The 72089-nt window shown below is 42.2% G+C and overlaps 1 protein-coding gene and 1 non-coding gene across 3 annotated transcripts; one reads left to right on the forward strand and one right to left on the reverse strand.

Annotated features, from left to right (window-relative positions):
- Nucleotides 1–35589: 35589 nt before the first annotated feature.
- On the reverse strand, nucleotides 35590–44360 carry CCDC160 (coiled-coil domain containing 160). 2 transcript variants are annotated; one of them, XM_025852557.2, is made up of 3 exons: nucleotides 44015–44360; nucleotides 42809–42866; nucleotides 35590–37005 (listed from the first exon to the last, which is right to left on the reverse strand). In XM_025852557.2, the coding sequence occupies exon 3, from the start codon at nucleotides 36979–36981 to the stop codon at nucleotides 36010–36012; it is 972 nt and encodes a 323-aa protein (XP_025708342.1). In that variant the 5' UTR covers nucleotides 36982–37005; nucleotides 42809–42866; nucleotides 44015–44360; the 3' UTR covers nucleotides 35590–36009. The 2 variants fall into 2 exon arrangements, with proteins under 2 accessions (XP_025708342.1, XP_073735188.1); XM_073879087.1 differs by lacking the exons at nucleotides 42809–42866; nucleotides 44015–44360 and adding an exon at nucleotides 37100–37225.
- Nucleotides 44361–55827: 11467 nt separating this feature from the next.
- Nucleotides 55828–55900, forward strand: TRNAR-CCU (transfer RNA arginine (anticodon CCU)). Its single transcript has one exon. It is a non-coding gene; the product is annotated as a tRNA-Arg (tRNA).
- The last annotated feature ends 16189 nt before the right edge of the window (nucleotides 55901–72089 follow it).

The raw sequence follows: 72089 nt of genomic DNA on the forward strand, positions 1-72089 counted from the left end.
TTTGTATTTCCCTAATGACCAATGACATTGAGTATGTTTGCGTGCACTATTTTGGCCATTCATACATCTTTGGAGAAATGTCTATCTAAGTCCTTTGCCCCTTTTTAATTAGGTTGTCTTTTTGTTGCCACACTGGAAGAGTTCTTTATATACTCTGGATACTACAGCCTTAGCAGCTATATGATTTGCAAAATTTTTCTCCCATTATGTGAATGGTCTTTTCAATTTCTTTTTTTTTTTAAGATTTTATTTGTAAGTAATTTCTGCACCCAACAGTGGGGCTCGAACTTACAACCCCAAGATCAAGAGTCACGGGCTCCACTGACTGAGCCAGCCAGCTGCCCCTTCAATTTCCTAATAGGGTTTTTTGATGCCCCAAAGCTTTCAATTTTGATGAAGTCCAATTTATCTATTTTTTCTTTTGTCTCATGTGATTTTGGTGTCATATCTACAGAACCCACCGCAAATTCAAGGTCATGAAGATTTCTCCTATGTTTTCTCCTAAGAGTTTTATAATTACAACTCTTACGTGTGGCTCTTTCATCCATTTTGAGCTAAATTTTTTTTTGAGTTAAATTTTTTATATGGTGTGAAGTAGGAGCCAAACTTTATTTTGTTTTATTTTTATTTGGCTTGTGAATGTCCAGTTTTCCAAGCCTTATTTGTTGAAAAAAGTACTCTTTCTCCATTGAATGGTCTTCACACCCTTCTCAAAAACCAGTTGACCATAGATGTATAGGTTGATTTCTGGACTCAGTTCTTTTCCATGATCTATACATTTATCCTTATGCCAGTACCACACTATTTCGATTAATATAGCTTTGTAGTAAGTTTTGAAGCTGGAAATTTTAAGTCCCCCAACTTTGTTCTTTTTCGAGATTGTTTGGTTATTCTGGGTCTCTTGCACTTCCATACTAATTTTAGGATGAACTTGTCCATTTCTGTAGAAAAGACAGCTGGAATTTTGAAAGGGATTCCATACTTCCAGTTAGTCAATTTGGGGAGTATTTTCATCTTAACACTGTTAAGTTTGGCAACCCTGGGACTCTAGGATGTCTTTCCACTTATTTAGGTCTTCAATTTCTTTCAACAATATCTTGGAGTTTTCAGTGTACATACATGCACCTCCTTGGTCAAATTTATTCCTAAGTATTTTAATAGTATTTTAATCTTTTTGATGCTCTCATAAATGGAATTGTTTTCAGGCCCCTGGGTGGCTCAGCGGTTGGGCGTCTGCCTTAGGCTCAGGTCATGATCCCAGAGTCCTGGGATCGAGCCCCGCATTGGGCTCCCTGCTCAGCGGGAAGCCTGCTTCTCCCTCTCCCACTCCTCCTGCTTGTGTTCCCTCTCTCGCTGTCAAATAAATAAATTAAAAAATCTTTAAAAAAATAAATGGAATTGTTTTCTTAATTTCACTTTTGTATTGTTCATTGCTGGTTTAAAGAAACATCGATTTTTGTGTGTGGATCTTGTTTCCTCCAACCTTGCTACACTGGTTTATTGCCTCTAATAGGTTATTTTGTGATTTCCTTAGAATTTTCTATATACAAACACCAGTCACATGCAAATAGTGATAGTTTTACTTCTTCCTTTCCAATCTGGATGCCTTTTCTTTCTTTTTCTGGCTTATTTCTCCATGATCAAAACTCCAATACAATGTAGAATAGAAGCAGCAATAGAAGACATCCATGTTTGGTTTCTGATCTCAGGAGGAAAGCTTTCAGTCTTTTACCATTAATTATGATTCTAGCAGTGGACTTTTCAAAGTTGTCCTTTATCAGGTTGAAGACATTCTATTTTATTTCTAGAGCTGAGTGTTTTTTTTTAATCATGAAAGGGTGTTGGGTTTTTGTCAGATGCTTTTCTGCATCTATGAAATGATTATATTGTTTGTCTTTTCTTCTATTAATATGCTATATTACATCCATTGATTTTTGTATATTGAACAAATCTTGTACTTCTGAGATAAATCCTACTTGGTCATGGGGTACAAACCTTTTTATATGTTGTGGGATTTGGTTTGCTAGTATTTTATTGAGGATTTTTGTGTCTATATTTATAAAGGTCATTGGTGTGTAGTCTTATTTTCTGGTGATGTCTTTGGTTTTAGGATCAGGGTAATACTTGCCTCTTAGAATGAATTGAGAAGTGTTCTGTCCTTTCTTATTTTTTGGAAGAGTTTGTGAATGATTGTTGTTAATTCTTTAAACTTTGCTAATTTGCTAGTTAAGCCACCTGGTCCTGGACATTTCTTTGTTGGAATTTTTTTTCTTTTTTTATGAATGGTTCCATCTCTACTTGTAGGTCTATTTCCATTTTCTATTTGTTCTTGAGTCATTTTCAGTAGTTTGTCTTTCTAGGAATGTGTCCATTTCAACAGTGTGAGCTAATTTGTTAGCATAGAATTGTTCATAGCATTCTCTTATAATCCTATTTATTTCTATAAAGCCAATGGTAATGTCCTGTTTCACTCTTTTTTTAAAAAGATTTCATTTTTTAAGTAATTTCTACACCCAATGTGGGGCTCAAACTCATGACCCCAAGATCAAGAGTCACATGTTCTTCTAACTGAGCCAGCCTGGCACTACCCTCATTCTTGATTTTAATAATTTGAGTCCTCTTTCTTAATTTCTTAGTCTAGCTAAAGGTTTCTCAATGTTGTTGATCTTTTCAAAGAGCTAACTTTTAGTTTTGTTGATTCTGTCTATAATTTTTCTGTTACCTATTTCATTAGTTTCCTCTAATCCTTATTTTCTACTTCCTTTTTGGAAGGGTTTAGCTTGTTTGGGTTTAATTTGCTAGTCTCTTTTCTAGTTTCTTAAAAATGGAAGATTATGTTATTGATTTAGAGATATTTCTTCTTTTTTAATGTTGGTATTTATAGGTATAATATCCTGTTAAGCATTGTTAGACATGCATCCCATAAATTTTGTATGTTGTATTTTAGTTGTTATTCATCTCAAAGTATTTTCTAATTTCCATTGTGGGGATTTCTTACTTGAACCATTGACAATCTAGTAGTGTGTTGTTTAATTTCTGTATACTTATAAATTTCCTTCTGTTATTGATTTCTGTTTCCATTCCATTGTGAGTAGAAAATATGCTTTGTATGATATAAATTCTTTCTTTTTTCTTTTTTTTAAAAAAGATTTTATTTAGGGGCAGCTGGGTGGCTCAGTAACCTCTTTGACATTGGCCACAGCAACTTCTTTCAAGATACATCTCCAAAAGCTAGTGAAACAAAAGCAAAAATGAACTTTTGGGACTTCATCAAGAGAAAAAGCTTCTGCACAGCAATGGAAACAGTCAACAAAACAAAGAGGCAACCCACAGAATGGGAGAAAGTATTTGCAAATAACACTACAGATAAAGGGCTGGTATCCAAGATCTATGAAGAACTTCTCCAACTCAACACCCAAAAAACAAATAATCAAGTCAAAAAATGGGCAGAAGACATGAAAAGACACTTCTCTGAAGAAGACATACAAATGGCTAACAGACACATGAAAAAATGTTCAGCATCATTAGCCATCAGGGAAATTCAAATCAAAACCACACTGAGATACCACCTTACCCCAGTGAGGATGGCAAAAATGGACAGGGAAAGAAACAACAAATGTTGGAGAGGGTGTGGAGAAAGGGGAACCCTCTTACACTGTTGGTGGGAGTGCAAGTTGGTACAGCCACTTTGGAAAACAGTGTGGAGGTGCCTCAAAAAATTAAAAATAGAGCTACCCTATGACCCAGCAATTGCACTCCTGGGTATTTACCCCAAAGACACAGATGTAGTGACAAGAAGGGCCACATGCACCCCAATGTTCAGAGCAGCAATGTCCACAATAGCCAAACTGTGGAAAGAGCCGAGATGCCCTTCAACAGATGAATGGATAAAGGAGATGTGGTCCATATATACACTGGAATATGACTCAGCCATCGGAAAGGATGAAAACCCAACTTTTACATCCACATGGATGGGACTGGAGGAGATGATGCTAAGGGAAATAAGTCAAGCAGAGAAAGTCAACTATCATGTGGTTTCACTTATTTGTGGAACATGAGGAACAGCATGGAGGACATTAGGAGAAGGAAGGGAAAAATGAAGCGGGGGAAATCAGAGGGGGAGATGAACCATGAGAGACTATGGACTCTGAGAAACAAACAGGGTTTTAGAGGGGAGGGGGATGGGGAGATGGGTCAGCCCGGTGATGGGTATTAAAGGGAGCACGTACTGCGTGGAGCACTGGGTGTTATATGCAAACAATGAATCATGGAACACTACATCAAAAACTAATGATGTAATGTATGGTGACTAACATAACATCATAAAATTAAAAAAATTAAATAAATAAAAGATTTTATTTAGGGGCACCTGGGTGGCTCATTTGGTTAGGTGTCTGCCTTCGGCTCAGGTCATGATCCCAGGATCCTGGGACGGAGCCCTGAGTCAGGGGAATCCTTGCTCAGCAGGGAGCCTGCTTCTCCCTCTCCCCCCTGCTCATGCTCTCTCTCTTGCTATCTCTCTCTGTCAAATGAATAAATAAAACCTTTAAAAAAATAAAAAATAAAGATTTTATTTATTTATTTTCGAGAGAGAGCGCACAAATGTGAGTGGGGGAGGAGCAGAGGGAAAGAATCTCAAGCAGACTCCCCACTGAGCACGGAGCCTGAGATGTGGGGCTCGATCTCACGACACCGAGCTCATGACCTGAGCCGAAATCAAGAGCCCGATGCTAAACCAACTGAGTCCACCCAGGCGCCCCTGATATAAATCCTTTCAAACTTACTTGTTTTATAGTTTAACATACGGTCCATTCTGAACAATGTTTCGCGTGCACTTGAGAAGAATGTGTATCCTGTGGTTGTTGCGTGGGGTGTTCTGTAGGTTTCTGTTATGTCTATTTGGTTTATAGCGTTGTTCAGGGCCTCTTTCCTTCTTGACATTCTGTTTACTTTTTCTAACCATTTATTAAAGTAGGATATTGAAGTCTCCAACTATTATTGTTGAATCATCCATTTCTCCCTTTAATTCTGTCAGTTTTGCTTAATGTATTTTAAGGCTCTGCTGCTAGGTGACTATATGCTTATGACTGTTATAACTTCTTTAAGATAGACTCTTTTACCATTATAAATTGTCCTTTTTCTATAGTCATAATTTTTGACTCCAAGTCTATTTTGTCTGATATTAATATAGCCATTCCAGCTCTCTATTGGTTGCTGACTGCACGGTATATCATTTCCCACCTATTCACTTTCGACCTATTAGTGTCTTTGAATCTAAAAGTGGCTCTTAAAGACAGCATCAAGTTGAATCATTTTTTCTTACCTATTCTGTGAATCTCTGCTTTTGACATGTTTAATACATTTAGATTTAGTGTAGTTAGTGATAAAGTAGGATTTACATCTGCAAATTTTCTTCATATGTTTGTTTTTCATACTTTGTGCCTATTTTTATTCCTCTCTCCTTCCATTACTTCCTTCTTTTGAATTAAGTAGATCTTTTCTAGTGTACCATTTTAATTCTCTTGTTGTTTCTTTTTTTTTAAGATTTTTTATTTTTAAGTAATCTCTACACCCAACGTGGGGCTTGAACTTACAACCCTGAGATCAAGAGTCACGTGTTCCTCTACTGAGCCAGCCAGGCGCCTCTTTTGTCATTTCTTATATTAAAGATGTTTTTGAATGATTTTCTTAGTGGTTACCCCAGGGATTACAATTAGCATCTTAATTTATAACAATCTAGTTTGGATTAACAATAGCTTAATTTCAGAACTATAGAAAAATTTTTCTTATGTAATAACTTGTTTCCTATCCCCAACTTTGTGCTATTATTGCCATATAAATTACATCATTATACATTAGAGACACATTAGCAGGATTTCATAATTACTGCTTGATACAGCTGCTCTTAAATCAGGATGAGAAAAGAGTTACAAACAAAAATATGTTTTACTATTTTTTAAAAATTTACCTATGTAGTTACCTCTACTGGTGTTCTTTATTTCTATTTCTTTATTCAGTGCTTAAAAGAAATGAGCTATCAGGCGCCTGGGTGGCTCAGTTGGTTAAGCGACTGCCTTCGGCTCAGGTCATGATCCTGGAGTCCCGGGATCGAGTCCTGCATTGGGCTCCCTGCTGGGCAGGGAGTCTGCTTCTCCCTCTGACCCTCTCCCCTCTCATGCTCTCTCTCTCTATCTCATTCTCTCTCTCAAATAAATAAATAAAATCTTAAAAGAAAAAAGAAATGAGCTATCGAGCCATGAAAAAACATGGAGGAAACTTTAATGCCTATAACTAAGTGAAAGAAAGAAGGCAGTCTGAAAAGGCTATATATACTGTATGATTCCAACGATATGACTTTCTGGAAAAGTCAAAGCTATGGTGATGGTGAAAAGACCAGTGGTTACTAGAGGTTGGGGCAATGAGGGGCAAGGGGAGGGTGGATAATAAGTGGATTTTCAGTGCAGCGAAAATAATCTGTATGATACTATAAAAGTAGATACATATCATATATTTGTCCAAACCCATAGAACGTACAACACCAAGAGCGAACCCTAACATAAACTGTGAATTTGGGATGATTATGATGTGTCAGTGCAGGTTCATCAATTGTAACAAATGTACCACTCTGGTGGGGGAGGTTAATAATGAGAGAGGACACACATATGTGGGGGTACATAGAGGGTATATATGGGAAATCTCTGTACCTATTGTTCAATATTGCTGTGAACTAAAACTGCTCTAAAATATAAATTCTATTTTTTTAAGATTTATTTATTTATTTTAGAGAGAGTGAGCGAGCAAGGTGGGGAGGGGCAGAGGGAGAGAGAGAATCCTGAAGCAGACTACCCACTGAGCACAGAGCCTGATGCGGGGCTCCATCCTAGGACCCTAAGATCATGACTTGAGCCGAAATCAAGAGTCAGCGGCTTCACCAGCTGAGCCACCCAGGCAACCCTACATTCTCTTTAAAAAAAAGAAATCAGGATAATATAAGGGGCATTTAGGAAATTTTATGCTGAAGAACATATTTATGCCTTACATTAAAATACAATTAATTCTATTTTTAATGTATTAACTTTTGTGTTCTTTTTTTTTTTTTTAAGATTTTCTATTTTCAGTAACGTCTACACCTAATGTGGGACTCAAATCCACAACCTCAAGATCAAGAGTCACACACTCCATCGACTGGGCCAGCCAGGAGCCCCTTAACTTTTGTGTCCTTACTCTAAAGACCTTGAAACTATAAAGACCTAAAAGTTCCTAAACTATAAAGACCTTGAAACTATAAAAAAATCTTGATAAACTATGTTTTATCTTTTATGTTACATGTAAGCTCTAGCACAAGGAATGCAATAAACTTCCAGTATACTTCTACCAAGAAAAAAAAGTGAATGGATAATGTCTCAAATGGACAAATCAAGAAATAATAATATGCATATAATATTATTTGGAAATAGCACAGTAAATACAGTCAAGATTAGTTTAAATATTTTGAAAGTCATTCTCTTTTGAAAAAGAAAGCAGCCCTCATAATCATATATTTAATTTAAAAACTCAAACAAAAGAAGCTTTTTCTTAAATGAAGTTTACAAACCTTTATATATATTCACTGTCACACTCCACTTTCTTATTCTGACTCCTCTAATTTTCAAAAAAGTGTATATATATCATTATTTTTTTAAATGTGTGAAGAAATGTTTTCTTTTACGTTTTTTATTTTTAAGTAATTTCTACACCCAACGCGGGGCTCAAATTCACAATCCCAAGATCCAGAGCTCCATGCTCCACCAACTGAGTCAACCAGGCGCCCCTCAAAAAAATTTTTTTTAATATTTTATTTTTATTTATTTATTTGTTTATTTATTTTAAGATTTTATTCATTCATTTGAGACACAGAGATACAGAGAGAGAGAACATGAGCAGGGGGAAAGGCAGAGGGAGAGGGAGAAGCAGGCTCCCCACTGAGCCGGGAGCCCGATGCGGGGCTCGATCCCAGGACCCTGGGATCATGACCTGAGCCGAAGGCAGACGCTTAACCATCTGAGCCACCCAGGCACCCCTAAAATATTTTATTTTTAAGTAACCTCTACGCCCAATGTGGGGCTCGAACTCACAACCCCAAGATCAAAAGTTGCATGCTCTACCGACTGAGCCAGCCAGACGTCCCCCTCAAAAAATATTTTTGAGTCTTTTGTTAAAAGTGTATTTACCTGGTTTTACCTCTTGTTTGCAAAGTGTATGCAACTTTTCAAATATATATTATCAGCCTTTTGAAAGGTGTTTATTTGCAAGTGCAAGGGCCTGCCTTTCCTATGGATCCTAAAACTACTCCTGAAAAGGTTCATGGGAGACATCTTAGATTGTGCTCAGGTATAAAAGATACCTGGTTAACTTCTGGGTGGGAGTTCCTTATTCCCCTTATCTCTTCCTGAAAGAAGTTGTTTATAGAAATGGCCAAGTTCAGGGGCCCCTGGGTGCCTCAGTCGTTGAGCGTCTGCCTTCGGCTCAGGTCGTGATCCTGCGATCCTGGGATCGAGCCCCGCATCGGGCTACCTGCTCGGCGGGAAGCCTGCTTCTCCCTCTCCCACTCCCCCTGCTTGTGTTCCCTCTCTTGCTGTGTCTCTCTCTGTCAAATAAATAAATACAAAATCTTAAAAAAAAAAAAAGAAATGGCCAAGTTCATATTCCCCAAATTTCCAGGTTTATGGTATTATTTTTAAAGGATTCTGTATCAATTAAAAGACTACAAACAATCCAAGTGTCCAACAGTATGAGCCCAGTTAAATACATTTTGGTGCATCTACCCAATGGAATATTATGTAGCTGTTAAAAATCAGGAAGCTCTTCCGGTACTAATATGAAAAGGTATTTTGTTCAATGTTAAGAAGCCATGTGCAGAACAGTGTTCAGAGTGTGAAACATTCCTGTAACAAAGGAGGAGAGAATATGTATTTGCACAGACACTGGAAGAATGTACAAGAAATAGATACAAATGGGGGGGGAAGGAGAGCGAGTGAGACAGTGTATACCTGTGTTTGTACTGGTAATTTTTGAACCATGTGAATGTATTACCTTATTAAATAAAATAGGAAAAAGGACAAGAAATTGATTACTTCTGGAGGAATAGAGATAGAGGAGGAGAATCTTGCTGGCTCAGTCAGCAGAGCATGTGACTCTCAATCTTGGGGTTGTGAGTTCAAGCCCCACATTGGGTGTAGAGATTACATTTAAAAAAAATCTTTAAAAAAAAGAGAGAAGATGTGTCAGGAGACCTATGTTTTATGAACATTTTTGGTATGGTTGGATTTTTTTAAGTGATGTGTGTGCTATTTAGCATTAAAGTGGGTAACCAACAGAAGAATTAAAAAGAGCAATGGTTATTCTAGGTAGCATATCTGAAAATGCAGGAGAGTGGGGCAGGGGACCAATGCATTTCATTAAAAGCCTGTACTATTTCATAAATATTTGTATTTTTTATTTATTTCTTTTTAAAGATTTAATTTATTTATTTGGCAGAGAGAGAGACAGCGAGAGAGGGAACACAAGCAGGGGGAGTGGGAGAGGGAGAAGCAGGCTTCCCGCGGAGCAGGGAGCCCGATGCGGGGCTCGATCCCAGGACCCTGGGATCATGACCCTGAGCTGAAGGCAGATGCTTAATGACTGAGCCACCCAGGCACCCCTCATAAATATTTTTAAAGATTTATTTATTTATTTTAGAGAGAGGGCGAGAGAGCGAGGAGTAGGGGCAGAGGGAGAGGGAGAGAGAGTCCTTAAGCAGACTCCATGCTGAGCACAGAGCCCAACACAGGGCTTGATCCCACAACCCTGAGATCACGACCTTACCTGAAACCAAGATTCAGATGCTTAACCAACTGAGGTGCCCCTGTACCATGTCCTATTTTTAACCTTATGCTTATGCCACTTTGATGAAAATAAAAGAGAACACCCCCTGCCAACTCTGGCACAAAGAAAGCAGAAAATGGAAGCTATATTGATAAAGAGAAAGTTTATACCAGACACAAAGAGGGATTATGTTTACTTTGTAAATTTTCCTACTCAAAGCTGTTTCTTTTGTTGTGGGTTAAGATCATGTATTTTCCTAGAACAATCAAGACTCAACCTCTTCAACAGGAAAGCAACGTCTGGTTGTGATACAGATAACAATTAATCTTAAAGAAATATATGTATCAGAAACCATTTCATGGGGCGCCTGGGTGGCTCAATCAATTAAGCATCTGCCTTCGACTCAGAACATGATCTCAGGGTCCTGGGATCAAGCCCCACATCGGGCTCCCTGCTCAGCCGAGAGCCGACTTCTACCTCTGCCCCTGCCCCCTACCCACCCCGCTCATGCTCATGCTCTCTCTCTTGCTCTCTACCTCAAATAAATAAAGTCTTTATTTTTAAAGAAAGAAAGAAACCATTCCATGTCACTTTATGTAGATTAACATTATTTTTGTAGTTGCCGTGTGTAGATACAGTAATTGGATAGCATGGAGATACTGTAATTAGGCTATTTCCCTTTTGATGGACATTTTTGTTGTTTCCAGTATTTTGTTGTTACAAACAATGGTACTGTAAACTTCCATGAGCATCGTAAGTCATTGAGCCCATGTGCAAGAATAGATTCCTAGAAATGGAATTGGTGGGTCGAAGGGCACATTCTATTTCCTACATTTTCCACAATGAATATGTATTTTTTTTAAATCAGAAAATATAAACTTAAAAAAATTAACTGTGGGGTGAAGGTCTTGTTTTTCTAGTATTTTGTGTTATGTATGATAGAAAGTTTTAATCTTGGGGTGCCTGGGTAGCACAGTTGGTTGAGCGTCCGACTCTTGGTTTCAGCTCAGGTCATGATCTTGAGGTTGCGGGATCGAGCCCCACGTTGGGCTCCACACTCAGCAGGGAGTCTGCTTAAGATTCTCTCTCTCCCTCTCCCTCTCCCTCTGCCCCTCCTCTCTTTCTCTCTCTCTCCAATAAACAAATAAATCTTAAAAAAAAAAGAAATTTTTAAACTTTCAGATTCCATGAATGTCAAAGGAAGAGGGCCTTGCCTAAAATGACTTGTCATAGCTGGTTCATTGTAAACTATAAAGAGTCACGGCTGCCTCAGACGTACAGATATATGTCTGGGAGGATGCTGCCTTAGTAGGAAGCATTGAACTTAGGGGGTTTTTTGTTTTTTTTTTTTTAAAGATTTTATTTATTTATTTGAGATAGAGCACATGAGTGGGAGGAGGGGCAGAGAGAGGGGAGAAGCAGGCTCCCTGCTGAGCAGGGAGCCCCAAGTGGGACTTGATCCCAGGAGCCGGGGATCATGACCTGAGCCAAAGGCAGACACTTAACCCACTGAAGCTCCCAGGCACCCCTTCACTTTGTTTTAATAGAATTTTAAGGCATTCTCCAAACCAATAGCTCTAAAATGAAATAAAATAAAACATGGACTAATTATCTGCCTTATTTACAAAACTTTGCTTTTATTTTTTAACACTGAGTGGGATTTGGTAAAAGTCTATTTTATTAACTGGGTTCTAATTACTAAAAGACCCAGAGGCCTCCAGTATGGTCTTTAGGATTCATGGTCATTGCAATCACCTGAATTTAGATAGTATATAGAATTTTGAAATTTTAACACAGGAATTCTTTTTCTTTTCTTTTTTTTTTAACCCAAGAGCCAAGTATTCTGCCTTAATTACCAAGATAATCAGCATAGCTGTCAAATGCAGTTTACTTTTGCCTATGTAGACACAGTTTAAGAAAACTTCTAAAATAAAACTTTAGTGAGATTATAGATCCCCAAAGATAAATTCCTCACTGCAACCCCAGAACAAGTAGCACCTAGATAGTATTATCAAGAGATGGGAGCTGAGTGGTGGGGAGCTGAAGCAGGGAGCTACTCAAGATTTTTCTATAATGGGGCACCTGGGTGGCTCAGTTGGTTAAGCATCTGCATTCAGCTCACGTCATGATCCCAGGGTCCTGGGATCGATCCCTGTGTCGTTGGGCTCTCTGCTCAGTGGGGAGCCTACCTCTCCCTCTCCCTCTGCCTGCAGCTCCCCCTGCTTGTGCTCTCTCCCCCCATCAAATAAATAAATAAAATCTTTAAAAAATGATTTTTCTATCATGCCAACCTATCCCAGAATCGCTCTTTTATGCATTTCCTTCCACGTTCCTGTACCCTTTTCTCAAGTGTGTTATCAGTGTGGGAGAACAAGGGACTATAGAATAGGGGTGAGTAGGAGGATTAGTGCTCAAGTTGGGGTAAAGGTAAGAAGAGAATGGAAGAGGCCAGTTGCTGACTAATGCAGCCAGTTCTTTTTATTTATTTTTTTAAGTAATTTCCATGCCCAGTGTGGAGCCCAATGAGGGGCTTGAACTCATAACCCTGAGATCAAGACCTGAGCTGAGATCAAGAGTCGGATGCTTAACCGACTGAGCCACCTAGCTACCCTTAAAGATTTTATTTTTAAGTCATCTCACACCCAACTTGGGGCTCGAACTCACAACCCCTGAGATCGAGAGTCTCACACTCTACGAACTGAGCCAGCCAGGCATCCGCTCAGCCAAGTCTTTTTATATTCCTATTTAAAATACCATCTTGAGCAAGGAACCCAAGCATATCTTCGTGAGGCCAACTCAAGAAAGTGGGTGACTCAGACAGCAGCAAGGAAGTTAAAGAGGCTGGTGGTCTGCACCGCAGCAAAAAGAAAGTCTAAAAAAAATGGTTGGGTTCCTGGGTGGCTCAGTCAGTTAAGCGTCTGCCTTCAGCTCAGGCCATGATCCCAGGGTCCTGGGATTGAGCCCCGCATCGGGCTCCTGTTCAGCGGGGAGCCTGCTTCTCCCTCTGCCTGCCGCTCCCCCTGCTTGTGTTCTCTCTCTCTCACTCACTCGTGCTCTCTCGCTCTAATAAATAAATAAAATCTTTAAAAATAAATAAATAAATAAATAATAAAAAAAGTTAACGTCCAACTAATTCCTTTGACCATCTTCCTAAAATGACAGCAGAAATAAAACTAATAAGATATAAGTAGTGTACTTGATTTTTCAAATGGATTAGAGTAAGAATGTTTGACCTAATTAAATACAAAGAGAACAGTGTATAAATTAAATGGTAATGGCTGGTTCCTAATTATACAAAATTTACATGTATTTCTTTGTTTAATGGTTATTTGCAGTTGCCTAATTCTATTTGCGATTAGGTTAATCATTAAATTTGTTTTTATTTCCTGAGCAGACACCAAATGATCATGGGATATGTGAATAGCAGGGATGCAAGGGAGAGATTAAGCCGGATAGTGAATAACCCATGAAGTAAAAAATTTACATGCTGATAATTAAGAATTGATTTTCTATTAAATGCATCCAGAGTTCCTTGACAGGTTAAACACAGAGTTACCATACGACCCAGCAATTCCACTCCCAGAGAAATGACCTAACAGGAACTCGTCCTCACAGGAACTCGTACGTGAGTGTTCGTAGCAACATTATTCATAATGGCCCGAAAAAAGTGGAAATTACCCAAATGTCCATCGACAGATGACTGGATGAACAAAAGTGGTATATCTATATAATGGAAATATTATTCAGCCATAAAAAGAATGAAGGACTGATCCATGCTACAACGTGGATGAACCTTGAAAATGCTCAGTGAAAGAAAAGAGACATAAAAGACCACATCCTGTATGTTTCTATTTGTATAAAATCTCCAGAATGGGCAAATCCACAGAGACAGAAAGCAGACTGGTGGTTTCCAGGGGTTGGGAGGAGGGGAAATAGGGAGCCACAGCTTGATGGGTACAAGCTTTCCTTTTGGGCGGATGACAACGTTCTAAAAATTAGATAGCAGTGTTGGTTGCTCAAGCTTGTGAATATAATAAAAACCATTGAATTGTACACATCAAATGGGTGATTTTTGTATGAATTATATCTCAATAAAACTATTATCGACAAGAAAAAAGCAAAGAGGACAGATCAGGGAAGAATCGCAGGTCATCGATCCTCTCTGTGGGAGACCCGACAGCTAGGACCTTCCTGGAGACAAGCAGATCCAATGGTGAGCCTGTGAACACAGCTAGATTTGGAGCCCCTCAGGCCTCTATTCTCAGACCCTTGGGTTTTTTGCAAAATCCACAGCCACAGTCTGCCATGCGCTTCAATGGCTCTGGAGTTTCACCCGTCTCATGCCTGGAGAAACATCTTGATTTGGGAGAGGGGGGCGTTCAGTCTGCATGGCATTCAGCTGGCTCTCCAGCCCTCTAAGACCATGGGTGGATAAAGCCAGTTACCCACCAGGGAACACTAACCAGTGAAAGCTGGGGAAATGGGGTGGTACTACGTGGAAGAAGAGCCAAACGGAAGGCCGGTAGGAAGCAAGCCCTTACCTGGGACGCCCACAGGATAAACAAGGAGATTGTCAATAGTGAGTTCTGATACAGGAGATCAATACATGCCAACTACAGGAGAGGCGGGTGCTGGTTGCCTCAGTTGGTAGAGCACGCGACTCTTGATCTCAGAGTTATGAGCTCAAAACTCACGTTGGGCCTAGAGCTTACTTAAAAGAAATCATAAATGCCAACTACAAAATCATGCAAAAGAAGGAAAAAAGATACACGAACATTTGAGTCTATGTGAAAACCTGTATATTTGCTCACCAATCTATTGACTTTAAGCCAAGCCTTTTTTTCCCCCAAGTGTGAATATGCTGATGGGTTTTTCTCCTTGTCCTTCTTGTTTAAACAACACATTTATGCTTCGTCTGATTTCCAGTTTCTGCTTATTTAAAATGAATAAAGGACTTAAAGACATGGGCAAAGAAACCCAAGAACAGAATATTTCTAGATTTTCATATTTTTTCCCAATCTTTACAAGATGTCTCAACCACAACTAAATTAACAATGATGTTTGAGCAACTCGAATCTTTTAATAATAATTTCTATAAGCATTACAGTTAGCTTTTATAAAACACATTTTCCCAGAGCCATATCTCTTTCGATTTATGTAATCGTTGGTTATATAATTACTGTAACTGGTGTCACCAGGATTGGCTTCTGCTATAGTCTGAATGTGTCCCCACAACATCTCATGTGTTGACCTCCTAACCTCTAAGGTGATTGCATTTAGAAGTGGGTCTTTGAAAGGTGATTAGGTCACAAAGACAGAGCCCTCATGCATGGGATTAGTGCTGTATAAAAGGGGCTCCAGAGAGCCCCCTTGTCCTTTTCACCATGTAAGAACACAGGGAGAAGTTGGCAGTCTGCAATTTAGAAGAGGGCCTTCCCCAGAATGCAACCGTGCTGGCGTGTTCATCTTGGACTTCAAGCCTCCAGAAATGTGAGAAATAAACTTCCTGGTTAAGTCACTCAGTCTGTGGTATTTTGTCAACGGCAGGGACAAGACTCAACTGACTTGTGGAAGGCATAAGCCAGGGACAAACTCGGTTGACTTGTGGGAGGCATAACAACCCAAAGGGGGGGGGCAGAACTCTTCAGGGCTGGTCCCAGAGAAGCTTTCCCTTCCCCTGTGCAGTCACCTTGGGCGTGAGTGAGCCCATCCACAGGGAGACTGGAAAGCATCTGGTAGTTCAGCCGATCAGATTAGTGGAGTGTGACCAAGAGCCCCCCCCACCCCCCCGTTGTACCTAGTTCATTCCCTGGCCACATCCAGTCTTAGGAGAGCCCTGCTCCTGAGTGATTGGACATAGCAGTGATCGCTGCTTTGAACCTTGAGCTTATCTACCACCCTCACGCATCTTGGGTATGATATGTTGGCTTTTAGATGCTCCAGATGATCCCATCTCTTGGCATTCACACCTTGTGTCATTGTCTCTCCTCAAGTGTGGGAGAGACCTGTGACTTGCTTCTAACCAGTAGCATGTGGCAAGGATTATGGGATGCCACATCCATGATTATATTACATAAGATTCTAGCTTCTGTCTTGCTAGCAGACTCTCTCTCGCCTTTGATGCTTGCGGGCTTTGATGAAGCAGGCAGCCATGTCAGGGAGGCCTTTGTGACAAGGAGGTGAGGAGAGTTTCTGGCCAACAGCCAGCAAGGAACCAAGGCCCTCTGTCAGTCCATCTCAGACTGCAAGGAACTGAATCCTGACAGCAACTGAATCCTGATAGCATCCTGGAAGTGGATCCTTCCTTAGTTGAGTCTCAGGTGACACTCCAGCAGCGGCCCACACTTTGATTGCAGCCTTGTGAGAGACCCTGGAGCAAAGGCCCCAGCTAAACCATGCCAGCTGTCCTGAAACTGTGAGATAAGAAATGTGTGCATTGTTCTTAAGCTGCTTTTAAAAAAATGCAGGACTTGGGGCGCCTGGCTGGCTGGGTCAGTAGAACGTGCGACTCTTGATCTTGGGGTGGTGAGTTTGAGCCCCACATTGCAGGTAGAGAGTGCTTAAAAAATAAAATCTTTAAAAAAAATGTAGGACTACATATCAATGCTGCCTTGTTGAGACTACATGATTTTATGTTTTCCTCAAGGGGACTAACATTGTTATATACACCAGTAAGCAAGACATGGCAAATACTTCTTTCAAAACAGTTTCTATAAACTGAAGTTCTTATAGGTGAAAGGATAGGTTGCTATAAAATTGTCCAGTAGGAGCTGGGTAATGAAGAAGGGAGGGAATATTCATGAAACAAGTTGGGCCATGTGTTGGTAATTCTCGAAGCTGAGTGATTTGTACATGGGGGGGTCATTATATTGTTCTGTCTACTTTGGTGTATGTTTGAGATGTTCCATAATAAAAGCAAAATGATCTCTATAATGTCACACTGTTCTGTGAAGGTAACAGTAATTAAAGTAAATAGTAAGTGTTTTGGAAGCCATTACAGTCTATGCATAAACACTGTGCAAAGTGATGGAAATACTGCAATTCAAAGGAGGTGGTGGTGCGGATATTTTTGTACTTGAGTTGAGATAAGATTTTTTTCAAATACTGTTTATACATGAAAGTTTTGACATTGTTAGGTATTCATTCATTCATTGTTAGGCGTTTGGGGAGGGAGGGGTCCAAGACTACAGCCTTTTTTTTTTTTTAAGATTTTACTTTTAAGGAATCTCTGAACACCCAACATGGGGCTCAAACTCCCAACCCCGAGACCAAGAGTCACATGCTCCACCGACTGACCCAGGCAGGCATTCCCAAGACTGCAGCTTTTCAAATGTATTTTGGTTATTTGAGCTCCAGCCATCAATGGCCATATTAATTGGCAATGCCTCTGTACAAAAATTTAAGTAGAGGGCTGCCTGGGTGGCTCAGTCGTTAGGCGTCTGCCTTCCACTCAGGTCACCATCCCAGGGTCCTGGGATCGAGCCCCGCGTCGGGCTCCCCGCTCGGCGGGAAGCCTGCTTCTCCCTCTGCCCCTGCCTGTCTGCCTACTTGTGCTCTCTCTCTATCTCTCTGTCAAATAAATAAATAAAATCTTTAAAAAAGGAAATATTTCAATCAGTCAACAAATATTTTTGAATATTGGTACTGTGATAATCAAGGAGATTTTTGTTTGGTAGGAAAGAAAGGGGAAATTAAAGTCCAGCCTTCGGAGAGAAAGGGAGACTTTTGAGCAAGGCCTTAAGGAGAGGACTTCCTTACAGCGGCTTGAGATGACTTTGAAAGCAGAGAATGGTGGGGCAGAGAATAATATTAATGGAAAGGAAGGCGTGTGCACATTCTTACAAAGCTTCTTATGTATATGGTCACATTTGATCCTCACAGGATAGCGAGAAGTATTGTCTATCTGCACAAGAGCTTACCTGAATGAAGCGGATAGTAAAACAACCAGGTAAAGTCCTGCTAACAATCTGTGCCTGTTACAAGGAAGCGAGTGGTTGTTGTGTCTGACCACGCCAGACTCAGCTGATGGGACTTTTTCAGCTCACTGGTCATGACCTATTCAAACTAGAGGATTTCCTAACCTCTTGGTCTACCCATAATGTGCCTATATGGGTAAAAATAAGATATTCTGGATTTATTATTATTATTATTTTAAGGATTTTATTTATTTATTTATTTATTTATTTATTTGACAGAGAGAGCAGGAACACAAGCAGGGGGAGTGGGAGAGGGAGAAGCAGGCCTCCCCCTGAGCAGGGAGCCCGATGCGGGGCTCGATCCCGGGACCCTGGGATCATGACCTGAGCCGAAGGCAGACGCTTAAACACTGAGCCACCCAAGCACCCCACTCTGTTTTTTAAAAAGATTTTATTTATTTATTTATCTATTTGAGAGAGAGAGTGCACACGCACAAGAGCGGGGGGTGGGGGCGGTCAGGGGGCAGAGGGAGAGGGAGAGAATCTCAAGCAGACTCCCCGCTGAGCACAGAGCCTGAAGCAGGGCTCTATCTCACGACCCAGAGATCATGACCTGAGCCAAAATCAAGAGTCGGAAGCTTAGGGCACCTGGGTGGCTCAGATGGTTAAGCGTCTGCCTTTGGCTCAGGTCATAATCCCAGGGTCCTGGGATCGAGTCCCGCATCGGGCTCCCTGCTCCTTGGGAGCCTGCTTCTCCCTCTGCCTCTCTCTCTCTCTCATGAATAAATAAATAAAATTAAAAAAAAAAAGAGTTGGAGGCTTAACCGACTGAGCCACCCCGGCGCCCCCTGGATTTATTATTTTTATGATAATTTTCTGAAAACATTATTTTCTCCTCTAAAAGTGGGCACAATGCTCCCCATTCATTCATTCATTCATTCAGTGAACAGATATTTATTTATTGATTGCCAAGCTCTGTATTAGGCACTATTGGATATCCAAATTTAAGTCAAACTCAGATCTTTACATGAATGGATATTAAATACCCCCAGTAGAGGAAAAAAAGCATAGACTTTAGCCAATGTATCATGTGTTTGAATTTAGGTGGCTGAAAAAGTGAAAGTAGGCCAGAGAAAAGAAAAAACCCTGAATCCCCGTTAATGTGAACTTTTCCTACAATAAAAGCTCTCATTTACACCTTACAGTTTACAGAACGCTATCATGCTCCATGCCTTGCTTAACTGAATCTTCTCATGATTGCCCCATGAGGGAAGTATTTTCAGAGAGATTCAGCAATGCAGAGTACTTTGTCTAGCGTCACATAGCAAGTCAGTGAGTCAGGACTCAGACCCTCATCTTCTAACTGTGGGAGACCCCGAGATATTCCACCTTAATCCCTCCTCGAGGAAGGACATGCCGCCCAGCTGAGGGGAGTCCAGTCAGCAAAGAGCCTCCAGCTGTCAGCTCTTTCCATGGGTGCAGAGTCACCTCACCACCAGGTCGCACCTTTCCTGGGACAGCCTGCATCCGTCTGGTGACTGAAAGAGGCAGGGCTCTCAGGGCAGAGCCATTCTGGCTTGAAACGGGGCATGTTGATAAGCACTATTAGCTCCAGGGTTCCCTGCTGGGTTGGTGAAGGCTTTGTTGAACCTGCTTAGCCCTTCTACTTCTCACTCTGCCCTATATCGCTCCTTCTCCCTTCCTTGCATGAACTGTAGCTCTCATAAATACCTTGCATCCCAAATTCCAATTACATATATGCTTTAGGGAACACAATCTGTGACAGTAGGGACTGGGACCAATCTGAGAAAGAGCCAATCAAACGAGCTTTGGGGGCTGGATTACTCATGTCTCAGTGGCAATGAGAACCCCTTCGCTAGTGGTAGGGAGAGCACAGCCAGCCTCTGGCACCAGGTGGCTGCCCAGTTATTAAAACTTTCACCTGAGGTGCATTGGAAATGCAATAGTGGGTGTGATATATAAAGCATTCGAAATACAGGGAGGAAAAAATGATAGACCAATATCCGTGATGAACATAAATGCAAAAATCCTTAACAAAATACCAGCAAAATGAATTCAACAGCACGTTAAGAGAATCATTCACCATGATCAAGTGGGAGCTATCCCTGGGATGCAAGGATTGTTCAGCATACCCAAATCATAAATGTGTACACCACGTTAATAGAATAAGAGATAAAAATGACCATCTCAATTGATGTTGAAAAAAGAATCTGACAAAACTGAACATCTTTTCATGATTAAAACTCGACAAATTGAGGAAGGTAGCTCAACATAAAAAAGGCCATGTATGATGAACCTACAGCTAACATCATACTCAATGGTAAAAAGCTGAAAGCTTTTCCTCTAAGATCAGGAACAAGACAAGGGTGCCCAATCTTACCACTTCCATTTAACATCTTACTGGATGTCCTAGCCAGAGCAATTAGGCAAGAAATAGAAATAAAAGGCATTCAGAGCAGAAGGGAAGAAGTTAAATGGTCTCTTTTTGTAGACAACATGATCCTATATATCGAAAACCCTAAAGACTCCGCCAAAAAGCTGTCAGAAGTAAGAAATGAAGTCAGTGAAGTTGCAGGATACAAAATCAACAATCAGTTTCATTTCTATACATAATAATGAACTATCTAAAAAAGAAATTAAGAAAACAGTCCTATTTACCATAGTATCAAAGAGAATAAAATACTTAGGAGCAAGTTTAACCAAGCATGGGAAAGATCTATACACTGAAAACTACGACATTGATGAAAGAAATTGGAAAATACACAAATAAATGGGAAAATATTCCATGTTGATATTCATTAGAAAAATTAATATTGTTACAATGCTCATATTACCTAACACAATCTACAGATTCAATATAATCCCTCTCAAAATCCCAATGGCATTTTTTAAGTAGGAAAAGCTATCCCAAAATGCATATGGACCCACAAAAGACCCCAAATGGCCAAAGCAGTCTTCAGACAGAAGAACAAGACCCAGAAGCATCATAGTTCCTGACTTCAAACTGTATTACAAAGCCATAGCAATCAAAACAGTATGATACCATCATAAAAACCGACACATAGATCAATAAAACAGAATAGAGAACCTAGAAATAAACCCATACATATATGGTCAACTAATCTTTGACAAGGGTACAAGAATACACATTGGGAAAAGGAAGTTCTCTTTAATAAATGGTGTTGGGGAAACTGGATAACCATAGGCAAAAGAATGAAATTGAACTCTTATCTTACACCATACACAGAAGCTTACTTGCAATGGATTAAAGACCTAAGTGTAAGACCTCAAACTATAAGATTCCCAGAAGAAAACATAGGGGAAAAGCTCCTTGACTTTGGTCTTGGTGATAATTTTTTGGATATGACACTAAAAGCACAGGAACAAGAGCAAAAGTAATCAAGTGGGACTACCTCAAACTCAAAAGCTTCTGCACAGCAAAGGAAACAATCAACAAAATAAAAAAAGCAACCTAGAGAAAGGAAGAAAATATTTGCAAGCCATCTATCTGATAAGGAGTTAATATCTGAAATATATAAGGAACACATATAACTCAACAGCAAACAAACAAACAAAACAACCCCCCAAATAATCCAATTAAAACATGGGCAAAGGACCTGACAAGACATTTTCCCAAAGCAGATATAAAATGGTCAACAGGTACATGAAAAGGCAATCAACATCACTCATGAGGGACATGCAAATCAGAACTGCAATGAAATATCACCTCACACCTGTTAAGATGACTATTATTAAAAAGATATATGTGTGTCAACTGTAACTCAAATTAAAAAATTGAAAACAAAAATAAATAAATAAAATCACTAATCAGTTGACTAAGTCAACCAAAAGGGAAATTGTTCCAGGTGGGCCTGAGCTAATCAGGTGAAGAAGAGCGGCCATAGTAGGTGATATATATGTGCACTATCTTGATTGTGGATTGTAGTGACGGTGTTATAGGTGTTCACCTCTGTTAAAATATATCAAATTATACACTTAAAATATGTGCAGTGTGCCATATGATAATTATACCTCAATAAGGCTGTTTTAAAAACACTAAAATGATATCCCATCACACTCAGAATAAAAACCAATCTCATTTACTTGGCCCATAAAGCACTACACAATAAAAAAAAAAGAGAGAGAGAGAGATAAGAGATCACAAGTGTTGGTGAAAATGTGGAGAAAAGGGAACCCTTGTACACTGTTTGTGAAAATATAAATCAGTGGAGCCACTGGGGAAAACAGTATGGAGGTTCCTCAGAAAATTAAAAGTAGAACTACTATATGATCCAGCAATCTCACTTCTGGATATAAAGCCAATGGAAATGAAATCAGTATCTCGAGGAGATACCTGTACACCCATGTTCAATGCCGCACTATTCACAGTGGCCAAGATATGGAAACAACAGAAATGTCCATTGACAGATGAATGGATAAAAAAAATGTAGTGTGTGTGTGTGTGTGTGTGTGTGTGTGTGTGTGTAACGGATATTATTTAGCTATACATATATGATGGATATTATTTAGCTATAAAAAGGTAGGAAATCCTGTCATTTGTAACAGCATGGATGAATCCAGAGGACACTATGCTATATGAAATAAGCCAGGCACAGAAAGACAAATACTGTATGATCTGGTTTATATATGAAATATAAAAAAGTCAAACTCATAGAAACAGAGAGTAGACCCATGGTTACCAGGGGCCGGGGAAGGTGGGAAAAACAGGGAAATGTTGGTCAAAGTGTACAAACTTTCAGTTAAAAGATCAAGAAGTTCTGGGGACGTATTTTACAGCACGGTGATGACAATAGTTAATATACTGTGTTGTATACCTGAAATGTGCTAAGAGAGTAGATCTTCATTGTTCTCACCACACACACAGCAGATAACTGTGTATGGTGATGGATGTGTTGATTAACTTGATTGTGGTAATTATTTCACAATGTTTACATACATTAAACCGTCCTGTCGTATATTCTACAAAATGAAAACTAAAAAACAAAATAATGCCTATATCTTATTCAAATATAATAATAATAATAATGTGTGTGTGTATAATATTAACTGCTTGGCTAACAAGATCAGATGACTACACATTTAATGAACTGCTGAGGGTAGCAGGTAATTGAAAGCCAGGTAGGAAAGCCAAGAAGTCCTCTTTGGTTACATATAGAAGAGCTCTCATCTCCTGCATGGGGAGGGCAGAGACCCAAACCCAGGTCTTCATGGTCAGAGTGGCTGAACTTCAACTAAGGTAAAACACCCAACCAAGACTAGCCCCTTGGCTGTGGAAATTTGGCATACCGATGCGTGGATGGGATCTTCTAAGTGAGTACTCACCAAGATTTTGACATTGGGAATGCACTGGTAAGAGATCTATCAGCATCAGGGCCAAGTTCAGTGTTGGCCCCCCCTGCCATCCAGGAGTGACAGTAGAAAATGTTGTTACAAGCTTAGCTCACTGATATAATATCGTATATGATAAGACCCACACCCACAGAGCCCAGGCGGTGGGGTTGAATCTCCAGAAGCCTGGTGGTTGCAATTATAATAAGACAAAGTTCATGTGGCAGCCAAGGGGCCCGCCCCAGAGTTCTGGAGATGGTTACGAGAACATGGCATCCCTAGGGGCAGAATTTATGGGCACCTGAAAAGGGTACTACTCAACTTGTAATAGAAAAAATCTGGGAGGCCCAGGACAGTCATTTCAATAAATGTTCATGAGCCTCTGTCCAGCTTCCAGACCTGAGCCAGTTTTTGAACCCAGAACTCACTGATAGAATAGGTGGCTGAGTCCCCAAGAGAAAGGGCCCTGCGATACCACAGCAAGTACACACAGTGGGGGCGACCTCCAACCAGTTATTTGGGTAACTAAGCCCTAGAGAAAGGGTCTCATTAGACATCGTGAGAACTACCCAACATGGAGTCTGAGTTGACATAGATACCTGGAGACCCAAAACATCTTCATGGCCCCCTGTGAGAGTGGGAACATATGAGGACCAGGTAATAAATGGAGACTTCAAGTGTATAACTGGGCCACTGACACAGCCACCACTGTGTATCTTTTGCCAGTGAGTTAAGAGCTATCACAGCGGGGAAGGCTGAGCAGAAGTCTCTGATACTAAACCACCACCACCCCTGACACCACCCCCGGCCAAGAGAGCAAATCATCATGTGGGGGCAGTGGGGTTCATGGAGATCAGTACCACCCTTAAGGATCTAAAGGATGCAGGGTGGTGATTCTCACCCTATCTCCATTTGTGCAGAAACCAGATGGGAGATAACTATAAATCTACCACAAGCTCAGCCAAATAGTAGCTCCGATCATAGCCACTGTGTGGGATGTGGTGTCTTTGTGGGAGAGATTAACATAACCCCAAATACATGGTTATGACCATTGATTTGGCAAATATTTGATTCTCCCTCTTTTTTTCTTTAAAGCAGGCTCCACGTCCACCACGGAGCCCAACTCAGTGCTCCAACTCACGACCCTGAGATCAAGACCTGAGCTGAGATCAAAAGTCAGATGCTTCACTGACTGAGCCACCCAGGCGCCCCCTCCCCCAAATATTTCATGTTCTGTCCCAACCAGAAAGAGTTGGCATTTAAACGAAGAGCAAATACTGTACCTTTACAGTTTTGTCCCAGAGCTGTATTAGCTCTCCTGCCCTCTGTCGTAATTTAGTCTGTAGAGATCAGAATCCCCTCGACATCCAGCAGAACATCCTATTGGCCTATTACATCGATGACGTTTTGTTGATCAGGCCAGAAGAGCGAGAGGTGGGAGATGAAGCCCACAGAGGTTCAGAGGTTTATCAAACCGATACAATTTTTAGAGGCCCAGTGGCCATAGGTACGCTGGAGCATTCCCTCCACAGTAAAAGACAACTTGCGCCTTGCAACTCTTGCCACAAACAGCAAATCACGACACCTAGTGGGCCTCTTTGGGTTCTAGAGGCGGTGGGTCCCACACCTAAGGAGTCTACTTCATCCCTTACGCCAGGTGACAAGGAAGCCTCCCAGCTCTAAGAGGGGCCCAGAGCAGTAAAGGGCTCTGCAGCAGGGCCCGGCGGCCCCGCAAGCTGCCCCGCCTCTGGGACCGTACAGTTTGGCACATCTATGGTATTGCAGCTATCAGTGGTGGGAAAAGATGCAGCACGGGATCTTTGGCAAAACCCAGTGGGAGAATACAATGCAGGCCCATGGGCTTCTGGAGCAGGACCATACCATCTGCAGAAGAGAATCACATGCCTTTTAAAAAACAACTTCTGGGGGCGCCTGGGCGGCTCGGTCGGTTACAGTGGCTGCTTTCGGCTCGGGTCATGTTCCCCAGGTCCTGGGATCAAGCCCCAAATCGGGCTCCCTGCTCAGTGGGGAGCCTGCTTCTCCCTCTCCCTCTGTCTCCCAGCTTGTGCTCTCACTCTCTCTCTGTCAAATAAATAAAAAATCTTAAAAAAAATAATTTAAAAACAAAACAGAACAATTTCCAAGGGGTGCCTGGGTAGCTCAGTCAGTGAAGCGTCGGATTCTTGATTTCAGCTCAGGTCATGATCTCAGGGTCATGAGATCGAACCCCATGTCAGGCTCCGTGCTGGGCGTGGAGCCTGCTCGAGATTCTCTTTCTCCCCTTTCCCTCTCCCCGTCCTCCCCACAAAAACAAAACCAAAACCAAAACCAAAACCAAACAAAAAAACAACTTTCAATATGCTGCTGGGCCCTGGTGAAGAGAAAACACCTGACCACGCGACACCAAGGAACCATCATAGGGTCTGGTGGGCCCGGCAACAATCCATCAAGAGGTGGATGGCGGGGGAGCAGTCAGGGAGCAGACTAAAGGCACAGGTAGACTGCAAGGTCAGGTAGCTCAGGTGGCCACGGCACAGACCTCTGCTGGACCAGTGGACTTCCTTCAGTTCATGCCTCCAGCAATGTGGACCCCAGCAGATCACCTGAATGCAGAGGGAAAAGCTTGGTTTATAGATGAGTTGGGTCAGGGTGTGGGTACAAGTCAAGAGTGGACAGTGGCTGAATTAGAGCCTGCTTTGGAGAGTGGGGGACGTGAAAGACAGTGCCAGGTGAATCCTCCCATTGGGCAGAGCTTTGGGTGATGTACTTATTCATTCACCTTGTTTGCAAAGAGAAATGTCCAGAAGTTAAAATATTTATGAATTTATGGTCAGTGGTGAATGGCCTGGCTAACTAGCTGGTGGTTTAGAAGGAAAAAGACTGAAAGGGTGGGCACAAGGAGAGTTGAGGCAGAGGTGGGTGTATGGACTGGTGAGAGTGGGCTCCAAGCGTGAAGATTTGGATTCACGTGTTAACACCCACCACGGAGCATCCAGCTCGGAGGAGACACTGAATAACCAAGTAGAGAAAATGACCTGGGCAGCTGACATCAGTCTTTGTTACTGGCCACCCCAATGATGATGTAATGGGCACATGGACAGAGTGCCCACAGTGGGCAAGATGGAGGCTACACATGGCCCAACAGCATGGACTCCCACTCACCAAGGCCAATCTAGTTATTGCCACTGCAGAAGGTTCAACCTGCCAAGTACAGAGCCCAACATGGGGCCCCCAGTCTGGCACCATTCCTGGAGACCGACTGGCCACGACATCATGCCCCTTCTATCCTGAAAGGGCCAGTGGTTCCATCTCATAGGGGTAGATATATATTTCAAGGATGGGTTTAGCTTTCCAGCCTGCAGGGCCTCAGCCGGCACCCTTCTTAGGAATTAGGGAGTATTCAATCCCCTAGCATGGGGTCCCATGTAACACTGTGTCAGACCAAAATGACCGACTTTCCCAGCAAGGGGGTACAAGAGTGGGCCCAGGACCATGGGACCTACTGCTTGCACTGCGTACCATACTCTTCAGAAGCCACTGGGCCGATAAAGCATCGAGATGGCCAGCTGAAGGAGGCTGTACTCTGTGAGAACAGGGTGCCATCTGCCAGGATGCGGCACACACACCGAATCAAAGAATTGTCTACGGCACCGCGTTCTCAATGACAAGAATGGGGAGTCTGGGAATCAATGAGTGGCAACAGGAGTGGTTCCAATTACTGTCCCTCCCATGACCTTGCAAGGGACGGCAAGAGGCGTGTCATGTGACACCTTGCTGAGCCTGAACTGCATCTCCCAATCCCTTGGGCTGTGAGATGGGTTGCAGATTGGGTGGGCCGTGCTGAAGCGGGAGCCTACCATCTCGTTTCTGTGCCAGAGGTTCGGTGCAGGGGCATCACGTGGAGTGGTAGCTCACCTCCAGTGTCCCTTACGCAGCGGCTCATCTCCCTGGGGCGCGGCAATGACCAGGCTGCCACCGCTGCCACACCCACTCCTCAACCTTCCTGGAGCTTCTCAGACTCCTGGACCAGGGCCCTGTGTGTGTGCGTGTGTGTGTGCGCGCGCGTGTGTAGTGATGGGCGAAGAGCACCAGCTTCTCCTGCAGGATAGCCACAGTATCAGAGCCGGAGACAATGAGGGACTGATACAGACTCTGACCAGCCTCCTGCTGGGGTCCAGCTCATGTTCTCTCCCACTTGACACCATCCCCTCCTGACGGCCCTGCAGACTTCAAGTTCCAGCGTTAGATGTGAGGGCTGCGGAGGCTATTTAACCAGCTCCCACAAGTGAGTAAGGTGAAACCTCTAGATGTCTATTGATATGTAGATACATAGATTGATGGACAGAGAGATAACAGAGAGATGTATATTATACAGATGTAAAAATAAAATCCCCCTCTTTTTTTGAAGGTTTATTTATTTGTTTTAGAGGGAGAGGGAGAGGGAGAGCACAAGTGGGAGGAGCAGAGAGAGGGAGGGAGAATCCCAAGCAGACTTCATGCTGAGCCTGGAGCCCAACACGGGGCTCGATCTCACGACCCTGAGATCACGACCTGAGCCGAAACCAAGAGTCAGACGCTTAACCGACTGAGCCACCCACGCGCCCCTGAAATTAAATCTCTTAATGGGTCTTCTCCAAGTGAATCCTGACTAATGCAGGAACTTTGTGCTTACCATCCCGGTACCTCTACAGGACTAGAGGATCTGGTCTTCAAAAGGGGCCACACCTTCTCTGTGGGCACAGCAAGAATCCCATTGAACTATAAGCTACTGCTGTTGCTTGGGCACTTTGAGCTCCTTGTGTCCAGGGACCAGCAGGCCAGAAGAGAGCTCCCTGATTTGGCAGGGGTAATTGATGACTATCAGGAGGAGGTAGGGCTGTGGTTACACCATGGAGGTATGGAGAACTGTGTGCGGAAACATGTTGCCACGTGGGCATATTAGTATTCCCTTGCCCAATGGCAGGTACAGCAGCCCCAGGCTGAGGAGGGCATGATGACCAAGGGTTCAGTCTCCTCAGAGATGAGGGTCCACTGAGGCCACCAGAGGGCAGTAGCTAAGGGCAAGCGTGACCTAGAATGGATAGTGAAGGAAGGAGGTATTGAGTATCCACTGCAGACCAAGACCAGCTGCAGAGGTGGGGGCTGTAAGTTAGTCCCACTAAACTCTTCTGTTGCTCTTTGGGAAGAGAGGCCCGAAGGAATCCAGAAGGAGAGATGCCAGGGAAGGACTGTGATAGGCCACAAAATGCACCACCCAGGTCTCCCTCAAGGAAGGACTTGTTGCCCAACAGAGAGGAGAGAGGTCAGCAGACAATCTCCAGCTGTGGGTTCCTTCAGGGTCTGCCTTATCTGCAGAGAGTCCCTCTGTCCCAGGTTACACCCTTCCAGACGCAGCTTGTGTGTGGTGACCAAGTGAGGCAGGGCTACAAAGGCTCAGCCATTTCTGCCCTACACAGGTCACTGATGGACAAGACTCCAGAGCTCCCTGCCTGGGGTTGCCAAGGCTTTGTTGGATTCGCATGGCAACTGGACTTCTCTCTCTGCTCAATCCTGCTTCTGCTCCTTTTCCTTCATAGGTGTTGATCCCTAATAAACTTCCGGCACCCCAAACTCCATCTCAGTATCTTCTACCAATGAACCCAACCAGGTAAACCCCACATTTCATGCTTTTTCTAGTACACCACTCTTCCCTGGCCCAAGCAGAGGATCTGGAGCCCCTTGCTCTCAGCACTTTATTTATAAGCACGCCCTAATATATACCCAAAGGAAAAGATTTCAGATAACTCATGTTTTATGGGGGAAAAGTCCTTATGCTACATGCAAATATATTTTTTGTACTCATTAAAACCACATAAAAGTATATTATGCATTTTAAAAGGTTGATTACCTCAAAACCAGAAATGGCCTCCAGGCTCTCCGCTGACATAACCCACATTTATTAACGCCAGAAGCAGCTCCCCAGATTTCCTTGTACTTCATTTTATGAAGGGGAGATACTCTTTTGTAAAATCTTGAATAAATTTGTAAATCTGAAGAAAACGTTTTGTCTTGTTATCAAAGATATTTTACTAAAGAGATCCTGAACTTGTTTTTTCAAGAATTGTTTCAATTGGGGCGCCTGGGTGGCTCAGTCGTTAAACATCTGCCTTCAGCTTAGGTCATGATCCCAGGGTCCTGGGATCGAGCCCCACATCGGGCTCCCTGCTCAGCAGGAAGCCTGCTTCTCCCTCTCCCACTCCCCCTGCTTGTGTTCCCTCTCTTGCTGTGTCTCTCTCTGTCAAATAAATAAATCTTAAAAAAAAAAAGAATTGTTTCAATTATGAGTGAACAGAATATGATTTATTTGCTGTAACTTTGAGAAGCTTTCCAGGGCATCAAGGAAAGAATAAAAAGGAAATGTTTAAATCATCAAGCGTATTTAACCCTTTCTTTGCAGCAAGGGGGCCCACAGCATTTTTTTTTTTTTCTTAAAAAGTAGTCAGATTTCAGTCAGTTAAGCATCCGACTCTTGATTTCGGCTCAGGTCATGATCTCAGGATCATGAGATCGAGCTCTGCATCAGGCTCCACGCTGGGTGTGGAGCTTGCTTAAGATTCTCTCTCTCCCTCTGCTTCCCCTGCCCCCACTCTTTCTCTCTCTCTCTCTCTCTAAAAAAAGTAGTCAGCTTTCAGTGAAGACTTTAGGAGGCAAAGATTCCAAGGAAAAAAATAAATATTGGATGAAATACAATAAATTATTTTGAATTATAAGAAAAAAAATCTGACCCCAATGTGACAATGAATATTAATCAAAGAGTCCCGCTTGTTTATTAATTTGGTTCCATTGGTGCTGGAGCTTGCTTTAGAAAGCTGGCAATTGGGCTTCACATTTCAATTGCTTTTGTTTACATCACTATTATGGTTAATGTCATTGCTATAAGAAGAGGATGCTAGCGGCTCCTGGCTGGCTCAGTCAGTGGAACATGTGACTCTTGATCTCGGGGTTGTGAGTTTGAGCCCCACGTTGGGTGTAGAGATTACTTAAAAACAAAATTTTTAAAAATATTTATCTTAGAGAGAGAGAGTGAGTGAGGAGAGGGGCAGAGGGAGAGAGAGACTCCTGAAGCAGACTCCCTCTGAGCACAGAGCCCGATGTGGGGTTCCATCCCAGGACCCTAAGATCATGACCTGATCCGAAACCAAGAGTCGGCCGCTTAACCGACTGAGCCACCCAGGTGCCCCCAAAATAGAATCTTTAAAGGGGTACCTAGTTGGCTCAGCCAGTGGAACATGCGACTCTTGATCTCAGGATCATGAGTTCGAGCTCCACATTGGGGGGGGTAGAGATTGCATAAAAGAATTAACAAAATAAAACCTTAAAAAAAATAAAAGTAAAATATTTAAGAAGAGGATGCTGTGTCCTTTAGGTAAACCTAATAACCCATTACCAGAAGACTTGCACACTTTATGGTCTTTTCCAATCATGACATGCATCTTGACTGTTCATGTCAGCTATTTATGAAATGGCTGACTCAGGTTGAGCTCAGATCACAGTAATAAACCAGTTTGTCTTTGAGAAAGTTAAATAACCTCTATGGTGATTGAGCCTTGGTTTACAAGTTTTAGCACAAAAGGTGGCCTGATATAATGGAATGAGCATCTTATGTGGAGTTGGACAGTCTGGGTTTGGAATCTAGACCCACCACATACTGTCGGTGATATTGAATAGATTATTTAATAACTCTGAGCCCCGGTTTCCTCATCTGATGATCAAGGATTGTGCAAATCGCCTAAGACGACATACGTGGAAGTGTGTGACACGTAACACGGTTTTATAGCTAGGCTTTAACCCACAGCCCAACTGCAGCCTAGGGACTAGTGACTCTAAGAGAATCTCTCAGGTGTGTCTCCCATCATGGTCTGAGAATATACACGACAACAAATGTTGATGCTTCAAGGATACCTCAGAGAACCAGGTATAAACCCAGTCTCCTGGGGGAATGGCAACCTGAGCCCACTGAAATGTAGCAATCATCAGAAGACTGGGTGGGATCAGTGGTGAGAGAGGGGAGAAGAGACAGAGCCAGACGCTGCTCTGGCCACCACACCACGGAGATGCCACCTCGATGCTCCTTATGGAAAGGAGAGTGCACCTACAATACAAGGGGGACTGCAACCTCAGTGTCTTATGGGTACAAAGAGGAAGACAATGACTTATTCTTATCTGAGCAGCTGTAGTAGTGGGGCCCCAGCTGCATGGCTCCCCGTGCCAAGGGGAAATGGAAAATACCATAATAGCCTCTCTTGTCTCCATTCCCTTTTCCTAGATGAGCTTTTTCCCACTGGAGCACTGGAGCAGGGCTTTCTTCCCGCTTCTCGTATTCCGCCTGCCAGGGCCAGAGGCCAGCCTTACCCTGGGCTGATTGGAGGGGGGTTGGGTAGGCTCTGACCCAAGAAAATTCCCTTTACAGGGTCTGTCCTAAGGCCAGAAAGTCCATTACGACAGACTCAACACTCTGGCTTTAAGGCTTCATATACAAGTAAAATAGAAATAACCTCCCTGCAACTTGTCGCATCTTCTCAGACACATCACACATCATCGATACACGTACTGTGGGTGAGTTTACCATATTCTCTCCAGAGAACACAACTGGCGGGACAGAAAGTGTGAAATGCTGGGCGAGAGTAATAGCTGGGAGGAGACAAGTAGACTTGGTCAATTTCCCCTTGTCAGTTACGAAACAATAATGATGATACCGACAAGGGTGATGCCCAGTGACTGTATGTGATCTCTTGTTAACCTCTCAACAACACTATTTATAAACCCCATCCTACAAAATGAGGAAACTGAGTTACGGGGGATTATGCAACTTGCCCAAGGTCACGCGGCTAGTAAGCGGATAAGCAAAGTCTGTGCACTTAATCTCTGTGCTGTTCTGGCTCTTCCAAGAGAGGTGCAGCGTGGTGTTTCTCTTTCACACATTTCTGCAACCAGACCACTCATGGTGGACTTAGCTGGGTATCATGACCGAAACCTCTTAGGTCTTTTGTTTCCAAAACAAAAATGATGGCGGCCAAGGAACAGTGGCACCAGCAAAATTTTTTCCTGCAGTTTGTTATCTGGAACCTGGTCTTGATGTCATGAGACCTGCATTCTCCAGTCTATCGGCAAATGAACAAAACAGTTGGAATCACAGTTTTCAGAGCAGAACCTCAAAGGGGACTTGAAGACTCGGCAACATGCATCATCCCCGTGTTCTTGTTCATTGCTCTTAAGAGTCCTCTGAGCAGCCAAACAGATCTTCCGCATTCACATTCCAGAAATGCCCCTGCCCCTACCCCCATGTTTTGCCTGGAAAAATCCTTCTTATCCTTCAAGGCCCAGCTCAAATGTCACCTCCTTTATGAAGTCCTTCCTGACCCCACAGGCAGAATTAATTGATCCTCCTCTGTGCTCCCAACAGCACCACTAGTATAGCACTTACCACACTGCATTAGTTAGTTGCATAAGTAAGATCCTTGAAGTCAGGGATGTCAAAATGTTAAAAAGAAAAAAAAAAAGGTATGTCTCAGAAGTGATGAATGATGGTAATAAGTGCTTAGCAAATGTTTCTAGAACTGGATTGTGAACCCAAGGTGGAACAGATATTCCTAGGACCCTGTGACAGCCCATGCTTCTTAGTAAAGAAGGAATTGGGAGTTGGTGGGGAATGGTGTACAACTGCATTGCTGATTTCAAATATTTAATCCCACAGATTAGTTAAAGGGATGAGTGGCCTGATGTGCTATTCCTGTGAAAAAAACACCTCCCCATCTCCCGTTTGATATACTAGAAGGTTCAGTGACAATATATTCTTTTTTTAAAAAAAAGATTTATTTATTTATTTGAGAGAGAAAGACAGAGGGGCAGCAGGGGGGAGGGGCAGAGGGAGATGGAGAGAGAATCCCAAGCAGACTCTGCGCCAAGTGCAGAGACCCATGCAGGGCTGGATCCCATGCCCTTGAGATCACAACCTGAGCCAAAACCAAGAGTCAGACATTTAACCGACTGTGCCACCCAGGCGCCCCATCAGTGACAATATATTCTAATCAAAATTGGGGGCCACCTAATGCAACAAATGTGATTACAGCGACAATAGGACAGAGTATTTGCGTCTGCCTTGATTCTGCCTCTTTAAGCCATGTCAACCCAGTGCTGTTCACATCTGCTCATGAAGAAAACAGTTAACTGCCCAGTTTTCTCCCAGCTCATTATAGCCCTGCTTTGAAATATAAAAGCACTGGGGGTGGGTGGTGCCTGGCTGGCTCAGTCAGTAGAGCATGGGACTCTTGGTCTCAGGGTTGTAAGTTTGAGCCCCACGTTGGGTGTAGAGATTACTTAAAATCTTTTAAAAAAATATAAGAATTAAAAAAAGCGTCAAAAGGTGTGACCCCTTCCCAGCTCCAGACTGTTGGCTCTGTGAACGTTGCTTCCATTTCTCCTTGGCCCTCTGGACCTGGTGATTATATATTCTCTCCCTGGTTAGTGTCTGGACCTATGATTTTCATAGGGCCTTTCTGTAGGGCAGGCCTTACTGGGGCTCAGCATCCCAGGCTGTCTCATCAAGAATCTGTGTTCTAGGGGCATTTGGGTGGTGCAGTCAGTCAGGTGCCTGACCCTTGGTGTCAGCTCAGGTCATGATCTCAGGGTCGTGAGATTGAGGCCCGTGTGGGGCTCCATGCTCAGCACAGAGTCTGCTTAAGTTTCTCTCCCTCTCCCTCTGCCCCTCCCCACCTCTGAAACAAATAAATCTAAAGAAAAAAGAATCTGTGTTCTAGCTCCTTCCAAGAAATACACCCCCTCCCAGAGATGGGCTAAGCCATGTGCTTATCTTTTCTAGACACACTCCTTCCCTGCCCCCTAAGCACACATAAGCACACATATAAACTCATGCAAGATAAACCAACTTGTCACTGAAGACTTTAGATGTGTGGTTGGTTGACCGAAAGTCTCCTGGAGTAAAAACTCCTTTTTAAAAATTGAATTATACTAAGAAAATTGAGCCTAGTGGCTTAACACAATTTGTGCAATATTTTAAACGTGTAAGCAGCTCTGCACACTAGCAGTCAGGGACAGAGAGTCTTTCCTGGGCAAAGGACAAAAGGCTAACTTTTAAGGGGGTGATGAGGGAGAGAGCCAAATAGGCAAATTGTTCCTAGTTTGCTTTTGTGCCTAGACCCTTGGTGGGACGCCAGGGACACCAGAAACCTGAAGGTCATCTTCCCCTTTCCGCAGGCTGCCAGCGCCCAGGTTGTTATCGGGGCCCAGTCAGAAAGCACCAAGGATTACTATCTTCCAATTTAGTCCGATCTTCCAAATTAGTCCAATTTAGGCCAGGCACACCCTGCTCAGCCTCCAAGTCAGGGTAGTCTGCCTCCCTCTAGTGCCTTCCCCGACCTTAGTGAATAAAGGAAGCGAGAAAGAACAAAGGACCTCATTTGTTTCTTCTCCTGATTTATTACTGACATAGTATTTGGGGGTGTTCAAACTACCAAAAAAAAAAAAAAGCCTATGTATATTTCCTTTGAAAGGGGAGGGGTCTGCCAAGAAGGTCCCCCAAGTATTAGAACTGAATGCATCCAATACCATAGGAATTCTACTTCACAGGTACAGTTAGACCTGCAAATCAAACCACTGAGAACATCAGAAGGGAACAGAATTTGGATGAGAGATGCACTCCCTCATTTTACAGATGAGGACTTTTAGGCCTGGAAGGTTAATTAGCTAGTTAATGGCAAAACAGGTCCTAGAACTCAAGTGTTTGGACTCCTAGTTTGGGGATTTCCCAACAGGGAAGACACCTAAACCCTTACAATTGTACCTGTAATTACGTTTGGCTCATTGGACTTAAAAACACCGTGCAAACAGAACTGCTATCACAAGAGATCTTGGTGATTGATACAAGCAAATGCACAGACTCAACGGGCCTAGCATTTCCACCAAAGGACCGAAGCAGTACATTGTATTCTAAGTACAAAATTGTCATTGCCCAGGCCCCTGACAGGACCGGATTCCCATACAAATCAAGCCAGCGGGCTAACAGCTTACCTAGGTGACATCTTATACCTTTCACTCCAGCCCCAGCCAGCGGGTGATATAAATCGGGCAGGAAGATTGTGTAAGTTTTCCTGGTAGAATTTGGGAAGAACTGTGTCAACAACGCCCCTTGCTGGTCAACACAAGAAAATGCAAAAGCTATTGCAGACAAAATCAGGGCTCTAGCAAAGGTCACAGCCATGTCTCTTAAGTCGTCTTGCAGTCTATGGGAACCGTGGCCAGGTCAAGGCAGAAAGCATGGGGAAAACAGCGGGGGGGGGGGAAGCTGCATTTTTTCCGGAGATGTTTATATGTGCCTAATTAAGGTTGGATCTCAAAGAAAGCAGATACATTTTTAGTATCCCATTGAGTCTGAACAGGCAGCTATAAGACCCAGAGACACATGTTATGCTTATACACACAAACAAGATTTTTATTGTTAACATCAACGAACACAGATGGAAGAATATTCATGTGCCAAGGACATATTGCTCACAAGATCACAAAATGGCTGTTGATTTGTATTCGTAAATGATTTGGTGAATCACTACATGTTTTTGAGTGAAATAGATACATATAAAGAAGAGATTTCTGAAGCTTCATTTCCATTTGGACTCTCGTGATACCGTCCCGAGAAGGAGAAAACAGAAGCTTTGAAGTTAAATACTTACATACTTTTATGGATAGCCTGATTCCACCCAAATGAACACCTACTTCCTCCCATCGCCCACATTTTAAGTAGCACACAAAGAAAGCATGAGAAACACTGATTTGGCTCCATGATTTGCCTCATGAAAGGCCTTTTTTTTTTAAATCTTTTTGAGTTTTAAAAAAAATCCTCCGTCAAGCTGTCCAGGGTGCTTGATGACGTCACAGAAGCAAAGTGTTTCCTAAGCAACTCCAGGGCCCTGTTATTTCTTGCTTGCAGGGTCTTCTCGGCTCTCAGCTCGTTCTTGATGGCGTCCAGCTCCCCGCGGACCTTTTCCATCTCTAGCTCATAATACAGTTTCATCTCTTCCTTCAGGAGTGCGTTTCCAATCTCTGTCTGACGCTTGAGTTTCCTAACAGCCTCTTTTAAATCTCGGTTCTCTAGGCTCAGCCTGTGGATGAGTTCTTTGGCTTGCTGGAGCTCTTCGGTTAGGTTCTGGACGTTTGTCGCTTTCTCGGATAGGTCATTTCTTAAAGCTTGAAGCTCCCAGTCTTTCTTCGAAGTTTCTGCCCCTGTTTCCTGAAACTTGAGGGGTTTTGCGGAGACTTCTTTTTTGGAGTTCAAAAGTTCTTTTTCAGCATTTTCAAATTCCTCTTCTATTTTCCTGCATTTCATGTTAAGTTCTTCCAGTTCTTCATTCAAAAGATTCAGGCGAAGTTTTGGAGACATTCCGTCGGTAAATTTCTTCTTTATGTCTGATCGTGGTAGGATTGGTAATTCCTTTGTACTCCAGGTAGAATGGTCTTCTGTGCTGTTAAAGCTTTCTTCGGTCACCACATCCAAATTAGATGAGTCACAGGAGACAGAATTTGTGTCTGCTTCGTTTTTTGAAATGTTTATCTTTCTCTCTCTTAACTTTGGTTCTTGTTCTTTTTCATTTAGTTGAGAAATAAATTCTTTCCTCTTAAATTTATTTTCTTCTTGAAACTTTCTACTAGACAAATTATAAATTCCTTCTATTCTACTGGCCTTATCTAAAGTCATTTGTTCAGAAGAAGATTCAGGTTGAGAAGCCTCATCTAGAACATCCTGTGCACTAAAGAAAGGAGCAAACATATTCTCCTTCCAGTGTTTTCTTCTAGCGTCCATTTCTCCAGGTACGTCCTCCAATTCCTGAAAAACAAAATTTAAAATCAAGGCACACTGTTTACACTGGCAGCTGGTGTAATGGGAAGAACTACTTGTAGTGGCTCAAGGGGGAAAGAACCTCAATAGTGGAGGACGAGCTTCAGGTCCCTCTTTCATGAACTGAACACCAGTTACGTGTCACAGACTCTTCCAGTGTTAAACTTCTCTGTTGCTATGCAGTATAATCAATCAACGGACACTTTGGGCTATTTACTGTAGAGAAAACGTTTCTATGAGAAAGCAACCATACACATGAAAATGAACTGCTTCTAAAGAATAAAAGTGATTTCAAATTAACAGGTTAATATTAACAGTAGGTTACTACCTGTGCTTCCAATGTGCTTGATTTTTTTTTTCTAGTTCATTTACGTTGGACTATTTATTCATTCTTTAAAGTGACTAAAATGTCAGGGCTTAATGCAATGTGAGCTGCTTTTGGTAAAGTATACCATGCAGACTTCCTTGTGAGTAACTCTGCCAAATGCCCTTCTGTCTTGACCTGCAAATTCCTGCTATTCCAGTCTTGGGCTTTGCTTTTAGGCAAGACTGCCAAGTGCACAGAATTCTATCCATTTTGACAGCAATTTCATGATGAGAACCGAATGTCAATGAGTGAAAATATCAATGCCACCGAATGTGTTCTTCTCGAGATACTGACTCCAAGTGTAGTTTTCAGGTGGAAAACATAACATACCAAATCACAGCCAACTTTCCCAATTTCTAAAAATTAGAGGATATTTATTTGTTCCAAAAGGAATCTTCCCTATTCAAAGAGAATCCATAACACACAGCTTTCCTAACATACGGAAATATCTGATCAAATATAACTACTCCTCAGAGTAGGGAGAAAGAAGGACCCAAGCAACACACTGAAAGGCCACTGACATGTGAAACCACCAAACCAGCAACTGCAGTGATTGCCAAAGGGGAAGAAAAAGGAGGGGGTCCCGTTCTGCGGTTTATACATTCATTTGCTGCAATGCATTTACAGCATCGCCACTGAGAAAAATCAAAGGATGCCTGCATCTCTTTTTCCCAAGCACACAAATACAATTTTATCTTGGCAACTCTGAAAATGGCAATTGCTGCATTCCTTTTTTAAAGTAATATTTTCTTTACTATTATTCAAGATTATAATGTTAGAATATTATTTAGTATGTAATACATATTTACATAACATTGCATATAATATAAAGATTCTAAAAAAAAAGATTCTAATAGTAGTGGAAGCTCTTTGTAGAATTCTGGAAAATACAGAAAAGCACAAAAAACAAAAGGAATCTCCCTCATAATCCCATGGTTCTGAGATAACCACTTTTTGGTATATCATCTCTCCGGTATGTTTTTTTAACAACAGTAGTTTAAATGCTAGGTTTCCCTTGTTATGGTGAGAGAGTAAACTTGCTATTGTGTACTGAACATGCCTAATCCCACCCAAGAAAGAGGGAAGGGACTCGCTATCCCCAAGGGTACATTCCCCACCGGCAACTACTTGGTTTTGAGGAAAGGGAAAGATACAGATCTTCAGTGAAGGTGTTAGAATGATTGGTTCAAAAGCCATAAACCAAGCTTTATTTAAGTTTGGTTAACCGGACCGCAGTAATAAGCGGAGATTTGAAATTCATGGTCTATGTTTGCCATTGAAGCATCATCTCCATTCTCTTGAAATAGTCCTTTCTGACTTTTATTATTCTACTAAATCACCACGCAGAAGCATCTATGCTCTAGCCTTCCTTAAAGGGGAAGATCATCCTAACCCTGGTTTCTCTCCTCTCTTAGGAATATGAATGCAAACGGCTGGGAGTTATCATGGTGGTCAGAAGAGAAAGGAACAGAGGAAAGATAGAAGACAGTGAAGCTAATTGCCAGTCACATTTTTTTAGCAGTCACAGTTTACCCAGACAATTCTGTAAAAGATACAAATGCCTCGAATCAGGTAGCAATGGGAGACAGGTTACTATTCCTTGTACCTAACTCTGGATGAAAAGGCACTGGGAGATTGATCGGAAAGGGAAGTGTGCGGGGGGGCAAGTAAGGGGAGGCCCCTGTATTCCTGGAGATAGTGATAACAAGAAATCTGAGATTGAGATCTGGGTACAGAAAAAGGTTAAAACAGAAAAAACTCTTTTCATTAATAAGTTTGCACCCTGAGCAAGTGACTTCTATCTCCAACCCTCCCATAAATCTCTGGCAAAAACATACATGCATTTTTTTTTTCTCTTCAATTTCACTACCTTTCTTCCTTGAGCTTCTGTACATTTTCCTGATACAGTCAGTGCTTTTCAAAGAACTGGGAAGAGTCCAGTTATTTTATAACCGAGGCTCAGAGAAGTCAGGTGACTTGACCGAGTCCACACAGCCTGTAAGTGGTAAAACTGAGACCCTGTCTCCCAGGTCAGTGCTTCTTCTAAAATTCCTCTTTATTCTTCTGCTAGGTTTCGTTCCACAAACTGAAAGAAAACAACCCACTATTTTCAGAGCTTAGGTACTTTTTTTAAAGGGCCACAAAAGGAGAGAGGAAAAATGAAGGGGGGAGGGTAAGGAGAATTGCATGTCACATATCAAAGGACAGAAAGAGAAAGGTTTGAAAAGCCTTCTGGAATTTCCCTCCCATGGCTTACACAGGACAGGGTCAAGGGGTCTCTGAGCTGCCTCTTTCTTTCTTTCTTTCTTTCTTTCTTTCTTTCTTTCTTTCTTTCTTTCTTTCTTTCTTTCTTTCTTTCTTTCTTTCTTTCTTTCTCTCTCTCTCTCTCTCTCTCTTTTTCTTTCTTTCTTTCCTTTCTTTTTTTTTTCCTCTTTCATTGGCAAGATATTCTTGAAGGGCTTGTTCCCAAATCTAGTCACAGAGTGTGGCAAAGCACAGACTGGGGGGTAAAAGCTGCCAGTCTCATTTTTCCTTCCCAAACTGCACTGTTTGTTTTTTATGCAGAACAAGTATGACATTAGTATTCTCTGGCAAGGCCAAGGAATATGCTTTGAAACAATGGCGCTCCTCTACCCTGCCAGGGCAGCCATTTTGCTCTCAATAAACTTGATTGGGTAATTTGTTGCAGCATAGGGCAAATCAAACCAGAAGCCATTACTGAAAGTATAAGCAGGCCTTTTTAGTGGGTCAATTGTGAATATTTATTACTGTAACTGCCTCCCTAACACTACGTTGGTCACTGAAGGACTAAAGGGTAAGGGAAGGAGGTCCAAGAGAGATGAAAACTTGGAAGAAACAAACAAGCCAGAACACAGGAAAACACTATAAAGTCATGTGGCAAAAATAACATTAATGGTCCTCTAAGACAGCAATCCCCCAGAAGTCCTTGGGACTGCGCTGTTAAGACAAGGGTGTCCATAATACGGCTACATCTATTCATTTGTGCCTGACATAAATTAGTAATAGACTCCTGATCGTTCTAGTTAGTGTCTCTCTGAAAACATCACCATTTATCCTTTGGTGACTTTCTTGTTTTGGTGGCAAAGTAGTAGGGCATTTTGGTGGAGTAAGGGATCGCCTGACTCATGGAAGTGGTTTATATTCATCGAAAGAATTTGGGAACCACTGATAAAATAAATTGCAAATAAATTTATAATGTAATGTGATGTAACATAAAAGAATTGTTGAGAGCTAAGCAAAGAGTGATCATTTATTATGGATCTTCAGGCAAACCATTCCATAAAAATCATAGGTGAACGCACAGCTATCGTTGAAGAGCTCCAGAAAATAATGCACCGCTATTTGCCGTGAAAGGAGAAACCCACAAAACCATCTCATTTCCATTTTCAAGGTAGCGGGCCCTGGGGAATAGACCCATATTAACGTGGATAAGTGGTTAAATATGTGAAATCTAATTATTTGTTTTCTAAAACATTCATTTTTAAAATCACACGCTTTAGGGAAATTTGCTAACCTAAAAATCAAAGACTTTTTTTTTTTTTTCCGTTGCCTTATCTCATTTACATTGGAATTTGATTTCAAACTTTCAGGACCATCTCTTTTGCATAAATCTACATCTGTCTGCAAAATGCGATCATTCTTCCAGGCAGGGGTAGGCAGGGACTGGGAAACAGTTCTGGAAGACCTCCAGAGGCTTCCCCCACCCCCTCCCCTCGTCAGAGTGTTTCATCCCAAACAAACTTCGTAAATTGGGAATGGCAGTTGCAAAAGGTCATCTCCAACCTGGGACGGTCAAACTGTTGTCACGGCACTCAGCCCCCAGCCACCCTCAGCTAGAGGCGTGGCTTGTAGTCACAGCCCCGGAGCAGTAGGGGGAAGACAAAGGGCCCTTCTTAGCACAGGGAACTTTTCCCCATTATTCTTGGATGGTTTCAGTTCTCCCAACCCTCAGAAAAACTGCTTGGCCAAAATAAGGAAGGAGAAAAAAAAAAAAAAAAGTCTGCTACAAAGAAAGTCACTGGCCTGGCTTCTTTGCTCAATTGTCTGATCTGTTCTCACTTAAAACCAGTAGTTCTCGACCTTTTTTTTCTGCCTCCACTATTCCCAGGCACAAAGCATCATTACCCTCTCTCCCAATTTGAGAAGATTCTGGCCCCTCTAGGGGAGCTTCTCCATTCTCTACCCTCTTGAGAACCACTGGCTCGCAGAAAAATGTTAAATACCAAAATGAGGACCCAAATGAAGTGTCTGAAGTCAAGGTGGGGAAACACGTTGTTAGCGTGCAAAATTGTGGGGATGAAGGAAAAGGAAGTTCTTGCGAAAGGAACTGAGTGTGAGAATTATAGTGAAAAAATCCTGAGGGGTGGCAGGTATCTTGACTCCACACTTTAGAACAATGGGAAAACTTACCTTATGTGAGCTTCAGTTTCTCCCAGTATAAAATAGGGACAATAGATACCCATTTTACAGGTGGTTAAGAGAAACGAATAAAAACAAAAACGGAAGCAACTGTAGTCTACTGTAAACAACAAGTTTTGTTCTTTTTCAGATTTTCCTTACCCTCCCTTGGAACAGAAACCAGCCAGTCAAACAACCCAACCCTTCTCCCAAGAGATGTGCTCCAAAATTGTCAGCCTGAAGTTATCAGACCCCAGAAAGAGTCAGTTTGGAGGGGGGGAAATGTAGGTGCTACTAAAACAAGCAGTGAGGACCCTAAGCTCAAATCTTACATTAATTTAGCATGCATCCTCAGGGAAGGTCAGCCCCAAATCCCGAAGGTGGCCGATGCCCCCACATTTCTGAAGCCAAAGTGATTCTGAGGTAGTCTTTTCCACAACTGGAGATATTTGCATTTTATATCCAGTTGCTTTACCCAGAACTTTCCAAATGCCCCAGTGTTTTTCAGAGCCTCCAATAACTTCTTAGAAATATCACAGTTGGAGTACCGATTTGGGTATTAGCGAGGATGACTCTGCACTCTTAAGTTTTTCCCATGCTGCTTCGACAGCATTTCATCATACCAATACACTGTGATCCCCTGGCATCCCCTTCAATATCTGTTGAATGAATGAGCCTTAATATTCTTAATATTCTTTCTGGAAATTCTATAATGCTGCAATTCTAACCGAGTTTTTGTACATACTTATAATTTCTTCTCTGGTTTATGCAATAGTATTTTGGGAAACATGGTAGGATTTCTTATTTTTTCCCTCAAAGTTTATTTGGCTTAGCTAAAGTCTCCAGGACACTTTTTCTTTTGTATTTTCGTGAGGCTTTTTTGAGAATGTACGGACAATGCAGATTAACAAAACAGTTACAAGGTTGAAGACTCGATGTTGGGTCAGGCTCTGGGCTTCTGAACACCAACAGTAACAAGATACCAGCCAGCACAACTGTACTTACACTCTCCAACGTCCAAGGTCTTCTATTGGATGCCGTTGTTCTCCTTCTCCAGTTTGAACTGAAAATAAAATCCCCACAGCATAATTAGAAAATATAATTAACCAGAATGCCCAAATCCGTGTTTATATCTGAGATGTAGCTTAAAATGACAAGTGATATACTTAGAATGCCGTGTGGCCTATCTAAAATGTGATGCCAGACACTTTGAAGCAAGTTTTCTTTTTAACTTGCCAACCCACTTTCCCAACTGTCAAGCCACCAAGTCTTCCGTCCCCAAGCAATGCAAATATCAAATAGGACAAGAGTCATGGTGGCAGGTTATTCCACACGGCATCTCCCAGCCTTTAGCACCTACTGAGCAAATGAGCCACTGCTAGTGGCCACAGGAGCATGCTTGTTATTAATGAGCGTGCCAAGAGCCACGTTAGCAAAGGGCTGGAGCCCAGGCCTTGCCTCCCTCCCTCGGAGTCGGGTTAATTTGTGAAATCATTAAAAAGGAAAGCGATCTCGATTTTTTTTGCCTTCATCTTTCAGGGTCCTAACATTTGAGCCAAGTGCTCACTTCACGGGACAAATCGTCTTCCCTATTGTTTGGCAGATACTGAGAGTGAAGCAAAGTACCATTGAAAACTGGGCCCTGTAAACGGTTTTTACCCTCCAATTCTTTGTTATTGGCGTCAAACTATTCCTTGTAGAAGAAAAGATACGGAATCACCTTAATTCCAAAGGCTGAGTACTTTATTAGTATGGAAGTCACATTCTTGCTATAAAGCTGTATCTATGCATGCATAGTTTGGGGGTTTTCTCGGTAAATGGTTCACAAACTCCTGCGATCCCTGCTTCCAGTGGGGAGAAGGGGGCTCGGGTCTGGGCGCTCCCTGCCACCTCCCCAGTCCCTACACTCTGGGGGGTGGAGTGGGGGTGCGGGGGGGGGGAGAGGGCAGCGGGCGAGGCCTGACCCCACTCCTCCTTCCGCACCCCACTCCCACACCCTGTTCCCCTGGCTCCCTGGCGCTCGCCAGCTCCCGCCCCGGGTTCGGAGGAGAGCCGAGAGCCGAGAGCCGCAGTGAGGCTGGGGGTGGGTGGGTGGTGGTGGTGGTGGTGGTCCGAGGTGGCGGGGGGGGGGCGGGGGGACCGGGTGCCTCCGCCCGGGGTCCCTCAGCCGCGAGCCTGGGGCAGCCCCGGCGCTCCCGCGCGCACACGTACCTGGAGACGTGGGTGGGGTCCAGCGGGCCCTGGCCCCTCTTCCCCGAAGCCTGCCACCACCGGCGGGCGGCAGCCCTGGGCTCGGCGCTGGCCACCGCGACCCGGCCTGGCCGGCGCGGGGCAGAGCCTCTGCAGTGCAGCGCCAGCGCGGGCCGCGCCGTTGCCTAGCAACCGGCCGGCCGGATTTAAAGGGACCGGGGCTCCCGGGCCCCGCGCCGCGCGCCGGCCTCTGCCTGCCGCCAGTCGGAGCCCGCCCGGGCTCTGAGCATGCCCGGTGGGGCGGGCACAGCGGCGGCGGCGGCCCGCCGGCGATGGGAGCTCAATCGGTCGAGGGCTGAGTCAGGGTGGGAAGGGGCGAGAAAGTGCGAGGCGGCCCCACCCACCGTGGGCTTATTACGGAGGGTCTGAGTGACTCACAAAGCCACCTGGACGCGGCGACTGTGCGGGGAGGAGGGCGTGGCACAGAGCTCATCCCTAGGCCTGCCGTTTAGTGGCCTGACTTTGAAGAGGGTTAGCTCGGGAAAGTCGCCTGGGTGTGCTTCAGGGTCCTTAACGATGTGGGAACTGCACCCTGCCGCCCACCCCCCACGCTCACCCCTGCCCCTCTGCACAATGGTCTGGCCGGAATTTCTGCCTCTGGCCAGGGTTCTAAGGGCCCGCGTGTCCGGAGAGCATTGTCCCCGCGTTGTGCCCCTGGGGGAGGCTGGGCTTGTGTCTCTGGTAGCTCAGGCCTCCTCATTTGTCACCGGGAAACAACATCCCCCAAACCACTGCTGCACCCATGTGTGTGTAAAATCTACTGGGGGCACTCAGTCCTACACCACTGCTCTCTTCTAGCTTCAAAGTTTGCTCCCAGCTTCCGGCATTTGGTTGGGGGAACAAGCGCATGTTCTTCATTATGTTAAGAGACTCCAGTCCCAGTGTTTGGCTGAATAAATGTTCTTCTCAGACTGGGATTAGCCCGGTTGCCCGCTGCTGATTCTTCCATCACCAAATGGGTCACACACACTGATAACACACGGTGGCTCTGGTCCGATCTGGACCCAACCCAGCTGGGCCTGACCAGACGACAGACCCAGCAAAGGCTGTGGGCGCTGGAACAGAGCGGGTTTGGGGCGGTTCAAGATTGTGATAATTGTGACTTTTAGGAAGGCTCGTCCCTATTTTCTAGAAAGGAAACATTGGCTCTGGAATCTCAAGTAAAAGGTTTAAGCGCGTTGGAAAAGGGACAGTCTAATTTCTCCAGCCCCAGCAAGGGACTGATTTAGAAGCAGTGCCAGGATACATTTCGAAACTTCAAAACTTCTTGAGAACCGGATCTAACAGGTGTTTGGGAGCTGGCAAAGGTACATTCAGAAGCCCTGAGGCCTAGTTCTCAGGCCTTCTTTTTCCTCCTTAGAGAACCAATGTCAACCAACAAGGGCTGGAGGCAGGAAGAGACCTAAAGTCATGGGTGTTTTGTTATGGACCCCGTCAGAATTAGTTTGTGGGATTCCGACAAAACTTCTTTTCTCCATATTAAGTCTCCACATTGCCTCGCATTTATCATTTCTGTTTTAATTATTTTAAAAGGGTTCCACTTGTTTTTGCGTGGTATAGGATCCCTTATTCATGTAATAAAAGAATCTTAATAGCTCTGTGCCTCAGTTTCCGTGTTTGTACAATGGGAATAATAATTGTGCCTAGCTCATAGGAGCGTTGTGAGGATTAAGTGAGTTAATACTTTCAAAACCTTCAGAGCAATGCCTGACACATAGCAAACTCTATATAAATGTTTGCTATTAGTATTAGTATTAGAATTACCTTCTTTGGGCGCCTGGGTGGCTCAGTTGTTAAGCGTCTGCCTTCGGCTCAGGTCATGATCCCAGGGTCCTGGGATCGAGCCCCGCATCGGGCTCCCTGCTCAGCGGGGAGTCTGCTTCTCTTCTCCCTCTCCCACTCCCCCTGCTTGTGTTCCTGCTCTTGCTCTCTCTCTCTCTCTCTGTCAAATAAATAAATAAATAAAATCTTTAAAAAAAAGAATTATCTTCTTTTATAAATTCATTACCTCCCTAAAAATATAAATTTAAGCACACAGATGGTGATAGCTCAGGGTGTGCTCTAGGAAGTGGATTCTGAAGTCTCAAGACTCAAAATTCCAAATCTTTATTTCAGATGGAGTCCCAGACTCCCATTAGGCAACCCCATTCGCCTGTCATATCCCTGAAAAAAGTGCACAAAGGGTTACTTTGGTCTTGCTGTACTTCTATTTTTAAATGTGGTAGGTCACTCTTTTATGTATTCAAACTATGAAATGGCAGAAAATCAACAACAGAGGGGACAGAGAGTTCTGTTACTCAAGGCTACTGCAGACTTGAAGATAGGTTTTCAAATAGGGAAGTCAGAAAACAGTTTACTATCCTCTGGAAACTGATCAATACAAAGGCAACAAGGCACCCGATGATAATAGAATCGTATGGTCATAGGATGGAGCTCAACATTCTTGCTTTACCAAGTAGGATATTGAGACCCAGAGAAAGAATGTTATTTAGCCTTTGATCTCACAGCAAAATAAGCTTCTTTTGATTTCCCTGATGAATGATCCTTGTTTGAATAGCCTCAAACCTGGCATATTTGAGGCAATGAAAAAATAGACAGTTACGGGTGTATATTGTATGTCAATAAGTATTTAAATGATTCATGCAGATAATAATAGCTAACCTCTCTCACACCCCACGACCTGTACATTGGCAGATTCTGTTGGCTCTATCTTCATAATGTATCCAGAATCTGATGGTTTCTCACCGTCTCCACCATTACCACCCTGATCCCGGGCCCCGTCATGTCTTGACTGGACTATTCCAGTGGCCTCCTAACTGCTTCTACCTTTGTCCACTGTATTAGCTTCGTAGGGCTCCCGCCATCAAAGTATCACACACTAGGTGGCTTAAAACATCAGACACTATTCTGTCAGCATGCTGGAGACCAAAGTCTGAAATCAAGGTGTCTGCAGGGGTGATTCCATCCGGAGACTCTGAGAGACAACCTGTTTCTCCTAACTTCTAGCTGTTGCTACCCATCTGTGGCCTTCTTTGGCTTGTAGACACATCACTCCAGTCTCTGCCTCTGTCTTCACATGGTGTTCTCCCTGTGTATCTGTGTGTCTTCACATAGCTGTTTTCCCTTTTTGTGTGTCTGTGTGCCCAAATTCCCCTCCTCTTATTGTTACAGAACCTGGACTGGATCGGCCGACGGAAGAACCAAGCGGCACCCGGAGACCTTGGAGGATAGGAGGTTTTTTAACGCCGGCGGGCTCAGAGGAGAGTGGTCTCCAAAGGTCTGAGCCCCGAGCACAAAGGGGGCAATTTATACACTTCTACTTCTGCATACTGGGCACTCTTGGCGCGTGCGCGAAGCGGGGCAGGGAGAGGAACCCGGATTGGTGCCCCCGGGAAGCAGAGCAGGGAGAAGAACCCAGAAGAGCCCCGGGGCAGGGGCTGGGACTCCCTCACTGCCTCAGTCTTAGGACCCAGATTTTCCTTATCATTTTAAGAACATCCGTTATTGGATTAAGGCCCACCTTAATCCAATATGAGCCCACCTTAACTTCATTAAATCCACAGAAACCCTAGTTCTAATAAGGGCACATTCATAGGTACTGAAGGGTAAGAATTTGAGCTTATCTTTTTGGGAGAGACATAATTCAACCCACAACACAGCCACCATCGATTCTCAACACACATCCAGAGAGACAATTATAAACCATTAAGTTGGACACGTTACCACTCTGCTCAGAAGTCTACAAAGGTTCTTAATTTTTTTTTGAGAGAGAGAGAGAATGGGGGGAGGGGCAGAGAGAGAGGGAGAGAGAGAATCTTAAGCAGGCTCCATGCTCAGCGAGGAGCCCAACACAGGGCTTGATCTCATGACCCCAAGATCATGACCTGAGCCAAAATCGAGTTGGACACTTAAGCAACTGAGCAACCCAGGCACCCCAAACGATCTCGATTTGACTTGCAGTAAAAATTAAAATCTTTATGATAAGATCCTACAGGATTTGCATCGAGAATCCTCCTAATTTTTCTCTTCTTTTTCTTAAATTTCTCCCAATGCCCGTTTATTCAAGTAATGATCGCCGTGCACGTCAACGTGCCTGAAATTGGGCTAAGTGCCAGATGTATTCAGATAGCCAAATGTGATAAATGCAGTGACAGAAATATTTACAAAATTAGGATGGGCTCAGGGCACCTGGGTGGCTCAGTTGGTTAAGCGTCTGCCTTTGGCTCAGGTCATGATCCCAGCGTCCTAGGACTGAGCCCTGCATCGTGCTCCCTGCTCAGCGGGGAGCCTGCTTCTCCCTCTCCCTCTGCCCTCCCCCTGCGCCACCCACTTGCTCACTCTCTCTCTCTCATGCTCTCTCTCAAATAAATAAAATCTTTTTAAAAAATTAGGACGGACCCAAATGAAGAAGTGGTCAATCAGATGGGAAAGGGGTTTGAGTCAAGGGAGTCTTAAGCTCCTTGGAAGTTGAACCATCTGAGCTGGGTCTGGAAAGATGAGTAGTAGTTCTCCAGGCAGACAAAAGAAATAAAAGCAGAGGGAATAGCATGTGCAAAGGCACAGAAGTATGAAAGAGCATGACAGTTTGGAAAATCCAAAATAATTAAGATTTCCCGGAGCTTAAAGTGCAGGGCAGTGGGTGGGGGGAGCCAGAGGGAGAGTAAGAGCCCACAGAAAAAGGTAATACTTGTCAGTGAAAATGATCTTGGTTTAACAAATTGAAATATCTGAAGATCCAAACAGATGAATTCATACGGTTGCTTTACCTTACAAAATCATTTAGTTTGAGTCAGAAAATATTTATTGATTTATCTGCAACATGTCAGGTAGTGTGCTAAGTACTGGGCACCCAACAATTAGTAAGATCAGTGAACCCCAAGTACAAGAGACATGAAAAACTACACCAAGGCACGTGATAATCACACTGCTTAAAACCAGTCATAGAGAAAATCTTAAAAGCAGCCAGAAGGAAAAAAAAAGAAAAGACACATTACATACAGATGATAGGAGATTTCTCATCAGAAAAAAGGCAAGCCAGCAGACAGTGGAACATCCTTAAAGTAGTGAAAGAAAAAAAGTCAACTAGACTTCTTCACCTAGTAAATAGATCTTTCGAAACAAAGGCAAAATAAGGAGTTTTTTTCAAATATATGAAAGCTGAGAGCGTTCAGCACCAAAAGACCTGAACTCCAAGAAATGTTAAAGGAAGTCCTTCAGGCCTTGTATAGGATGAAAATCTGGATCTATATAGGAGCACCTGGCTGGCTCAGTCAGAAGAGCATGAGACTCTTGATCTTGGGGTTATAAGTTCGAGCCCCACACTGGGTGTAGAGATTCCTTAAAAATAAAATCTTTTTTTAAATAAAGATTTTATTTTTTTTATTTGACAGAGAGAGAGAGAGAACGGGAGCAGGAACACAAGCAGGGGGAGTGGGAGAGGGAGAAGCAGGCTTCCCGCGGAGCAGGGAGCCCGATGCAGGGCTCGATCCCAGGACCCCGGGATCATGACCTGAGTGGAAGGCAGACACTTAATGACTGAGCCACCCAGGCGCCCCAAAAATAAAATCTTTAAAAAAAGATCTGGATCTATACTAAGACATGCAGAGCACCGGAAACAGTAAATATGGGGGTAGGTATGAAGACTTTTTTCTTATTCAAAAATGATGAAAAATGATCAACATTTGGTAGGTTTGTAGCATAGGTAAAAGAAAAATATATGACAAAAATAGCACAAATGTTGGGAGGGACTAAATGGAAGCATAGTATTGCAAGGTTCTTGTACTATATGAGCGTTACAGAGTACTTGTAGGTAGCATCAAATAAGTAAAGTGTGTATACAAATAGTTCTCACGTTGCTTGGTTCCAGTATGCACAAATATCAGTTACCACAGTCTAGTTAAATAACACCAGTCTCTCAACAACACAGTTCCATTTTAGTTACCACAGTGTATTTAATGGTGAGTAATTGCACAAAGTACAGACTTGGCTGCTTGCTTTTCAGTCCACAAAAAACGATGTAATTGATAGATGTGCATCACGATCACTGACCAATCACATCACTTCTTTCAAAGCATGTTGGCCACTGGTCACTACACAGGGTTACTCAGCTCCTGCACAGACTGCAAAGTGTGCTGTCGTGCTGACTCCATGAATCCCTGTGATAAAATCCAAGTGACATTTTATAAGAAAAAGAGAGAATTGACTAACAATTCTTCTGCAGGTGGACATTCAGTTGTCCAAGTACCATCGACTAGAGGTTATGTTATACAACTTGATTTAAAATTTACCAAATAGCAAAACCTAATTTTGTACTTTCTTCATATATTCTATTTTTTTTGCCTTTCTGTGCCGATTTCCAAATAATGTCTTTAAAAAAACCCCCGATTTTATTTATTAATTTGACAGAGATAGAGCATGAACAGTGGGAGGGGCAGCAGGAGCGGGAGAGGGAGAAACAGACTCAGCAGGGAGCCTAGTGTGGGGCTCGATCCCAGCACCCTGGGATCATGACCTGAGCCGAAGGCAGACGCTTAACTGACTGAGCCACCCAGGCGCCCCTAAATAATTTCTTTTTTAAGTTGGGATATTATTGACGTATAACATTATATTAGTTTCAGGTGTACAACACACTGCTCTGGTGTTTGTGTATATTGTGATATGATCACCACAATAAGTCTAGTTAACATCTGTCATTACCGCACAGTGACAAATTTTTTTCCTTGTGATCAGAACTTTCAGTTCTCTTTCTTTTTTTTAAAAAAAGATTTTATTTATTTATTTGAGAGAGAGCACATGAGAAGGGGGAGGGTCAGAGGGAGAAGCAGACTCCTCACTGAGCAGGGAGTCCGATGCGGGACTCGATCCAGGGACTCCAAGATCATGACCTGAGTCGAAGGCAGTCGCTTAACCAACTGAGCCACCCAGGCGCCCAGAACTTTCAGTTCTCTTATAAATAATTTTTTCTGGAATGTCTTCCAATTCACTAACTGTCTAATTAATTGGGTCTAATCTGTTAATCTCTTCAATTGAGTTCTTAATTTTGATCATGATATTTTTTTACTCCTAGAAGTTTGATGAAATAATTTTCCAAATATCTTTAAAATTCTTTAGAAATCCTTGTTCCCCCCATTTTTATTTATATAAACATAGTGAACATAGTTCTTTATATTCTGTGTTTAATAATTCCAGTATCTAGGGGCACCTGGCTGGCTCAGTCAATAGAGTGTGTGACTCTTGATATCAGAACTATGGGTTCAAGCCCCACGTTGGGCATGGAGCCTACTTAAATACATTCATACATACATATATCCGTATATACATAAATAAATACATACATAAATAATAATTCCAGCGTTTAAATTATTTAAGGATATGGCTCTGCTGTCTGCTACTTTTGCCAGTTCTCACTTATGGTAATTCAATGCTTCGGCTATTAACTTTTTTGTAAGCTGCTCACTTTCCTTATAAAATAATCTGAATACATTCTTGAGATCTAGGATAAAGGTGACTCTCCTCAGCAAAGGATCTATGCTTGCTTTTGCTAAGTGTCTGGAAACATTCACTTTATGGCCAGGATCACTTTAAATTTATGGCTAGACATTTCTTGAGTCCCCTAGGCAGTGTGAATTAGGGCTGCATGATGACAGCTTCTGGGCCAATTTTTTCCTCTCTGTCCTGCTTGGCACCACCAAGGCAATATCCCTTTGTAGTTCCCTGGGGGAGAGCAAGTTAAGTTCTCCTTCATGAGGGCTTAGTCCATTTGGACACCAATTTAATGGGAAGAGGACTTCTATTAGACTTTCCACCTTTAATTGGTTTCTGGGTTTGTGTCTTTTACCCCTATGTTTTGGGTGGCTTTTGCAAAATTGAAATCCTCAAACTCCCCAAATACCACAGTTGTCTTTAGGACAAAGCTGAGTTTATTACTTCACTTCTCTGCGTTCTCACAGTCTCTTAGGTTTTATCATGATAATTCCTTAACTTGCAGATCTTTGAGGCTTTTAAGTAGATGTTTTCTCATCTATTATTTTAAAGATTCTTTTGATTGGGGCGCCTGGGTGGCTCAGTTGGGTTAAGCGTCTGCCTTCGGCTCAGGTCATGATCCCGGGGTCCTGGGATCGAGTCCCGCATCGGGCTCCCTGCTCGGCGGGGAGTCTGCTTCTCCCTCTACCCCTCCCCTCTGCTCATGCTCTCTCACTCTCTGTCAAACAAATAGACAGATTTTATTTATTTATTTGAGAGAGAGGGAGTGGGGAGGGGCAGAGGGAGAGGGAGAAAGAATCTGAAGCAGACTCCACACTAAGCTCGGAACCCCATGTGGGGCTTGGCCCACAACCTTGAGGTCATGATCTGAGCCAAAACCAAGAGGTGGACACTTAACCAACCGAGCTACCCCGGCGCCCCAGTGGTCTTATCTATTAACCAGTACTTTTTGTTGTCTTCAGCAGTGATGACATGCTAGAAACGGAAAGCCTATACTACTTCTTTGGTCCACTTCAACATAGCTTCTGGATCCACTAAAACTCCTTTTACAGAGGTCAGAAAAGATCACTAAGCTGCCATATCAATTTGACATACTTTTCATTCCTATCTAATTCAACCTCTCCACAGTTTCTGACACACCTGATTATTCCTTCCCTCTTGGAACCAGCTTCTGGCTTTCACAACACCTCACTTTCCAATATGACTCCTAAATGACTATTCCTCAAGGCTCAGATCTGGTTCTTTTCATTTCTACATGTCCTCTGCCACCATTCTGCCTTAAGCTCCTAAAATCTTTCTCTTATATTACTTCAGTAGACTCCTCATTGGATGTCCTGTGCTCGTCCTTCTCTCCAACCGATCCATTCTCCCCACAGCAACCAGAGTGACCTTTTACAAATGAAAATTGAGGAGTGCCTGGCTTGTTCAGGTGGTAGAGCATGCAACTCTTGGTGTCAGGGTTCGAGCCCCATGTTGGGTGTAGAGATTACTTAAAAATAAAAGGGGCACCTGGGTGGCTCAGTCGGTTAAGTGTCTGCCTTCAGCTCAGGTCATGATCCCGGGGTCCTGGGATCGAGTCCCACATCAGGCTCCCTGCTCTGCAGGAGCAGAGAGGTTATGTTATGTTAACACTCCCCCTGCTTGTGTTCCCTCTTTCGCTGTGTCTCTCTCTGTCAAATAAATAAATAAAAATCTTTTAAAAAGTAAAAAAAAAAAAATCTTAAAAAAAAGAGAAAATTAAATTATGTCATTTTGCCCGGGTCAAACCCTACAAAATACTGCTTTTGACCTTTAGATAAATTCCAAATTATTTAACACTACCCACCAAATTTTGTATGATCTAATTCCTGCCTATATATCCATAATTATCCCCTTATATAATTTTCTAGACAAATAGACTTTTTTCAGTTTCTCAAACAGGTCAAATTTTTTCCCACCTCAGATCCTTTTTTTTTTTTTTAACAATTTTTTTTTAAGCAGGCTCCACACCCAACATGGGGCTAGAACTCACGGTCCTGAGATGGAGCTTTACCAACTGAGCCAGCCAAGTGTCCCCCACCTCAGACCCTTAATACTTGCTGTTCCCTCTTCCTGGAATATTGTCCCCATGCTTTTTGCATGGCTAACTTCTATTCATAATTCACATCTCGCTTTAACTCTTACTTCTCAGAGACTTTCCCTGACCACCTAATCCAGTGGCATCCTGACCTTTTCCTTCAGAAAATGTATCATAATTGGTGATTAAATATTTATTGTCAGTTTATTTATTTAAGGTCTATTCCCTCAATTACCTTTAAATGTCAGGGAGGTAGGGGTGCCTGGCGAGCTCAGTCGGTAGAACATGCAACTCTTGATCTTGCGGTCACGAGTTTAAGTACCACAGTGGGCATAGAGCTTACTTAAAAAATGTCAGGAAGGTAGAGGTCCTGTTTGGTGTCTTCCCACTCTATGCCCAGGACTTAGCACTGTTTTTGGCACATAGTAGGAGTTCAAGAAGCAGTCCTACATGAAAAGTACAATTATAATGAGAAATTCCATGTTGTGCACAGAATTAGAACAAAGAGGTATGAGTCACATGAAAATAATACTCAGAGTTCAGGTTAAAATAATACATCTCTGTGAATAAACCTATAATGCTTAAAGCCATATAGCCTAGGTTACTTGCCCTTTTCCTCAATAACTCAATATATGGCTTTTTATGATTGTTATCTGCACTTTGGTTTAAGCATATAAATAATCATCTACAAATAGCATTAGTTGTCATGTTGGCTTGGAGTTTCATTATTTGGAACTCTGAAAACATTCTCCTACAGATCCAACATGATACACAGTGGATAGGTTCTTTTGTTTAGTTCATAATGTTTAAACCATAATTCATTTATGCATTTAAAAATATTAATTGAGGGTCACCTGGGTGGCTCAGTCGGTTAAGCGTCCACCTTCGACTCAGGTCATGATCCCGGAGGCCGGGGATCAAGCCCTGCATCGGGCTCCCTGCTCAGCGGGAAGTCTGTTTCTCCCTCTGACCCTTCTCCCTCTCATACTCTCTCACTCTCTCAAATAAATTTTAAAAATCTTTTTAAAAAATGCACTTCCTGGGGCACCTGGGAGGCTCAGTGGGTTAAACATCTGACTCTTGGTTTCAGCTCAGGTCATGATCTCCTGGTCACGAGATCGGGCCCCACCTCAGGCTCTGCAATCAGTGCAGAGTCAGTCCCTCTCCCTCTGCTTCTCACCCCAGCTCATGTTCTCTCTCTCTCTCTATCTATCTAATAAAATCTTTTAAAAAATCCCACACTTCCTGAGGCACCTGGATGGCTCAGTAGATTAGGCATCAACTCTTGGTTTCAGCTCAGGTAGTAATGTTGGGATCGTGGGATCAAGCCCCAAGTCAGGCTCCACGCTCAGCAGGGAGTTGGCTTGAGGATTTCTCTCACTCTCCCTCTGCCACTCCCCTCCTCTCTTTCTAAAATAAATAAATGACTCTTTAAAAACAAAACAAAACAAAACAAAACAAAACAAAACAGCACACTTCTTTCCCTACAGCAGTAGTACAGGCAGAGAACTACTCAGGCTTTAAGTCACTGACAAGCTCTCACAGCCCAGGACACGGCCTCCAAGAAGGCTGTAGCTAGAAAGGGTAAGAAGCCAAAAGCAGTGATGGAAATTCCAGGAAGAATGAAATGTGCCGAGAAGGAAAACACACTTCTTGCTGATGATTTGAACTGCTGTGGACAAGCAGTCCCCACCGTTCAATTGCTACTTGGCTGTCATTTCTTTCTACAATTGTGACTGTTTCTGACCCATGATCTGTTTCTTATTTGGCATTTTATAGTTGTATAACTTTCCCCTTATTACTCTATCCCCCCAGACAAATACTTAATTTGGGGACCTTTTCTGATAAACTGAATTGTCAGTAACATAAGGAAATGGCAGAAAAAGATGGATTCATGGCCTTACCTGTACCGTGAAATTTTATATTAAAAGAATTCAGATAGCCAATAGACAATTCTGGCTCCCTCACATTCTACCTTAATAACTGGGAGAAAGGCAGAACCTCGCTTGGGAAAAAAAAAAAAAAGATAAAAACCTGGTACAGGGTTAAAAACAGCATCCCTAGTACCATAGTAATGATTTGACCAGGAGGGACAATCAGTCATTAACATGGAATATACACCATAGATTTAAGGCAAGCAGGATGGGAGGGACCACAAAAATATCTCCTCTCTAAAGCCACCGGTTCAAGCAGCTGAGATGATTATAACCAGGTTAAGGGATAAGCATATGGGGGTGCCTGGCTGGTTCAGTGGGTAGAACATGTAACTCCTAATCTCAGGGTCATGAGTTCAAGCCCCATGTTGGGTGGTGGAGCCTACTTAAAATATATATATATATATATATATATATGAACTCAGCCTGTCTGTAGTAACTTCCAGCTTATGAGAAGTTTTTATTCCTTCTTATGAGAAAGGGTCGCCTTATTTTGAGGAGTTTATAAAATATCACCTAAAAAAAGCAAAGGGTTTTAGGCAACAAGTGATAATATTTTTTGGTAAATGAAGTATTCACTGTACCTTCAAATTACTTCTCAGGCTCAGGCTCTGACTATCAGAGGGAATATTTGAGGAAATTTGTCAAATTTAACATAATTTATTTAAATTCCAAATTTCATAGAATACAGCCTCAAGTTTGGAAAGTGTTGTCATCTTAACAATGTTAAGTCTTGCAATTCATAAACATGGGAAACCTTTCCACTTGTTTGGGTCTTTAATTTCTTTCAACAATATCTTGTAGGGGCACCTGGCTGGCTCGGTCAGAAGAGCATGCAACACTTGATCTCAGGGGTCATGATTCCGAGTCCCACACTGGGTGTAGAAATTACTTAAAAATAAATAAATAAACTTAAAAAAATAAAGCAATCCTTGCTTTACAAAAACCCTAATATTTTGTAGTTTTCAGTGCTCCTTTTGTGTTAAATTTATTCCTAAGTGTTTTATTCTTTTTGATGCTATTATAAATAAGATTATTTTCTTTATTTCATTTCTGGAGTGTTCATTGCTAGTGTATAGAAATACAAGTGGTTTTTGTATATTGATCTTGTATCCTGCTACCTTGCTATATTGGTTTACTGGCTCTGAGAGGGTTTGTGTGTGTGTGTGTGTGTGTGTGTGTGTGTGTGTGTGTGTGTGTGTGATTTTTAAGGAATTTGCTACACACAAGATAAATTCATAATGTAAAAATTCCCCAAAATAAATCTTTAGGCCCGGATGGTTTCACTGGAGAATTCTACCGAATGTTTAAAGATTTAATTCCAGGGGTGCCTGGGTGGCTCAGTCGGTTAAGCATCTACCTTCAGCTCAGGTCATGATGGGATCGAGCCCCACATCAGGCTCCCTGCTCCACGGGAAGCCTGCTTCTCCCTCTCCCACTCCCCCTGCTTGTGTTCCCTCTCTTGCTGTGTCTCTCTCTGTCAAATAAATAAAATCTTAAAAAAAAATAAAGATTTAATTCCAATTTTGCTGAAGCAAAACTAGAAAATAGAAGGGGAGGGAAAACTTCCCAATTCATTTTATGAAATTAGTATTACCTCTGATACTACTCCAACAGAGAGGGAAAGGAGCATATCATGACTGCCAGTTGGGATAAGTCCAAGTTCTCCATGTGGGCTCCACAGATACCTCATCGGGAGAGGGAGAGAGAGGGGGGAAGCTTATTATGGGTCTGCAGATCAAAGTCCTGGCTCCTGATTTGGCTTTTTCTGACACCACTCTGGTGGGGCTGTTGTAGTACATTGTTACTCCCTTCTCAGTGTGGAATTCTAAGCTATCCACTCAGCATTTGCTGCTATGGCTGGGGGCGGGACCACAGTTTTTTCTACGATGTTTGGCTAAAGTAGAGCAGTTAATACAACAGGTTTTCTTTCTTGCTAGGCTGCCCCTTTCCTGGTCTTTTGGCTAAAGAGTGCAGGTTTTTACCGGTTTTTTTTTTTGTATGTCTGTTCCTGTTAGCATTTCTGGGTTGCCAACTTCTCCATCGCCATGTCTGAGCTATAAGAGGCAAAAAGAAACCCCAGAGAACTCAACACCATGTTGTTCCTTGGGTCCCAAGATCACTAGCCAGGAAGGTGTGTCTGCTTTTATTCAACTTTCTGAGTCTTCTCATGTCTGTTTTTATATGTAATGTACAGGATTTTCAATTGTACCTAAAGGGAGAAATAGGAAAAAATATGTCTATGCCATATTCCTGAGAGAGGAAGTATTTTTGATAAATTTTTAAAAAAGATTTATTTATTTATTTGAGCGAGAGAGTAGGGGGTGGAGCGAGGACCAGAGGGAGAGGGAGAGGGAGAATCTCAAGCAGACACTCCACTGAGGACCGAGACCAATGCAGGGCTCGATTTCACGACACTGAGATCATGCCTGAGCCGAAATCAAGAGTCAGATGCCCAACCAACTGAGCCACCCAGGTGCCCTGATAAACTTTTTTTTTTTTTTAACAGAAACAAAGCATTTTAGGTCTCAAAGTTTCTTATATTTTAATTTATAGTGTACTAAATTAATATTCACTTTACTATATTTTTTATTTCTCTATACATTTATAAACAACAGTAAAAAGAGTCCAGATATTTTGATAAGAAATTTTAAGAGCACAGAACAATTGTTACCTTCTCATTAATGATTAGGATCTCTTTGCACAGTTCATCTTGCCTGGTCATTTTTAAAAGGCGAAAGATTTATACGATCTGAAGAGAAACCAGAGTATGCCTGGTCATTTTTATAGTGCAGCCCTACGACACAAAGAGAGAATTGCTATACTATAAACCCTAAAAAAAAAAGCAGTAAAATACCACTACAAAGAGTTATAATTACTAAGTCAACAAAGGAGATGAGAAGTAATAATTAAAAATACGTGGTTAATCCAAAGGAAGGCAGAAAAAGGAACAAAGAAGAGATGGGGCAACTCAATGATAAATAGCAAAAGGGTAGACTTAAAGTCAAGCAAATCAGTAACTACATTAAATAGAGATGGTTAATATACCCCCCCCCCCGGTTTAAAGGCAGCAATTGTCAGGGGTGCGTGGCTGGCTCAGTCCATGGAGCATGTGATTCCTGATCTCCTGATCACATTGGGGGTAGTGATTACTTGGGAATAAAATCTTTTAAAAAAAAAGGCAATGTGGATAATGAGACAGGATAGTTAATGCCACTTTTAAGAAACTTTAAATATAAAGACGAATAGGTTAAAACTAAATGAATAAAGATACTGCGCTAACACTAATCAAAAGAAAGCTGAAGTAGTTCTATTAATATCAGGCAAAGTAGATTTTGGAATAAAAACTATTATCAGGAATCAAGAGTATCACTTCATAATGCTAAAGGGGTCAATTCTTCAAGATAACATAAAGCCTAAATATTTATATGCTTAATAACAGAGCTTCAAATTACATGAAGTTAAAAACTGATAGTAATGCAAAGAGAAATAGACAAACCCACAATTACAGTTGGAGCCCTGAACACCCCTCTCTCAATAAATAAGACAAGTAGACAGAAAATCATTAAGGATATAGAAGACCTGAACAACATTATCAGCTAATTTGACCTTATTGATAGTTATAGAATACTCCACCATCAGCAGCAGAATGGATATTCTTTTTAAGTACACACATTGAGCAAGATAGAACATATTCTGAGCCATAAAATAAGTCTTAATGCAGTTAAAAGGATTCAAAGTATGTTCTCTGATCACAATGGAACTAAATGAGAAATCAATAGCAGAACGACATCTGGGAAATTCTCCAATATTTAGAAACTAAATAATACACTTTTAAATGACACACGGGTCAAAACAGATTCAAAAGGTTTTTAAAAGAACTTTGAACTGGGGGCATTTGACTGGCTCAGTGCATAGAGCACCCAGCTCTTTATCTTGGGGTAGTAGGTTTGAGCCCCACATTGGATGTACGGATTACTAAAAAAAAAAAACTTAAAAAAACACTTTGAACCGAATCAAAATGAAAACACAACATATCAAAATTTATGATAGGCAGCTAAAGCAGCACTTAGAGGAAAATTTAGAGCACTAAATGTCTATGTTAGAAAAGAAGCAATTTCTAAGTACTTGAATCAATTACTTCAACTTCCAACATAAAAAATCTAGAAAAAGATCAAATAAAACACCTAGTAAGCCATCCCCCAAAAAGAATAAAAAAGATCGGGGCACCTGGGTGGCTCAGTCGTTAAGTGTCTGCCTTCGGCTCAGGTCATGATCCCAGGGGTCCTGGGATCGAGCCCCGCATCGGGCTCCCTGCTCCTTGGGAAGCCTGCTTCTCCCTCTCCCACTCCCCCTGCTTGTGCTCCCTCTCTCGCTGTGTCTCTCTCTGTCAAATAAGTAAATAAAATCTTTAAAAAAAAAGAATAATAAAGATCAAAGTAGGAATTGGTAAAATATAAAAATACAAAAGAAAATCAGGGACACCTGGCTGGCTCAATTGGTAGAGCATGTGACTCTTGATCTTGGGGTCATGAGTTCGAGCCCTGCCTCAGGTATAGAGATTACTTAAATAAATAAACAAAAAAATAAATTAATTAAAATAGAGAAAATCAATGAAGTCAAAAGTTAGCTCTTTGAAAAGATAAATAATATTGATAAGCCTCTAGCCAGATTGATCACAAAAAAGAAGAAAAAAAAGAGAGAAGACACAAATTACTAATATGAAACGAGAGAGATGACATCACTACAATGTCTACAGATATTAAAAAGGCAGAATGTTATGAATAACTTTACGTCTACAAATTCAATGACTTAGGGGGCACCTGGCTGGCTCAGTTGCTGGAGCTTGAAACTCTTGATCTCAGGGTTGTGAGTTTGAGCCCCACGTTGGCTGTAGAGGTTACTTCAAAAAAATATTTTAAAAAAGAAAGACTCAGGGACGCCTGTTTGGCTCAGCTGGTTAAGCGTCTGCCTTCGGCTCGGGTCATGATCCCAGGGTCCTGGGATCGAGTCCCACATCAGGCTCCTTGCTCAGCGGGGAACCTGCTTCTCCCTTTCCCTCTGCTGCTCCCCCTGCTTGTGCTCTCTCTCTCTCTGACAAATAAATAAATAAAATCTTTAAAAAAAAAAGAAAAAAAGAAAGACTCACTACTGTTTAGGTATCAGTTAACTACAAATCAATCTACAGGTTCAACACAATCTTAATCCAAATCCCAGAAAATTTGTTGTGGAAATCAATAAGCTGACTCTAAAATTCATATGGAAATTCAAGAGACAGACTAGAAAAAGCACCTTTCAAAAAAAGGGCAATGTTGGAGGGCTAACATTACTTGATTTCAAGACATTTTGTGAAGTTATGGTAGGGGAGCTTGGGTGGCTCAATCATTTGAGCATCTGACTCTTGGTTTTGGCTCAGGTCATGATCTCGGGGTCATGAGATTGAGCCCCTCATCATGCTCCCCGCTCAGAGGGGAATCTGCTTCCCCCCCTCTCCCTCTGCCCCTCCTCACTGTGGGCATGTGCTTCCTCTTTCTCTCTCTCTGACAAATAAATAAATAAAATCTTTTTTTAAAAAGCTACGGTAGGGGTGCCTGGGTGGCTCAGTCGTTAAGTGTCTGCCTTCAGCTCAGGTCATGATCCCAAGGTCCTGGGATCGAGCCCCGCATCGGGCTCCCTGCTCGGCGGGAGGCCTGCTTCTCCCTCTCCCACTCCCTCTGCTTGTGATCCCTCTCTCGCTGTGTCTCTCTCTGTCAAATAAATAAATAAAATCTTTAAAAAAAAAAGCTACGGTAATCAAAGGTGTGATATTTGAGTAAATACAAATAGATCAATGTAACAAAATGCCGACTCAGAAATGACCCACATATATAGGGACAACTGATTTTTGACAAAGTGCAAATGCAGTTCAGTGGGGAAAGGACTGTATTTTCAACAAATGGTACTGAAATATTTTAATATCCATATGCAAAAGAATAATTTTTACCCATATCTCACATCACATACAGAAATTAACTCCAAATATATCACAAATCTAGTCTAAACAATAGTCTTAAATCTATATAACATAAAAGAAAACATTGGAGAAAATCTTTTCAACCTTGGGTGAGGCAAAGATTTCTTAGATATAACACCAAAAGCACATCCATGAAAGAACAAATTTATAAATTGGACTTCATCAAAATCTAAAACTTCTGCTCTTCAAAGGACAATGTTTAAGAAACGTAAAGGCAGGGGTGCCTGGGTGGCTCAGTTGGTTAAGTGTCCGCCTTCAGCTCAGGTCATCACCCCGGGGTCCTGGGATCGAGTCCCACATGGGGCTCCCTGCTCCGCGGGAAGCCTGCTTCTCCCTCTCCCACTCCCGCTGCTGTGTTCCCTCTCTCGCTGTCTCTCTCTCTCTGTCAAATAAATAAATAAAATCTTAAAAAAAAAAAGAAATGTAAAGGCAAGGCATTGACTGGGAGAAAAGAATCACATATCTTATATCTGATAAAGGACTCATACATAGAACATATAGAACTCTCAGAGCTCAATAATAAAAGACTAGTAACCTGGGACGCCTGGGTGGCTCAGTCTATTAAACGTCTGCCGTCGGCTCAGGTCATGGTCCCAGGGTCCTGGGATGGAGCCCCATGTCGAGCTCCCTGCTCGGCGGGGAGTCTGCTTCTCCCTCTCCCTCTGCCTCTCCCCCTGCTTGTGCTCTCTCGCTCTCTCTCAAACAAATTAACAAAATCTTTAAAACAATTAAAAAGGCTGATTATACCAAATATTGGCTAGGATATAGAAGAACTAGAACTCCTGCACACCACTGGTGGGAATGTCCAAATGGTGTGAGTACTTCAGAAAATGCTTTTTCATTTTATTTTATTTTATTTTTTAAATTTGTTTCAATTTTTATTGAAGTATGTTTGACATACAATATTATATTAGTTTCAGGTGTATAACATAATGATTTGATATTTGTATATATTGTGAAACCATCACCACAATAAGTCTAGTGAACACCTGTAACCATACATAGTCATGGAATTTTTTTTCTTGTGATGAGAAATTTTGACAATTTCATAAAAGCTTAATATATACCCATTGTATGATCCAGCTATTCTACTCCCAGGTATTTATCCAAGAGATATGAAAACATATGTCCAAAGACTTGTACATGGATAGTTATAGTAACTTTTTTTTAAGATTTTATTTATTTATTTGACAGAGAGAGACACAGCGAGAGAGGGAACACAAGCAGGGGGAGGGGCAGAGGGAGAAGCAGGCTTCCCGCCGAGGAGGGATCCCGATGTGGGGCTCGATCCCAGGACCCCGGGATCATGGCCTGAGCCAAAGGCAGACGCCTAACTGACTGAGCCACCCAGGCGCCCCTCATAGTAACTTTATTTGTAATAATCAAAACCTGAAAAGAACTCAAATGTCCATTCACAGATGAATGGATAAACAAATTCTTGTACATTCATACAAAGTAATAATATTCAACAATAGAAAGGAATGAACTTTTGTTACATACAACAACATGGAAGAATCTCAAAATAATTGTTCTGAATGAAAAAAACAGACAAAATGACTATATACGCTATGATTCCATTAGTATAAAAAATCTAGAATATGTGAATTTATCTATAGTGACATAAAGCAGGTCAGAGGTTTTTGAGAGATGGGATGGGAAAGGGAGGGACTACAAAGAGACTCCAGGAAACTTTTGGAGGTGATGGATATGTTCACTATCTTGATTGTGGTGATGATTTCCTGGGTAAACACATATGGCAATGATTATCAAATGACATATCTTTAATATGTCCGGTTTATTTTGTGTCAATTATACCTCAATAAAGCTGTTTAAAAACTATTTTTAAAAGTTGCAACTGAAGTTGAACAAGTTCTGGAGAGCTAATGCACAGCACAGTGATTACGGTCAACAACACTGTATTATATTCTTCAAAGTTGCTAAGAGACTAGACCTTAAATGTTCTCACCACAAAAAGAAATGGTAATTATGTGAGGTGATGCAGGTGTTAGTTCATGCTATGGAGGTAATCATATTGCAATATATAAATGTATCAACTCAACATGTTACACATCTTAAACTTACACAGTGTTATGTCAATTATATCTCAATAAAAAATAAAATAAATCTAAAAGGGGAGAATAAAGACATTGGACATTCTGGAGGGAATTAATGGAGATCGTAGGATGAGATAGTATTAGAATCTCTACGGAGGGCCATGTATGAGTTTGGAAAACAAAACATTTTGTTGCATTGCCATGATTTATTTGCAGTTACAACATCTAACTTCTTAGAAAGATTTTATTTTTTTAAGTAACGTCTACCCCCAACGTGGGGCTTGAATTCACAACCCTGAGATCAAGAGTCGCACGCTCCACCGACTGAGCCAGCCAGGTGCCCCAAGAGGCATAGGTTTTTTTTTTTTTTTCCTAAAGATTTTATTTATTTATTTGAGAGAGAGAGAATGAGAGATAGAGAGCACGAGAGGGAAGAGGGTCAGAGGGAGAAGCAGACTCCCTGCTGAGCAGGGAGCCCGATGTGGGACTCGATCCCGGGACTCCAGGACCATGACCTGAGCCGAAGGCAGTCGCTTAATCAACTGAGCCACCCAGGCGCCCAAGAGGCATAGGTTTTAAAAGCTTACAAAATTAATATATTTCATTTTCAGAGAAAGTTTTCTACATCTCTTTTTCTATTGTTTCAGATCATACGCATGGGTTTTGTTTTTTAAGTCAGACAATAGAATAAGGTAAAGAGTGAAAAGAAAAGTCTTCCTCTGTCCGTGTCCCATCCTGATCTTGTCTCTAGGCATTGCCATCGTTAATAGTTTCTTGCCAACTCATCCGAACATGTTCTACAATATGCAAGCAGAGAGAGAAAGAATTTTTCTGCTTACTTTTGTCTTGTTCGGACGCCAATGGGATCACGTGAAACGTAGAGTCCACTACAAATAGACCTCCTTTATTCTTTTTAAGAGCTGCATGGTATTCCACTGCCTGATGTACCTTAGTTTATTTGACTAGTCACTCATCCATGGATATTTAAGTTCTTTCTAGCTGTTTGCTTTTTCAATATTGCCATGAACATTCTTTTTTTTTTTTAATATTTATTTATTTGACAGAGAGAGAGCACAAGCAGGAGGAGTGACAGGCAGAGGGAGAAGCAGGCTCCCTGCCGGATGTGGGGCTCGATCCGAGGACCCTGGGATCATGACCTGAGCGGAAGGCAGATGCTTCACCGACTGAGCCACCCAGGCGCCCCTGCCATGAACATTCTTAAATAAGGTTTGCCATACTTACGGGCATGTATTTGTAAGAAAAAGTCACAAAACTTGGATAGCAAGGTGGTAAGGAGGGATTAAGTACATGGCCGTTTGGGCCCAAAGGGGACGGCCAAGATTGGCATTCCCACTGTAATTGTTTGGAGAGGAACTAGAGATTTCCCCACAGCCTTGCCAACACGGGGAGGTGAATAATGCTGTCTTAACGTGCATTCTTCAAATGTGAGTGAGGTCGGGCATTTTCTTAGGTTTTACTGGATACTTGTGTTTCTTTAAAGAAGTACTTTGCTCGAGTGAGTGAAAATGCAGGGATACATATACCACGTTGAGGGAACACGGCTATTACAGTAAATGCAATACACTTCCATGTTCCTTGCACTTAAAAAAAATAAGAAAGAAAACTTTTCTATTGCTACTAGAAGTGTTAAACGTCTCAAGATAAGAACAATAGAAATACAGTTTTCTGGCATTTAAAAAATCGACCGATGATCTGTAATGTGCCACGGGCAGTAAAACATATGGTGGGAATTAAGATTTTCAGAGGGATAGAAAGGATGGCTTGTTTCTTTCACTGGCTAAAAGGTTATGACCCACATGCACCACGTGACCCGTCAGGACCCTACTGACCCCCCAATTATCCTGTGGAAAATGAACTCACTAACTCTTCCTAACTCTCGTCCAAATCCCCAGCCCCTGCTGTGTTCCCCATCTCTGTTAAAGGCATCATGTGAGGAAAACACTGTGCCCTATCTAGAAGTGCCGGGCAATGGCAGCAGGTAAGCGGTGGTCGGGAGCAGAGATTTCATGTTGGCCTTTTCCAGCTTTTGCTTTATCCACGAGCCCTAGCCCCAGCCAGCCACCACCACCACAAACCCCGAAAGACAACAGCAGCAGTGTCTACTGAAGGCCGCTGCCCTACTTGCTATCCCGTCTACCTGGGCGAATGGGTCTAGGGGACACGCACCTTTCACTAGGCAGGAATAATGGAGCTGTCCACGTGGAACATATTAATTGAAAAATACCCTAATCTTTTTACTTTCTAACTAGAAAAGATGCTAATGATTTCTTCTCTTCTTACAGATCGGCATTGTTATTGTTATTTTAAACTTTGGTTTGGAAGGAAAAGGAGATGAAATGCTCTCCGAAAGATTTTGGAGGGGAGGTCGGATGAAGGCAAAGGCACAATGTCTACACGGTGGCAGGAAGTGAAATAAAAATCCACAGTCACCACCTCCTGAGCTGGTTATAGGTCATCAGTATCTCCTTTACCACAAAGCATATTTCTGGTCCATGTCTCCTACCACCTTCTGTTTGGGGGGGGGGGGTGTTCAGAGACTACAAATTCACTTTAATTTGTCTATGATCCTCAGCAAAACATAATTAAGAACATAAATGGACTGCTTCTAAAAATAATATTGTGCGTTTCAAAACAAAATATTATGAGGTTTGGATTATCTGCTGTTTCAGATTATCTCTGCCACTGCTCTAGAGGGTCGAATTTCCTCTGCAGCTCTGTAGGCCTTGAAAACATGTGTTTAGTTATAAACATAGGTTCCCCTGGGGAACCTCCAAATAGGAATGTTGCTCTCGTTTGGGAGTGAGAAATGCGTGTATTTCCTTTGACACCGAGGACAGCATTAACGCTTGCCAATTTGCAGATAATTTCAAATGTGTTCTGACCCCCATGCTTTGACCAGTTAGCAGAAATGTGTCTAGCATCTATTTGTCAATGAACATGACTCAGCTCAAGAAGTTTAGTTCTTAACTGCTGGTCTGGGCCATACTTGAAAGTGTTAAAAAATGAAAAGTACTTTTTAAATTAGAAAAGTAGCTAATGCCTCTCACTTGACCCCATTCTCCTGTAACACCCAGCTCCTTCTCCAGGGGCAACCCATGTTAGCGATTTCTTAAGAATACTTTTAGAAATAGCCTATACACGTACATGCACAAATGTGTATATTTATCACTCCCCCCCTTTTTTTACAAAAACGGGAGCATATTATTAATATTGTCCTATGTTATTTTTCACCTGTTATATCTTGGAGATTGTTCCATATCAAGAGCTCAATCAGTTGATCTATTTTATCTTTAGCAATATTATACTATTTCACTGTGTGGCTATACATTCATTTATTGAACCGGTCCTTATTCTAGATATACAGGTTGTTTCCAGGTTTCTTTCTGATTACAAGCAATACTGCCATGAACCATCACACATCCCTCTTTTAAAAAGGGAAGTGTAGAAGATGCACAAAAGTAGAGAAAACAACCCAACGATCTCCTGTGTCCTGAACACCCAACTCTCTAATGATAAACAACTCATGGGTAAAGATGTTTTGTCTATACTTTTCCATGGCCCTAACTGGACTATTTTGAGGGAAACTTCCTCCATAAATATTTCATTGTGTATCTATAAAGATAAGCGCTCTTAAAAAATGCCACATACCATTACCATACCTAAAAAATTAACAATGCTTTCTTTTTTAAAAGATTTTATTTATTTATTTGAGATAGTGAGAGAGAGAGAGAGCAGGAGTGGGGGGACAGTGGGAGAGGGAGAAGCAGACTCCCCACTGAGCAGGGAGCCCGACATGGGGCTCGATCCCAGGACCCCAGGATCATGGCCTGAGCGGAAGGCCGACACTTAACCGACTGAGCCGCCCAGGTGCCCCGACAACAATACTTTCTTGATATCAATCATGGGCTGTCGGTGTTCTATTTCCCCTATGGACAGTTGTTTATGATAATTTGCTAAAAATCAGAATCCAAATAAGGTCCACAAGATTGCATTTGATTGACATGCCTTTTAAGTCACCGTCTTAAGTTTAATTTAGAAACTCCCCCCCTTTCTTTCTGGCAATTTATTTGTTGGCAAGACTGGGTTGTTCGTCCTAGAGTTTCCCACATTCTGGGTTTTGCTGACTGCATTGCGTGGTGTTGTTGAACACGTTCTCTCTCTTCCTTGTATTTCCTGCAGACTGGTGCTATAATCAGGAAACTTCATTAGATTCAGGTCTAATGCTTTGGTAGGAGCACTCCCTAGACGGTGTTGTGCGCTTCCCTCAGGAAGCCATAAAGATTCTTCTATATAGGTGGGAGTGCGACTGTTGGGTAAATTCCTCTAAGTGAAATTGCATGTGCCACTTTTTCATTTTGCCAAATTACCAATTGCCTTCCACAGAAATTATACCAATTTATGTCTCCACCTGAAATAAATACGAATCTCGGTTTTCCCATACCGATACGACTTCATCAAGCTCTTCTTAGTCTTTGCCGATCTAGTACGTGAAAAATGTGATCTTGGGGCGCCTGGGTGGCTCAGTCGGTTAAGCCTCTGCCTTCGGCTCAGGTCATGATCCCAGGGTCCTGGGATTGAGCCCCACATCAGCGGGGAGTCTCTGCTCAGCGGGGAGTCTCCTTCTCCCGCTCACCCTCTCCCCTCCCGTGCTCCCTCTCTCAAATAAATAAATAAAATCTTAAACAAATGTGATCTTGTCAAGGGTTAATACAACCTAGATTTGGCTAGAACCAGATTTCACATTGCTGCAGCCCAATTTCTTTCTTCATCAGCTTTCTTCATTAGCTCACATGAGTACACTATTGTAGGTCGAGATAACTGTGGTAGCATTAGAATTTCCCACGTCTAGGGCATCAACTCCGTGCCAAGTACGCGGAGGGATCCAGGGATGTCCAAGCCAGATCTTTGCGCCAGTGAGCTTCCAGTCCTGTAAGGGAGGTGAGACGCTAATTTACAATGCAGTTAAGATGCAGCGGAAGAAGAGGTCACTTCCCCTGGAGGCATCAGAAAGAGGTGGCATTTCAAAAGGGCCTTGAAGCATAGATACGCCTCAGAAGGGCAGAGGTGGAGATAAGGCTCCAGATGGCCAGAAGAGCATGAGCAAAGGAGGGCGATGAAGAAAGCGAGCTATATATTCAAGGAATCCTGAGCAAGCCAACTGGGCTGTAGAGATGAAGGACCTGTGGAGAATCCAAGGGGCCACAGACTTGGGGAGCAGAGAAAACCGAGCTAATGAGCACAGTTATTTATGAGACACAACATTTTGAACCTCTGAAAGGACAGATTTGCTGTTAAAAGTAAAAGACCAAATAGGTGATTTAAAACACCACCACCACCACAGTATCACACGGATCTTTTGAATAGCAATCACTTTATAACATGTTACCATTGTATCTTCTCTTGACAGTCTTCAGTGATAATTTTATGGGCATTTAATGTTTATGTGCATAAACACAATTTCTACAGGGTTCTGGGTAGCCTGGCTAGGAAAAGAAACAGAGGAAGCCATGTCTCCTTCGCTTCATCAGAGCTGATGGCACGGAGGCTTGGTGGGGTTTTGCTTGTTTGCTTGTTTTTAATTACAGTTTAGTGTAACAAACAACTCTTGAGGGAAATTTTCAGAATTCTTTTTTTTTTTAAAGATTTTATTTATTTATTTATTTGTGAGAGAGAGAATGAGAGATAGACAGCACGAGAGGGAAGAGGGTCGGAGGGAGAAGCAGACTCCCTGCTGAGCAGGGAACCCGATGTGGGACTCGATCCTGGGACTCCAGGATCATGACCTGAGCCGAAGGCAGTCGCTTAACCAACTGAGCCACCCAGGCGCCCAAATTTTCAGAATTCTTAATAATCACACCAAATTACTAGCCTCGGTGAATTTCTTCACGTTGTGACTGGGGAGAAGAGATGCCATTCATCTTCCAGAAAGCTGGGCCTCTGTGAATGGCAAGCTACAACAATAATCAGCATTTTCTGCTGCCAGGTATTAAGATTCATGTCAAAGAATAAGGATCCTTTGAAGCAAGGCTGTACAACAGAACTTTCTGCAACAATGGGAATAGTCTGTATCCTCACTGTGCAATATAGAAGCAACTAGTTATATGTAGCTATTGAGTCCTTGAAAGGTGGCTAGTGAGTTACATGTAGCTATTGAGTCCTTGAAATGTGGCTAGTGAGTTACATGTAGCTATTGAGTCCTTGAAAGGTGGCTAGTGAGACTGAGCAGCTACATTTTCATGTTGCTTAATCTTCATTAATGAAATTGTAAATGTAAAATAGCCTCACGTGGCTTGTGGCGTGGCTTTGAACTAAACCTGCTTATTCACTTTCCCCTGAAAGATGACGTTATTGATTAAAATAACATACACCGGTCCAACACGGAGTACACAAAACGTTGTCGTGTTTCTGCTATGATGAGGGCGAGATGCAGTCTGGAGCAACAGAACTTTTCACACCATGAAAATTTCATGTACTGTCAGAGGCAATGGTAATTTACTTCTTTATGCAAAGTTCACTGGGTCCTATTCTTCTGACGAAGGCAAGTACGCCTATGTTGTACAACACACTTTAAGTACAGATGAGAAAAGATTAAAACTCTTAAGTGGCAATAATCAAACTATGAACCCTCTTGCTAAAATTCTTTGACTTGAATGGAGCTGGGTTTTCTTTTTCTCCACATGTCTTGAAGTCTCTAACCTCTCTGGATGCTTCATGCGGTGGAAGTGTGCCTTAAGTTACTAACCAAGCGCACCCTTCGCAGGACTTTTTAAAATGGAATTTCAGATTCGTTAGAACAAAAGGATGCACTTTTCTCGACCTTGGGAGCTCGTGACCATTGGGAGGTGAAAAGAGTAGTGACAGTAAGGAAAACTATTGTCCAGAAAAATAAGCCTCTCCAAGGGGCACCAGGAATCCACAATAAAATCCCTGTTTCCAAGAAAAATCCAGGCATTTCCATCAAAAAAGCCTGGAAAGATAAATAGAATGTCCTTAAAAGCCACAGGTTTTTAATAATACAAAATGTCTAAGTCCAGGGTAAACAAAGAGCTAAGAAAAACTAACATCGACTAACTCAAGTTTCTCAAGACCCAGGTCGTGACCTAGAGCCTGATCACAAGGTATTTGCAAAAGAGCTGCTTTTCCTGCGACTGCGATGAGTTTATTTTGTGGAACTTATTTGGCTCCAGAACGCGAGGACTGCACAGAAATTTTCAAGTCAGGTGAATTACAATGACTCCATCAGTTCGCAACAATGAGAAATGGGATTTGGGGGCCCCTCTAAAAAGTGGCGTCCGTGCCTTCTGTCTAACAACCCAAATGAACTGGACTGATTTGCTGAATTCAGAGTTAACACTTATTTTCATCTTTTATCCTGATACCTGAGTTCCTTTCTCTCCCGATTTCCCAAAAGTGATTAGTGAAGCTTTTCGAAGTGTGATGAATTCTTCACCTTCGATGCTTTCTGAAGGAGCTATTTCGGTATAGTTCTTTCCGATTTCCACCCTCTGGGAGGCAGAAGTCACCAGATCTCTTTCCTTTGTTGCACAACTTGCTACTATACCACATCCTTTCTCGGACCGGCTGACTTCCAGGAACTAACCTGTGGTTTTGAAAACAGACTATTTTCCATAGCAGGCTCTATTAGTTATTATTGACATTATTCATGTATTCTGAAGGTGTGCCCAAGGGCTTTTACAATGAGCTACTAAAAAAAAATCAAAGAGCAATAAACAAAAACCAGGAGTCTTGCTCAACCACCTAAATGTTAATTCATGTGTTTTTGTACTTAGCATTTTGTTCACTGAGGTAGGCTCTGAAAATGTTAAAAGCAAGAACAAAATTAATTTCCCATGGTCCCTGAAGTGTTTTTTTTTGCATGATTTTATAAATAATTCAAGAATATGTCATTTTTCTTTTCAAAGTTCTGTTAAGTAACAACCCTTGAGAATTAAGCTGTCACTACACTATTCCACACTGGGACTAGCTTTGTAACTTTTCAGTCTTTATCCAACAATAGGTGAAATCATCCTCTTTCATACTTGAGGATTTATTTAATGTAAACTATTTTGATTTTTTTAATGATTTAGGATAAATTATGTAGGCAGGCAAAAAAAAACATTAAAGAGCAGGCTCTCATCATGCTTGTTAGGAGAACAGGTTGAGGTCAAGTTTCACAGCCATCTCCACTTTGAAACATAATATATAAAAGCCGGGTGTTTTTTTTTTTTTTTTAAATACGAAATCAAGTGTGTTTTGGGCTTAAGTGGGAAACATTTCAACATTTAAACTATGGTCAAGCTCTCCACTTTGAAATAGAAGGATCCGAGGAAAGAGCAATGGCTAGTTTGCTGCTGAAAGAAAGAATCTTTGTGAGATGTTACTGCTGTCCCTTTGGCTGAAATGATGACCTGCACTAATCCTAAAGGTCAAGCTGGTAACAATGCTTTCTGAGTAGCACGTTTTAACATCATTAAAA

This window comes from Callorhinus ursinus, unplaced genomic scaffold (assembly GCF_003265705.2).
Source record: "Callorhinus ursinus isolate GAN/ISIS: 27379988/994484 unplaced genomic scaffold, GSC_fseal_2.0 scaffold33, whole genome shotgun sequence".
In the NCBI taxonomy this organism is placed as follows: domain Eukaryota; kingdom Metazoa; phylum Chordata; class Mammalia; order Carnivora; family Otariidae; genus Callorhinus; species Callorhinus ursinus.

Coding starts and splice junctions, on each gene's coding strand:
- CCDC160 (XM_025852557.2), bottom strand. CDS start 36,981: ATGGACGCTAGAAGAAAACACTGGAAGGAGAATATGTTTGCTCCTTTC.